Genomic DNA, 57,691 nt, shown 5'->3' with positions numbered 1-57,691 from the left:
TATCTCGGGAGCAAGTTTTCTTTTCAAAGAGTGTTCTTATGAGAAAATCTTGCCCCTCTTTCACCTTATCTCCCTCTCTATTTATATGGGACATACCTCCAGTTAACCCTAAAAGTACAAGTACAGAGAATATTCAATGGGATATTCTCCTAAAGATCCTATTACAAAACTAGCCGTTACTACTGCCCCTAATACTTGACCGCAACCGTTATTGATTGCTCGGTTTTGAGCCCTGTCGTTTACTAATCGACCTCAACCAATTTACTTTTCGTAATACCACTTCATGTCGAATCTTCTTGAGGCATATTTTGGCCAATACAGTCGTATTACTCTTGCACTAATTCTGAACAACAACAACAACAACAACCCAGTAAAATCCCATAGGTGAGGGGTCTGGAGGGAGGATAGTGTGTACGCAGACCTTACCACTATCCCAATGGAGTAGAGAGACTGTTTTTGATATATTTTCGGCTCAAGAAAACGAACAAGACAAAAAGAGACAATATATTAGTACCTTCAACAGAAACCATAGAAATAATAACAGAATCATAAGAACCAGAAAATAGATAAAACACAATAATAATAACCAGTAAATAAGGCCCGGTGCTATAAAAAATGGACGAATAGAGTGAACACATCTTGCACTAATTTTGAACGAAATGCAAAATTAAACTACATGGAATGTTGTAAATTGAACCTTGTTTTTAAATATAAAAAAAAAAAAAATTATCCGTTGGATACCTAAATAATTTTAGCGGGTATTTGGATTGGCTTTTAAAAAGTAGTTTATAAGTTAAAAGCCAAAAGCCAAAATTATAAATTGGTAATACTCAACTATTGGTTTTTGGTTTATTTTTTGTATTTTTTATGTCTAAAAGTAAGTGATTTTAAGTAATTTTTTATCATTGCCAAACACAACAAAAAAAAACTAAAAGTGCTTAAAATCCAGTAAGCACTAAAAATAAGCCGATCCAAACACCCTCTTAGTTCATGAATATATGAATTAGTCTTAAAATACATGTATTATTTTGTTCATTAAAGAAGAAGAGGGAAAAAGTTAGAAATTAAATTAACATACATACATGTACTAGATTAGGTATATGTGTCCCACCTCGGCGTTATAGTGATTGAGAAGTATTTTTATATGGACTTTGACAATCCTATCGGCTTCGGACCGAAAAAGAGTGAGATGGAATCCAGAAGAAATAAGGCATTAGACAATCTTTCTAAGAAATTTCAGTCATCCTCAATTCTTTAGCTAACTTTTGAGTTTGAGTTATGTTTATTTTCTTTATCAATATCTCAGAAGGATTCCTATCAATGACAACATATATAGTCATCTTTGTAAATTGAGTTGAGGAAAATAAAGAACCTCTACTTGTTTTTGTAGAAAAAAATACTCCTTGAGAGTGTTCCTCCTCCTTATATTTCTATATGTTAGTTTTGGTACTAAGAATTAAGAAAGCTGGTCAAAGAAAAGGTTGACTGAGGTCTCTATCGTATCTTAAACCGAAAAAAAGAGAAAAGATTTGAGTTCAATGGCTTCTTCAATACTCGTATTGACCGAGTAGTGGACGTGGACTAATCGCGTGCACAAACAGGGAAATTTTAGCTTTCACAGTTAGTAAAAAAGAGAAAGTAGTTCCAGACTGCAGTGCAGAACTGCATTTGCACATCTGTAAACTTTCACCAATTCGGATTGTTCATTATTACTCTTGATTTTCTCTCAATCTCTCTTGCCCATTTATATGACCAGACCCTGTCCCCTAGGCCTAGCCATACCAAATTATATAATGGAGTACACATCTCCTTGTCTATCCCTGTTGGGCGGTGAACGGTGTTCTAGTCCCGTTCTGCCCATACTCTCTTGTCAATATTAAGACAGATAATTTACGAGTACCTTAAAAAAATAATACTTTGGTAAATATTGAAAGTGTTTATATAAGTTAAATCAGCTAAAAGAGTGTTGAGTAATCATTTTTTAACGAAACATATCTACTGATTATTAAGTATCATTTTCAATATTTCTATTCAATTTACATCACTATTTATTTATAAAAATAATTTTCAACCGCACAAGTATTTTTGAACTTTGATGCTTAGAAATGGAGTAAATTGTTTCCCTTCATACAAGCTAACAACAAGCTAAATGGAGTAAATTACTTCCCTTCATACAAGCTAACAAGTAAAAAACAATAATGACGAAAAAAGATAAACAACTATATGTGAAATTTATTGCATTTGAGATAGCTATTGAGACTAGCATGTATTGGTTATTTATTTCAATTATAATACTCGACTTTGGGGGTGCGTTTGCTCTTGGCTAATTATATTCCATTGAGCTGGAAGTCGTCTTAAATCCAAAGAGCATAATACGACATGTGTTGCAAAATTTAGGCACTCAAACCATATCTTAAAAAGTAAGATGATCAATATGGCCTAATTTCCGGCTTCCGTCTGCGGAAACGGTTGCCATAGTAGCTGGATCAAAGCCGTCCCTATAGTTGCTCTCGATGAGATCAAAGTTCACGCAATTGCCGTCCTCTACTTATATTTTTTTGTTTGTCATTCGGTGTTTGGTATCAGTTTTGATATATGACTAATTCGAATTTGCACCGCCTGAGCCCATTAAAAAAAAATTGTTTCCTAACAAAAAAAAAAAAAATTTTCAAATTTAAACTTGAACCTCTAATTAAAAATAAAGGAATTATACCCCAATCCTTAGTGGTCGATAATGCCGTTCATCCACTTACCTCCAAAATCCTAACGTCCAATTTCTAACCCCAACAAAATCATGGCCCACACTAGATACAGCATCTATGCAGACGCAGATAGAGGGATTTACTAGTAAGTGCGGTTTACTGTTTCATCTAATCTACAGTAATTGATACTATTTCATTTTGAAAGTGTACTGCTCCCTCCATTTTAATTTACGTCATTTTTTTTTAGTTCGTGCAAAAAAGAATGATCTATTTTCTTATTTGAAAATAATTTACCTTTATGCAATGATTTATAGCCACATAAAATATATGTGCCTCATTTTACACTACAAGTTCAAAAGTCTTCTCTCTTTTTTTAAACTCCGTATCCAGTCAAATGAATTCACATAAATTGAAACGTACAGAGTATTTCAAATTCATTGAACTATTAAAACCTATAAGTATGCAATAAGTTGAACTTTTTTTTCAAAGTATTTTGACACCTGGAATCTATTCGATCCATGTCAGAGCTTCATTAAGGACATAGGTAAGTACACGGCGATTTACTACAAGCAACAATATAAACGGAACTAGAGTAGGACATATGATAAAATTGTGCAATTTTACATTGTCACTAGCAAATTTAGACTATTCCTAAAAAAATTGAACTATATCATTTAAATTTTTTTCACTAACATAACCTAAAGTGACCTCATAATATAGGAGACCTTTTTAAATAGGAAACTTTTTAACTATCATTTAAATTTTTACTAATATAACTAAATTAACATCACAATAATTAGATGGAATCAAATATCACAATATAAAATGAAAATAAAAATACATCTATGCGTAAAATAAATTACTGCTACAATAATAGGTGCAATTAGGGATGTACAAATGAAACCGACAAACCGCATCAACCCGATAATTCAAATCAAACCGAGAAAAAAAACCCGACTATGGTTTGGTTTGGTTTGATATTGGGAAAAAAAACCCGATCATATTTGGCTTGGTCTGATTTGAACTAAAAAAAATTAAACCAAAACCAAACTAACCCGACATTATATGTATAGAATGTTTTAAATATATTTAATACATAAAAATATTTATTGTAGCGTAGTTTATAAATAGTTCTTAAGTTTTTTCATAGTTTTATCTTTTAACGTATTATTTCAAACTTGGACTTATAATTTTTGGATGCTCAAATAAGTTTTATAGTCCATAAATATTAGTAACTCAAATAAATCCTAAACCAAAATCAAATCAATACTAATGCTAATAAAAAACATTCAATTCAATTGTACTATGAATGAAAATAGTGTTGGATATCTATTTTTTTAGTTTATCCATGGTTTAGATAAAATACATAACTTATTTTTCTTTTAGTGTTTAGTCATGTAAATAATCGTACTTATTAGTCATACTTATTTTAGCAACTTATTAGTAATTTTAAATTATGTTTGTTTTTATTATGGCTTATTAATAATATTTATTTTATGCAATTTATTATCTTTATTGTTGAATATTTTAGTACAATGCCTTGACTTATCTCATATTTATGTTATTTTATTAAAAAACACCTTATATAGTTCTGTTTTATTAGGATTAAAGAAATATTTGGAACACAAATTTTATGGTTTATGCTATGAAGACTTTATGGAAAAATAATTAAAAAATATAATATTAAAAAATTTGACTTTTATTGATTTAATTTGATATTTAAATTTAATAATTCGATATAATTAATTTGATTTGATAATTAGAAAATGCAAATTCGTTACGAGAGCCTAGATCCATCAACAGAGAGTAGCGGCTTGTGGGTCAACTACTAGTAAAAACCAGTGTTTTAACCATGGTAAAAGAGTGAGGTCAGGCCCAATATAACGCTGTCTCAACCCTCACTACTCTCCTTAACTCTGGCGCTCACTTCTTTCAAGTTTCCTCTTTTGAGTTTCGTATTTTCCAAAACTATTAAACAAATAAAAACTCACACTGCTCCATTCTTTTCCTGCTCCTCTGCTTCTTCTGCACCTCCTCTGTAGATGTGTCGCAGATGCACGTAAAAAGCTTGTGAGAGACACAGAGGAGAAAGCAGTAACTTCTCGTTGCGCTACAACTTTTTTCGTCGGAAATGACTGTGTTCGGACATTCAGTTGTCGGAGGTGGTTTTCTCGCCGGAAAACAGGTTTTTCCGGTGAACTACGAGGTTGAAGTTTCCCGTCGTCTTCTCGAAGCTTCGCATTCAAACGATCTGACATTGGCTCTCGAATGCATCGCCGATCCGTTCGTTGACGTAAATTTCGTCGGCGATGTGTGCTTGAAGGTGAGAAAGGCGGAAGTCGTGACACACGACGAGTTGCCGAACGAAGTTAGGATCGTATACGAGGAGTTTAAAACCGACGTTACGGCATTGTTCCTCGCCGTTCAAAATGGAAATGTTGCTCTTGTTAGAAAACTACTGGTAAAATAACCTCAGCTTTGCTCTCCATCTTTCAATTAGTAATAAATTATTGTTGTTGTTCCAGCGTTTTGCGTACTTGATTTGAATTGTTTATTATTTAAATTACTGACTATTCTTTCGTGTGATATAGCACTAAAGTCTTTTAATTATTTTTTATCCATAAACTTTATAATTATTACTTAAAAGTTATTTTGCCTCAAACCCTACCACAAATATGATATGACATTAAATTTTATGATAAAAATCCAAAAATAAATGACACATAAGCTAATATGGGTTATATCCATTTTATATCCATTTATCCTTTAATGTTATTTGATTCATAATCCAAATAACAACAAACAACAACAACAACCCAGTATAATCTCACTAGTAGGGTCTGGGGAGTGTAGTGTCTACGCAGACCTTATCCCTACCATGAGTTAGAGAGTCTGTTTCCAATAGACCCTCGGCATACTTCCCTCCAAGAACTCCCACCTTGCTCTTGGGGTGACTCGAACTCACAACCTCTTGGTTGGAAGTTGATCCATAATCCAAATGAGTTTCGATAAAAAAAATATTAATTACACGTTAGTTTAAAATGATTATTCTATATTATAAATTTTTGCATTTTCTGTAAATGTCATCGCACATTCATTTTTATTCTATATTAAAATAATCTATGGTAGAAAATTTTTATCACGTCAGTGAATTTAGCTGAAACTTCTCCACCTGCATTTCTGATTATCTTAAATGCAGAGCTTTGGTTATGACTTATGATATGACTAGCCATTATGGTGATCTTCTCTAATTAATGCTCCGTTAAAAAATTTAAAGACTTTACATTTTGCATCGCCTTTTATAAGTAATTTGAATTTTGAATTTTGCTGGATAAGAACTACATCTTTCCGTCCGGTCTTCTGTCGTTATCATAAAAGTAGTGATAAAGCTCGTAGTTAATATCGAGCTTTTTTTCCTTACAATTTTCGTTTATTATTTCTGCATTTGTTAACTTTTTTGTCCCCGTCTTTTTTCTTTTGTCCCTTTCGACCATATTATCGCCTGTTTTCTCTCGACATCTTTGGTTAGAAATTTTTTACCTATCAAGGAAACAAAGAAACTTAATTTTCAACTACTTGATTATGGAAAACGATGTCACCTATTTTCTCAGTACTTGATTTAACCATCGTCGCTGTAACTTGTCTTTTAAGATTCCCTACAAAGAAATTTGCTTTAATTAATTACTATTATGGGAGCGTTTGTTTGAGGTCTATTATTTGCCATATTTTTAATGTAATTTTCTTTTTGTGTACCTTTTTTTTTGCTCTCCGTGTTTATTACTTACTTACTACTCATTTATTTGCGTTTCCTAGTCTTACAATTTTTCGTCTCGCTGCTAGTGGTTTTCAGCTGTTGTTCAATTTTGGGTGATAACACTTGGGTGTTCATTTAACACTTGCTAGTGGTAAATGAGTCAATCAAGAGATTTCACTAAAATTCTTTTCAAAAGCAACATTCTGCTTTCAACTACTTAGCTCCTTTATTCATTTTTTAGCTGAAACAAGGTACTAAATCATGAAATCAGCAGAGAAATGTTGTAAAAGTGAATACAGTAAAGCTCAGTTTGAGTGCTCGGTTCCACCGTGACATTTGTACCTTGACTCACTGAGGTCCCGCAACTTATGACTTGCAATTTTCCTGTTGCAGCTTTTCCCATAACAGTTTTAATTTCTGTTTGTATCAGACTCTAATGGAATAATATAGCAAAACTAGGATTAAAAGGCATTTACTGGAATCATTTGAAAATTGAAATGCGTAGGTAACAACGAAAATCATTCATGCAGTCCTAACTGTGAAAAATCAAAACACTTGAAGCTGAATGTTTATCAAAAGAAAGTTGATAATCATGTGTGATTTTATTTTTGAAGCTGATTAGGACAGAATTAGGCCCTGTGCTTTTCCCGGTGGCTCATTTTCAGTTCACTGATATAAGAGTGCAAGCAATTAGTCCTGGAAACTGAATAACATAGTGTTTATCTTTCTTATCCCTCTTTCTTTGTGTATGGTTGTCTCCACGCACATATTTGCAAGCTGAATAAGATTCCTTGTCAACTGTGAGGTTCATCAATTTTATCCTTTGGAGTTTTTCGCTTCCTTCTTTTCCTCATCGAATCAAACTATGCGGTCTGAGTAACTTAGTCTGGCATTTTTCTAACATTGCAGAGTATCGGAGCCGATGTAAATCAAAAACTTTTCCGCGGATTCCCAACCACAGCAGCAGTGAGGGAGGGACACCAAGAGATCTTGGAGATGTTAATCAAAGCTGGGGCATCTCAGCAGGCTTGTGAGGAAGCTCTGTTGGAGGCCAGCTGTCATGGGCATGCAAGATTTGTCGAGATGCTCATGGAATCAGAAATGATTCGACCTCGGATTGCTGTACATGCTTTCTTCACTGGATGCTGCCGTGGATTTGGAGATGTTGTGGACACTCTCCTTAAGGTGGAACATTAGACTAGCTTTATGATACTATATTTGTGCAGGTTATCACTAATGATAATATGACACTAAGTGAACTGTTAACATTAAGTCAGATGTTTCCAACTCAAGTTCAAACTACAAAACATTTATGATAAGAGAAAATCTTGTCATCATTTTTGCATTGCTCTCCTTGCTGATACCCTTAAATGCTATTTGCTACAAATTAGCAAATTCAAGTGGGTTCACTGCTTTGAGCTGCTTGAGATATTTGAGAATGATATTCGTGTACACATTTTTTTTTTCCTCTGATGACGGTGATGTCCAATCCAACTTGTGTGCACCTTGATCTATACATCCAGCTACCTCTTTAAGTGTTTTACCATTGTACTGTGCCTTGGTTGCTTGTTCTGTACTACTCTTGTATCTTTCTTCTTGGGAGCAACTGTGGCCACCATATGCATGTCGTAAATATCTTGACACTATTGTTGCTTGCTTGATGCAGTGTGGAGTGAATGTCGATACTACAAATCGTGTGTTGCTCCAGTCATGCAAACCTTCTCTGCATACAAATGTTGACTGCTCGGCGCTTGTGGCTGCTGTTGTTAGTAGGCAAGTCTCTGTAGTCCGTCTACTCCTTGAGGTAATTGCCTCGAAATGGATCACTAGTTATTGACTAAATGCTTCTCAAATGCAACGCTTGACTTCCTTAATATACTCAGCAATTAACTAGAATCTTGTATAATCCTAGTTAAAATTTGGATATGGTACTCAAGAATTGAACCTGATGCTCCAGTTAAAAAAAGAAAAGAATTGAACCTGATGCAATGTCTTTCATCCCGTAGGAAACTGATAGGGCAAGCAGATCACTATTGTCTTTGAGAACTTCACATTGAGCCATGTTTATTTTTACTATTGACTAACTTGGCCTTCCCCTTCGTTTTTGGACTCCCAAGGCTGGCGCAAAAACTGATGGCCCAGTCCATCTTGGAGCTTGGTCCTGGGATGCAGCTTCAGGTGAAGAATTTCGAGTAGGTGCTGGATTAGCAGATCCCTATGCCATTACTTGGTGTGCTGTGGAGTACTTTGAAGCTAGTGGCTCTATTCTGCAAATGCTCCTCCAGCGGCTCGCCCCCAGTACACTCTGTGGAAGATCTCTTCTCCACCATGCTATTCTTTGTGGTAATGCAGGAGCAGTTTCAGTGCTTCTGAAATGTGGTGCTCATGTAGAATCTCCAGTTAAAACCTCTCGGAATGTTGAGTTCCGCCCTATACATATGGCAGCACGACTTGGGTTCTCAAGCGTTATTAAATGTTTGATTGACTTCGGCTGTGATATAGACTCAAGAACGGACACAGGAGATACAGCTTTAATGATCTCTGCGAGATTCAAGAGGGAAGACTGCCTCAAAGTATTGACTATAGCTGGTGCTGATTTTGGTTTGGTTAATGCAGCTGGTGAATCAGCAAGCTCCATTGCTGCATCCAGTCGATGGAAGCTTGGTTTTCAAGGTGCAGTTCTGGAAGTCATTCAGAGTGAAAAGATTCCCAAGTCAAGCAACATGTCTGTCTTTTTGCCATTACTGTTTGTGGCTCAATCCAGGGACCTTTTATCCTTAAAGGCTCTGATTGCACGAGGAGATATTGATCTGGATAGCCAAGATGACCAAGGTTTCTCCGCTGTAATGATCACCGCTGCAGAGGGTCATGTAGACGGCTTCAGATTGCTTGTGCATGCCGGGGCTAATGTCAAGCTGCAGAACAAATCTGGGGAGACTGCTGTTACCCTCTGTGCACTAAATCAAAATCGTGATCGGTTTGAAAAGGTTCTGCTCGAATTTGCTCTTGAACAGGGTAGTCGAAACGCTGCAGGTTTCTATGCACTGCATTGTGCAGCTCGATGTGGCGACTTGGATGCAGTTAAACAGTTAACAACCAGGGGTTATGATGTAAACATGTCCAATGGGGACGATTACACACCACTCATGCTTGCAGCAAGGGAAGGGCATGGCCGCACATGTGAATTCTTAATCTCTTGTGGGGCACGATGCGATATCAAGAACGCATTGGGTGAAACTGCACTTTCCCTTGCTAGGAAGACACAGAAAAATGAGGCAGAGAGGGTGATACTGGATGAACTTGCTAGGAAACTGGTCTTAACCGGTGCCCAAGTGAAGAAGCACATAAAGGGAGGTAAAGGGTCTCCACATATGAAAGTTCTTAAAATGGTTGAAGCTGCTGGAATATTGCGTTGGGGAAAATCAAGTGGGCGTAATGTTGTATGCCGGGAGGCAGAAGTGGGGCCGAGTTTGAAGTTTCAGAAGATCAGGCAAAGAAAAGGTGATGCTGAGCTACCTGGAATATTTAGGGTGATCACGACCAAGAACAAGGAAGTGCACTTTGTGTGTGAGGGTGATTACGAGACAGCAGAGCTTTGGGTGAGGGGAATAAAGCTTGTGACAAGAGAAGCTATTTTTAGCAAGTAGAGATATTCCTCAGCGATAAGCAAGAGGGTGTAGATGTATAGTTATTAGCTTACTACTTCATTGTCATATGCTTAAAAGAGTTATTACTCAGTGTAGAGTTTTTCTCTTTTAGTATCTGTAGTACTTCATCTTGTAGTACTTCGTCTGTAAATGCCATCTTAACGAGAAAAAGAACAGTTGAGAAGATGATAGCTTTTATTGCCGCCCAGTTTCATCATGTAGGGAGTGGGGTTTTAGTTTTCTTTCTATCAAGCTTCAGTTACTTGAGATACTGCAGATCGACATGTTCCCACAACATAATCATCTGCTTTCTTTTCAACTTATGATAACTTAATTTTCTATTTCATGTAAACCTACTTACCGTTGACGTTCCAATGAAAATTGAACCAATATGGTTGGGGCATCTAAGGAAAATTTCATAACATAATAAATATATTTTGGGAGGGTGATTTAATGGTCAATGAAGTGGGTTGAGAATTGTGAGGTATCAAGTTCAAATTTTAGGTGTGACTGGTCAATGAAGTGGGTTGAGAATCAAGAGGTCTCAAGTTCAAAACTTCAAATCCCACATGAAGCGAAAATACTAGTAGGTGATTTTATCTCATTTGCTTTTATTGCCCGGATGCCACGGTTATTTAAAAAAAAAAAAATACTTTGGGATGATATGGTAACTTGAAGCATATGTCGAGTATCACTTTTGACATTTTACCTGGTCACGTGCAATGCACACGCTTTTTCATCATTAATCAAATCAGCGAACATCTTATTGCTGCTTCAAAAGATTGTGTTTGGCACTAGAGAACTTGCGGTCCAAAACCCTCCTCTCTCCGAAAATCTTGTAATACACCCGAAACCCAATTCCAAGCAAATATCTCAAAGTCCGCTTTACTACACTTTCTTGTATACTCAATGCTTCACACTGGTTTTCACAGTAACAGGATTGGCTACACTAGCAAGCAGCTGAGAAATGATATCTTTAATGCAAGTCCGAACCCCAAACCCAAAGCTTGCCTTTCTTTCAAGAACGCGACTACCCCTTTATCGGTAACGTTATCTTAGACTTATATCGCAATTTTACTAGTCTTCTAATGATTTTTCTTTGTGGGATGCTACAGCTTTGTGTATGATCCTCTAACTAGGGATGCCTCTTTCTTTCCTTGTAAACTTAAACTTGTCCCATGACTTGAGGGCAGAATGCTAGCTATTATCTGTTTATTTCCCTTGTCTGCTTTCTGCACTGATGTTTTGGTGCTGTAACCTGTTAACTAGGTTACCACTTTCCATTTGCAGACCGAACATGATAGGACATTAGCTTAGTTTCTTAGAACTAGCAGGGCTAGATATTACCAGTTTTAATTAGTATATAGTAAAGGATATTCTCCAATTGCCTTAATTTTATAATACTGCTATCTTTATGCTTGAATTATGAATTATGAGCAATTTGCTTTGGTTTAGAAGCCACTCAAATCTCTGGTGTTAAGTTTCTGTGAGAACATGAAACAAGGTGTTTGTAATGAGCATCACTCATGGATTTGAACTCTGCGGGGACACTTTCTAGGATTTGATTCCTATAAAATCGTGCAGCTGTAGACTGTAGCTAATAAAGCTTTACGGCCAATGGAGAGAAAAGTTGTTTTGTTTATTATTTTCCCTTCCTATTTTGGGAACTACGTATGCCTAACTCTTAAAAAATTGTCGAGAAAGACCTACAATCGCCTGGAATCCTACAGACCTAAATAGAGTACAATGGAAGAATTTTTTTATATGTAAGCGATACCAATTAGTTGAGATTAAGTTTTAATCAAGTTAGTATATTTTACTTTAGGTCCATGTTTGCTAAGAGTATTTTCAAGTCTTGCTAAAGATTTATGTGTCCGTAGAAAATGTAAAGAACTTCTAGTGATGGATAACCTATTTTTTTAATAATATTGTATTGAGGTGGACTTAAGATTTATGTTATGTTTATAGAAATGTAGAGAACTTCTACTGCCGGAGAAACTAATTTCTAACAGTGTTGTACTGATATGGACTTAAATGGAGAGATAAGGGACAGTGAGGATTCATACAACTGGCCCCAACTTGCTTGGGGTTGGGGCATAATTGTTCTATGCCAATTTTCTCTTACAGCTACATTCTCAGTGGTTGTGTGATGTGACAATAACACTTGTCTAGGATAAGAACTCTGAATGCCTCCTGTTTTCCCCAACCATATGAAAAGAAGATGTAATATAAGCAGTATATGGTTTTACCATTACACAGGCATAAGATTTGGTTATACTTTTATATAGACATGTAACTCTTGGTTTTGTGGCATATCTTTTTCTCTTTAAGTTGGGCTTGAATAATTAGTTAAACTTTCTTCAGGATTGAACTGTCTTTTCCTCAGAAGGTTTTCTTTTGCCGAGCGAAGTATTGTAAGTTTCTAAATTTTGAATATCAATTGTGTTACCCCAAATTGACTGTTGGAACCATCATTTGGAACTCCTCCAACCAGCGCTGTTATTGGTTTGCCATAACGTTTGTACATTTCCTTTGATTGACAGCTGAATCCGAAATAGATGGTTCTTTTAACTTAAGGGTGGTGCCCTCAAACCTTGTAGCTGCAGAAAAGGAAGAAGCAAAAGCTGTCTTGACATTGTTTCTGAAGAAACACGGTTTAAGCAATGCTCTTTCAGCAAGAGTTATCAACAAATCAGAGCCTTTTATTGATCACCTCGTCTCTCGGCTGCATTCTGTTCACAAGTCTCGCTACCTCGTAGGTTCGGTTTAAATAGATTCATTCTCTTGCTCCTCCACTTTCTTCTTTGCCTGTACATCTGTGAATACGCAGAACGCGTACTGCCTACATTCACAGCTTTGTTCTCTGTTTAAGTTCATCTGTCAACTGTGAATTTCCTTTATTTTGCAGGACGAGAACTAACAACTCTTGAGATTAGGGATGCTCTCATTCCATACCTTGAGGCACTCCACGAGGAATATGGAAGTATTCTAGTGGATGTTGTGGAGAGCTTTCCGAACCCACCTGTTCTGGAAAAAATAGAAGAAACTATTGAAAAAGTACCTCTTCCTGTCACACCAGCTTCACCTCCTAGTGCTGTCCTCGATTCCAAGAAGCTGAAGGCTCTGGCACGAGTCAGTGATATTGGACCGACTGGAAAGCTTCCTCCACATATTTTATACCTTGTTGAGCTGGGCATGGATATTGAAAGGATTAGAGTAATCACACGCAAGTTTCCTGCTTTTGCCTACTATAGTCTTGAGGGAAAAATCAAACCAGTAGTTGAGTTTCTCCTTGATCTTGGAGTGCCAAGATCACAGGTTCCAACCATTCTCAGCAAAAGGCCTCAACTATGTGGAATTAGCCTCTCAGAGAATTTAATTCCAACGATGGCATTCTTGGAAGAACTGGGCGTTGATAAAGAACAGTGGGCTAAAGTAATCTACCGGTTTCCTGCACTTCTCACTTACAGCAGGCCTAAACTGAGAGCAACAGTCGACTTTCTTTATGAAATGGGTTTATCTGCTGAGAGTGTGAGCAAGGTTCTAACCAGATGTCCAAACATCATAAGTTATAGTGTGGAGGACAAACTAAGGCCTGCAACTGAGTACTTCCGTTCAATGGGGGTTGATGTTGGAGTTCTTCTCTACCGATGCCCTCAAACTTTTGGTCTTAGCATTGAGGCCAACGTTAAGCCTGTTACTGAATTCTTCAAGGATAAGGGGTTCAGTATGGCAGAAGTTGCTGCAATGATTTCAAGATACGGTGCTCTATATACTTTTAGCTTGGCTAAGTTGATCTTAAAATGGAATTTCTTTCTGACCATGGGTTATCCAAGAGCAGAATTGGTCAAGTTTCCTCAGTATTTTGGTTATAGTTTAGAAGAGAGAATCAAGCCCAGGTTCGCCATTATGACTCAGACGGGTGTAAGGTTGTTGCTGAACCAGATGTTGTCACTGTCGGAGGATGCTTTCAATAAGGCTTTGAAGAGAAAATTGAAGAAATTATTAGATAACTAGCCAATGATGGCTTGTGGAGATTTTGGCATTTAGATTTTCAAGTCCATTGAGCTAAAAGTTATGGTTTTCAGTTATTGCTAAGGTGAAGATAGCAGTGTTATGTTTATACGAAGTTGTCTTGATGGATGCTAGGGAAATTTGTTTCCTCTTCTCTTATTGAGTGTGTGGACACCTCCGGTGCTTGGTATACAAGTTGTATAGACTGATATTCGTAGACTAGCTCTTAGGCGACGTGCTTTATCTGTATTTTGTACTCTAGTATAGTTGGTATGTCCAACCAATTTGTGTTTATAGGTTAGAATATGATGCAAGTTTTGTTGACAGGATTTATTTGCAGTCATTCATGTTCTTAACTGAGTGACTGCTCTTTGGGAGATCAACACTATATGTGAGAACAATAAGGCTTTCGACAGAATCCTTTGCTAGAGCTATGTTTTCTTTTATTCCTAGACAATGTAACACCTCTTAGTCACTGTTTAGTTCAGGTAGTTATATGTACTATGTATGGAGAGATCAAGGGAAATTTGTCTTCCTGTATTATTATGTAATGAGGCCTACAACTCAATTTGACTGCTTCTTTCTATATATCATGTTTTCATGTGGAAAATAGATCGAATGTTAAATTTTAAGATTTCTTCCTTGATTTGAAATAGCCATTGTGGAGTGTGGAGCATCTGCAAAGTCTCATATATAGCATCACAAGTGTTGTGGAGAGTGGAGCATTTTCAAGTCCAAATCTTAAACTAAATAAACTTTCTAGATGTTTATTTGGCACTCACTGCTACGAAGAATGTGATGGATGGTTAAAATTATTTTACTTTTAGTTCGAACTTTTAAATTCGAATAAAAAGACTTTCAGTAGTGGGGGTGTTATCTGGTTAAAAAATTTATTCAGCATAATATGAATTAGCCAAGCAAATAGATATGGAATAACGAGTAAATCAGGAAAAAAATAATAATATATGACTCTGCTTCTATCCAAAAGAAAGTCCTAATTGCTAAAAAAATTCTTTGACTTTATTAAATCAGAAAAAGGAAAAAGAAGCATGACTATGAGCTTCTATACAAAAGAAAGTCCTAATTGCTAAAAATATTCTTTGAATTTTCACTTGATTTTTGATATCTATGTAGATTTTTTTACTTTTAGAGCTCTACCCCTATACCTCTAGTTGTGGACGATTTTCTTTTTTTATCTATCCCGTCATAATACTTCTTGGTTTATTTCTCAAAGTTTTAGTGTTCTTTTCCTTGAGAATAAAGAAATTTATTTTATATCACCCCAAAAACTTATGTCGGACATCCTTTTCTTCTTTCGGAAGCATTGCGTGTTCTAAAATAATAAAATCAATATACATATTACTGTTATAAATAAAGATTATAAAAGAAATAAACTATAGACAAGTATAGAGGGAGATTAATATTTTATTCAACTTTTAAAATTATGTTCACTGAAAACTCCTTTATTTATAAAAGAAAGGAAGCAGCTGCGATACTTTTCAGGAAGCAGCTGCAAGGCTTTTTTTTAGCTGCTACTAAGCTGTCTGCATGAGCTGCTTGCAACCTGCATGTTTAATAAGAAACTGTTGCAAATTATTTCATTGAGTTGCTTGCAACCTGCCTGCATGAGCTGCTTGTAAGCTGTCTGCATGAGTTGCTTGCAACCTGCCTGTTTAATAAGAAGCTGATGCAAATCATTTCATTGAGTTGCTTGCAACCTGCCTGTATCAGCTGCTTGTAGATAAATTTCAATAAAGTACTAAATGGATAATCTTATTCGGGAAGATTATCTATAGCGGAGTAATGAATGGACATCCACAATATAATATTTTCATAATATTCCCCCTTGGATGTTCATTAAAAGATAATGTGTCTCGTTAAAACCTTACTAGAAAAAATCCAGTGGGAAAAAATCTAGTGGAGGAAAAAGAGTACACATATTTAGTAATACGTATTTCTAGCTGCCTCATTAAAAACCTTTCAAGAAAACCCCCATGAAAAAAAACCTTAGTAAGGAAAAAAGAGTACAATGCGTATTTCACTCCCCCTGATGAAAATCTTGTTTCAAATATTTGAGTCTCCGCATTCCAATCTTATATACCATCTTCTCAAAAGTTGAAGTTGGCAAATACTTAGTGAACAAATCTGTCGGATTGTCACTTGAACGGATTTGTTGCATATCAATGTCACCATTTTTCTGAAGATCACGTGTGTAGAATAATTTTGGTGAAATGTGCTTCGTTCTATCTCCTTTTATAAATCCTCACTTTCATTGGGCTATGCATGCAGCATTATCTTCGTATAAAATTGTGGATCTTTTATCACATTCCAAACCACATTTTTCTCGAATGAAATGAATCACTGATCTCAACCATACGCATTCCCTACCGGTTTAAAATCGAGCTTTATGGGGATCAGATAAATAACGTGCATCTGCATAACCAACAAGATCTGCACTACCTTTGTTAGCATAAAACAAACCCATATGAAGAGTTCCCTTTAAATATCGCAATATATGCTTAATCCCATTCCAATATCTCCGTGTAGGAGAAGAGCTATATCTTGCTAGTAAATTAACAGAAAATGCTATGTCAGTCCTTGTAGCATTAGCAAGATATATAAGTGCACCAATTACACTGAGATAGGGTGTTTCAGGACCAAGGAGTTCCTCATCCTCTTCTGGAGGTCGGAACGAGTCCTTATTTACTTCAAGTGATCGAACAATCATTGGTGTACTCAATGGGTGCGCTTTGTCCATATAAAAGCGTTTTAAGACCCTTTATGTGTAGGCAGATTGATGGGTAAAGACCCCGTCTGCTAAATATTCAATTTGCAAACCAAGACAAAGTTTTGTCTTTCCAAGATCTTTCATCTCAAATTTTTTCTTAAGATATTCAATTGCCTTTTGGAGCCCTTCTAGAGTTCCAACAAGATTTATGTCATCAATATAAACATCGAGTATAACAAATTCTGATGCCATTTTCTTTATAAAAATACATGGATAAATAATATCATTTATGTAACCCTCTTTCAAAAAATATTCACTAAGGCGATTATACCACATACGCCCAGATTGCTTTAAACCGTACAAAGATCTTTGTAATCTGATTGAATACATTTCCTGAGATTTTAAATTTGCTTCAGGCATTTTAAATCCTTCAGGGATCTACATATATAATTAATCAAATGAGCCATATAGGTTATGACTTACATTTAAATGGCGTGACATCTTCAGGTGTCTGGACTACAGGTCCGATCCTCACAATCTTTTATAATATTGTGCACTATATTGTATCAAATATATCGTCGACGATCATTTTGTATCAATTCGCAAGCGACATAACTTGTTGAGATTTCATCACTTTCTTTATTTTTAGGTACCTGAACTTCTTCTAGAGTTTCATGAAATATTATGTCGTGGGCTCTTCCAGAGCTTATTTCCTCCTTATTATGATCATTTGCTCCTATTTTTTTCAAGAATTGTTACCTTTGGAACCGATTGGTCTACCAAGCTTCATGCGTACAGTTAACTCTATCCTTCAGGGACTTTAATTTTAATAGGAGCATTTGCAGCTAAAATATGATATTTAATCTTGGATCAGCAAATGATTCTGGAATTTGACTTGAATTATCTTCTAAGCAAGGATCATATTAATGATAATTCGATTCATATAGCATATTTTCCAGCTATTTTATTCCATCCCCCAAATGTTAGAAAAACTAACTCATATTCCCAATCTTCTTTGGGAAACATATCTTTGTGCATTGTGATAGAGAAATTAATCACATACCACACATCAAAAGTTATTAGATAGTAAAAATATTTGATTTTTAATCCTAAACCAATTGTGAGGGGAGGACTTATCATATTTTGTTGGTCTGATGCATATAAGTGTTGTTGTATGCAATTTAGAAAATCTTAGACTAACACATGAGGCTTTATTCTCATAAGCAATAGTTTAGCCATTAATAGGAGGTATTTAATGCTAAACTAGCTTGGATATAAACCAGCATCATCAAGATGAACTATCTTGATTTCATAATCTGAAAATTATGCTCTTAATTGAGAAAGGCAATTTCAAATGTCAAACTGCAGGTTGACAATAAACATACATGTAACCATTGCATATATGCATCTATAAGTGATTTACATGATAGGTGAATGTGCCCATATTCACCTTTTATATATTCCAGAATTCAGGGATTTTAGTCCCAATTTTAGCTGGTATAATCAATTTATTACGAGAACAAGCAACACAAGAGAATTCTTGAAGAATCTTCTAGTTCTTCAGTATATGCTTATCTAAATTCTCAAATGGCTCATTTAAAAATGACAAATGAAAACTTCAAGTTTATCATGACACGTGCTATCTCTAAGTAAACTTCTGGTTTACTATGGCATAACTTTTGCATCAGTAAACTTCTAATTTACTGTGGCTACTTTTGTATCAGTAAATTTCTGGTTTACAGTAGCTACTTTTGCCTCAGTAAAACTTCTGGTTTACTGTGACCACTTTTGCATTAGTAAACTTCTGGTTTACTGTGATATATGATATAGTACAAATTGAAGAAGAAGGCGGGTCACTTCTCACATACATATTATTTTACCTTCTATAACTTATCTTCATTGTAACCATAACAAACCTAAATTATCACTTCTAGTGATTATCAAAATTTAGTTACAATGAGATATATGAAACATAGCCGCTTCTGGTGGCCGTACTCTGCTGGAGTTCAAGTGAACCATGAAGTTAAGTCACAACGAGACTTAGGAAATACTGTTGGTAATTATATATTTGTCATAAACTTTGCTGGAGTTTAGATGGATCTGGCATTGTTATTCACCTTTTAATCCTTCACTAAACGATCAAGGAGGAAAATAAGTACAAAAATAGCAATTGTATATGTATACATAGTCCCCAACTGTTTGCCACATAAACTACATGTGTAGTCTCGCGACCATATAATAGCTTAAGTAAAATTAATTTTTCTTTCCAATTTTGCGAGACCGCATCCAAGTAAAATGACATCTGCATCATTAGTTGGCTAGAAAGACGTGATGAACATGCATGATAAACATATATTTAGAAAAAGAAACTTCGTACCTTGGAGTATTTGCTTGAGATGGCACAATCTCGTGCTAATAACGTGTAATAAAATAAAGACTATAAAAGAAATAAACTGAAGACAAGTATAGAGGGAGATTGATATTTTATTCAACTTTCAAAGTTATGTTCATAATGAACTGAAAACTCCTCTATTTATAGAAGAAAGGAAGCAGCTGCGAGACTTTTCAGGAAGCAGCTGCAAGGGTTTTTTTAGCTGCTTGTAAGTTGTCTGCATGAGCTGCTTGCAACCTGCATGTTTAATAAGAAACTGTTACAAATTATTTCATTGAGTTGCTTGCAACCTGCCTGCATGAGCTGCTTGTAAGCTGTCTGCATGAGCTGCTTGCAACCTGCCTGTAACCTACCTGTTTAATAAGAAGCTACTGCAAATTATTTCATTGAGTTGCTTGCAACCTGAATACATTAGCTTCTTGTAGATAAATTTTAACAGAGTATTAAATGGATAATTTTTTTCAGAAAGATTATTTATAGTGGAGTATTGAATGGACATCCACAATATAATATTTTTATAACAATTACAGGATTAACTCTTTTCTTTAACGGTAATAATATAATATAATTAGTCAATGATTCTGGAAGTGTACTAGGAATTGACAGAGGGTGGGTGATAAGGGTGTGTCAAAATGACACGTATTGCAGTCAAAAGATGAGCTGGCAAGCAGAGGATAAAAACATTTTCGAATCGGGTCAGAGCCCCGAAAAACACCGGACATCGAAGTTACCGTTTGCCCCAAAATAGATAAGCACAAACCTGTCTCTTTTATTTACTGCCGATAAATCAGACAAATGAAAGAAAAAATTTCACTTTACAAATTTAACCTTCCCTTTTCTCTTCAAAATTAAAATTCAGTGTGTTTAGTAGATGCCTAAATTAAAAAAAAATGTATACCAAGACAATAGTAGTTGTTTCATTGCATAAAAAAACAGTGAAGATTTAGACGACAAAAAACAGGAGTATCAAGTAGTATTATGGATTATTATCGAATTGAATGTCATTAGGGTTAATTATAAAAGCATTTAATACTCGATTTGTCACAAGGAAAAACAATTACTCCGTCCGTTCCAATTTATATAAATTTATTTCTTTTTTTATCCGTTCCAACAAATATGATTCCTTTCTAAATTTGAAAACAATTTAGCTTAAACTTTCAATTCACCCTTAATGAGAAACTTTAATAACCACCCAAATACTCTAAATCTCTTTTGACTTGTTTAGGACCATAAATTATAAAAATTTTATTTTTTCTTAAACTTCATACTCAGTTAAATAAGTTCACATAAATTAGAACGGATATTTATTTTAGTACAGAAAAGAGCGAAAGAAGGTCAATATCGTCATGTTGGGTCTTTTTGGTTCGAAAAATGAAATCAACAAAAAATTGGGAGACTTCTCTGACACACTACCAGGAACCATTTCCTTCTTCAAAACTCAACTCCTCCTCCTCCTCTTCCCTCTCTGTGTGAGACCCTTCGCAGCGGTTTTTCTCTTTTGAAATTTGAATATATCCACAGACTACACTTTGATTCATCTCCTACACATATTTATTTTAAGTGTAAAGGGGAGGCATTTGCTTCTCTCTTTTGCAATAGCAAATATAGGTAAAGAGACAAACAACATGTTTTACTCTCAGTTTCTACTTTCAAAGAAGGGGGCTTTACGCACCATTTGGTTTGCTGCTCATTTTCATAAACGCCTCAAGAAGGACCAAGTTCAGCAAACCAACATCCCTTCTTCTGTTGGTACGTTTCCTTTTTCTCTGCTCTTTCCTTTCTCGTTTTTTTCCTTTTCATTTATAGAAAGAAGTTTAAAAGTAGTCTTTTAACATTGCTGGTTTTTTTTAACCCTTTTAGTAAAGGATTTAAGCCATGTACACTGACAGTTTAACGATTTTTTTACACCATCAGTGTAATTTAAGCTGTTATAGCGAGTTATCTACCGTTTATGCTAGTTTACGAATCAATATTATTAAATAAAGTTACTTCCAATTACCTTTTAAATGACGTGATGGTGTAGATATTTCTTACACTCTCGGTGTTTACAACTTAAAACTCTAATTTTTATTGGTGTTCCGCTGAATTAGTTAAAAAAAAGTAGTTTGTTTATATTGGTGTTGAATGCACAGTTCATGTAATTTGTTTGTGTGTCCCAAATAGCAGCTTATTTTCTGTACCCATTGTGTTGTATGTTTGTTTACTCTCAAAATCGGATAACAATTGAATTTGTTAGTGGTTTAAAAGATAATGCGGATTAACTTGATACAAAGCGATAAATAAGATTGCAATTGAAATAAATAATGATAAATTAACCGTAAAACCACAAGAAATGCATGATTTCGGCTTAGGAAAGCAGGCCACCCTTGAATTGAATGCACTTTATTTGACACCAAAATATCAAAGAGCAAGAACTTAGAGAATGTATTGCTTATCAGTGTATATTATATTGCCCCTTATGATTTGTCAAGTCCCCTTTATATATTAGGGGAGATCTACCTTTTAAAAAGGTATTATTTTATTGTTCTATAAAAGGCAAAAGTCCTTGATTTGCTTACCGTTGGTTCCCTTTTTGAGTCGTTCCGTGATTTGTACCATAATGATTGGTTAATGGCGAGAATTACGGACCCTTGTCAGATGAGTTGGCAAAGCTTTCTTCGAGACCGCTAGAAACATGACCGGTTACGCTTTCGGTTAACTCGAGGGCAAATCTGATGGTTTCGATGGCTAATTTCGACAATGCTTTGGGTTCGATCTCAATCACCATATTTCGATCTTGGCTGATTGTGTCGGATGTTAGATCGATTTTCAAGCTCGACCTTACCCGATCACAGATATTTTGACCCCGGCCTAATCAGGGAGTCTTGGAAGCTCGATCGAATATCGAGCTCGGTTTTACCCGTATACAATGTTAATCAGTACATTGAATAAGCCTTCTAATACCGGAGTATGGTATGGGCAGTTGTTCCTAAATTGTGTGCTAGCAGTACATTTTGTCATTCATTTTTGTAATTTTGGCCAGGAAGGTGAATTGGATTCAATTCTCATACTGGTTATTCGGATATTTCACAGGATTCAATTGTGTCATACTGGTTATTCGGATATTTCACATAGTTTGTGACCTAATATGTTTTAGGGGCAACGAATGCTATAGTTATAACAGACTTCGCAAGACACTGTAAAAAAATTGTAAATACACGGAAAATAAGAATGTCCTCCAAGCCAGGGGAAAAAGTATCTGGGCATTACATTGCAGTGTGAACGTTTACTTCAAAATTGGGTGATAATCGCTGATGTTAAATGTTAAATCTCTAGAATTCCTTGGATGAGATTTCGGTATGGGGTTTTATTTATTTTTTTTTTTTTGGGGTGGGGGGGTGGGGGGTGGGGGGGGTTTAATATGTTCGTTAATAGTGTTTTCAATTCACATCTTCACGATTTGCTGTGTCTGTATGTAAGTAAATGCTCATTCCATCTTTTTGATTTCAGATTCTTGTTGCTGTTTGATTGGGGTACTAAATTGTAGCACCTAAAAGTAGTTCTTAAAAGTGTTAACAATTACTTGACTGATTTTGTTTTTGCCTCATTTACTGCTTTTGTTTCTTTTCAGATAAAATTCTGAAGGATGGAGCTCCTGTGGTTACTTACAGAATTTTAGGTCCCCTGCTCCTGGGTGTGGTGAGAATATACTCGAAGAAAGTAGAATATCTTCTACATGATTGTAATCATTTTCTTGTTAAACTTGGTGATTTTGCAACTCACAAGAGATCAACAAGCAAACTATCAGCTCTCAGGATTGAGGGTCTGCGTGCTCCTAACTGCTCTATCAAACGACCAAAGAAATTTGAACTGGATACTTTTGAATTGGAAGTCTTGGAAGATCAAAATGCAAGCAGGTGAAATATGTATACTGTGCTGTCAAGTGCCAATTTGTATATTTTGTTTTTCTTTTTTCCTTTCACGGTTTCCTGATTGTTTGTTTGGGGTTAATCATTTCAATCTTGGTTTGCAATATGCTGGTTTGAAGTGGTCATGTGGCATCTCGTGAAGAAATTATGCTTTCAGGTACTGCACATCTCTGTGTTTTTTCATCCGCGGGTACTTGGTTATAACTTTTCTGCTTTATGATCAGATGCTTGGAGAAGTGAGCAAACACGCTTTGGCTTATCTAGCAAGGTAATCGTTTAATTTATTATCACTTTTTGGTCTTTTAAAAGCATATTTCTCTGCACGTGGAACTACTAACTAGGTTTTATTTCTAAAGAAGAAGGCAGAATACCTCACTTTCTGCTTTCTATTCACTAATATCACTTTTACGCTTGGCAAGAAATACTTCTGTTCCTTGGATATTCAGTGGTTCTTGTTAAACTCTTTGCCAGGACAAAAAATTAGAGGATTACTAGATCACCTGGATTGTTGTAGTGTATATTATCGTATCAGTTTACTATTTGTAGATTGTTGTGTGCAAACTGGTCAGTGTGATTTGTACTTGTCAAGATATTTCATTTATTAACGTAATTGCTTTTCTTTGAACATGTACCGGAAAGTGTTAGTGGTGCCTGTGTTCAATTTGAGGAAATAATTTGATTGATCAAGCTGCTAGTTTCTAATGGTACTTGAATAAGAGAGTTTAGTGCTGGTCACCTTTATTAGTTTTTTCTAATGATGTCATGAGTTGCTTGGAATTTCTCCTTAACTGCTTCCTTGTCTTTTTCTTTTCAATGGATTTTCTTGCATACATGACAATTAAGCTGCTTCTTACAGAACGAAGAAGATGTCTCTCGTTCAGAGACTTTGACCACAGATCACACTCCAGTTAGAGAGTATGCTCTGATTCTATACTTCTCTTAATAAACATTGTAGTTCTAGTGCTAAGAGTGTTAACTTTTCATGGTGTAGCGTATGTTCGCCTCATCTGATGGACAAAGATGTTCACTTCCGCCCATCACTTGGCTCAGGCCACTCGGCAGCGCTGTGGCACCTTAATGGGACTAGGTTCTCCTTAGAAGAGCGCTTTGAACCTATGACATTTGGGGACCTTGATTTTCAGATGACCTCTGATAAGACAGCTGATCACCAGACTGATGAGCAGATGAAAGAGTCTAATGCTGGGAACTTGGTAAATGAGGAGCACTTTTTTGAAAAGAGGTCATCATTGGAAGAACACGCAGAACCAATGATTATCGTAGACACTGAAGCAGGAACCAATATTAGTCAACAATCTGAGAAAATTCGTCAGCCAATTGGGCTCTTAAAACACCCTGATACAGGAGGGGATTTAGATGATGAAGGACCCGCAGGCGTTGGTGAATCATTTTCCGTGGAAAAGCAACAAAAGAAAAATGCTGAAGCATCTTCCTCTAGAAAAGGGAAGGATCGGACTGAACATGATCGTTCAGTGTCCCTCTGTATTGATGTACACCCAGAGATCAAGCTCTCAGGTGATTCTGGTGGATCCTTATGTGCCCCCCCCCCCAACCTCCCCCCCTCCCCCCCCCCAAAAAAAAAAAAATATCAAAGAAAAAAAGGAACCAGAGTCCCCTTTTCAATTTATTTTTGGTAGCTTGTTGGGTACAAATCTAATTTTGTTCACTTTCGATACTTAAGCAGATAGGTTATGTTTCTTAACACAGCTTTGTTGTTTAACCAACATCACTTTCTTTCAATTCAGGATCTACATCACCAGATTTCATATCTGTTCGCACCCCAGCTACCAAAGAGCGTACTCGGATTTCAAGGAAGCGGAGGTGCATATTTGATGAATCTATCGTCATCCCAAACAAGTATGATCCTTCTTGTCTTTTTCAACCATTCAAGGTCTGCACTAAGATAATCCTGTGCAGGATAGATTCGCAGAGATGAGGCTTTTCATTCTGCGGTTCCATCAGTAGGATAACTGACAAAGATGTAGCAGTTTGGAAAGTCATTTCGGCATATAGAATAATGGACAGTCATTATAGTTTCTTCTGGAGCTCTCAATTTCTTTAGATCTGGACTGCTATTGCCAGTGGCATGTTGAGTTCTGTGTCTTAACATTTAAATGCTCTCTTTTCACACTTGTACTATTCATCTTATTGTGGTTATGTTATGCAGTCCTACACGAGAGTTTTCAAATGAATCCTGTTTAATTGATAGTATGAAAATAATGATGTTGTGGATGCCCTCCATGAAAGCCGCTTTTTTGGTTTCTGCTGATGATTCTTCTTGTTGTAACCTTCTTTACAAAGTCTTGTTAAGTTCATTGCATATTTAGAAAAGATTGGTGTGACACAATCCAACCATGCAGGGTATACAAGCGCTGGATCGGTGATGCGAATGATTTGGTATGCAAGAGAAGAAAAGCCCCTCATACCAGTTATCTTGCACGGAAAGTGCATAAAATTTCCTCACTTCCTCAGAGTTTCGAGGAGCCTTTAATTCCTTGTGAGTAAGCTTTTCGATGCTGCTGCTGCCATTTCCGTGTTTTACGAAACTTAACTAACCAACCATGGCAATGCAGGTGGTGATTCAATTGATATTATATCTGCAATTTGCAAAATTAGATCAACAAGGGATGGGCCTGCTGAAACAGTAGAAGTTCCTCCGCATGAGGAAATACCAGGTTCTCCTAATACACTCAGATATGGGGAACAAATACCTGGTTCTTCTGCAACATCTATGCAGGAGGACATACCCATTGCTCCATTGTCATCTCTGCGTGAGGACATACCTGAATCTCCTGGTAAACTCAGATGTGAAGAACAAATACCTATTGCTCCTGCACCACCTCTGCATGTGGGTATACCAGAATCTCCTAATACACTCAGATATGATGGTGAACAGACACCTATTGCTCCTGCAACACCCGTCACTGGCTCAAGCTCGTTGAGATTTCATGACATGCAAGGAATTTCTAGATCACACAACGAACCAGCAAGTTCAACTGAAAGCACAAAAGAAGGAGCACCCCAAATGGAGGATCAAGAGTTGGAGATGGATTTGATGGATGAGGTATAACATGATTGAGTAGTCCGATTCCCGACTTGAGTGCAGGAGATTGTGTTGAGTTATAGAAGTGCATTGTAAAGATTAATCTGTTGTTTGTTTCATCAGAATGTGTTGTCGTCCATATCTGTTATTTTAATGCTAATAAGCGCTAACTGTTGCAAATGCCCTCTTTCTTCAGGAGATAAATTCATCTGAAGGGGATATCTCAGAAAAATGTAAGACAGTACTGGCCTTTTTAGGTTTTTTGGAGGGTAGGGGGTAATATGATCTAGTGGATCATAATACTTTAGTTGGATGCCATTCTTATAAGTTCTTGTTTTGGTTGCAGATAAGTTTTCCTTGAGAACAAGGTATGATGAATGGGGGATCTCACTGCCAGTTTATTCCCCCTACCCCTATCTTTTTGTTACAACTCCCAGAATCTTGCCGAAGATTTCTTTCTTCTGCTTTTGCTAGAGATTCATTCTGTTGCTTTCTTGCATGCAGAAAAGTTGCCAGATTTCTGCTTGAAAATTTTCTTTCTCGAAAGGGCAAGGAGAAAGTAGAAGTTGTTAACTTGTCCTCCCTTCTGCAGGGGAAAACAAAGAAACAGAGTTCAAGGGCATTCTACGAGATACTGGTATTGTTTCTGGCATCCATTAAGCTTTTTAAATCTTTCAAGTTTTGGTACATACATTAAAGAGCTTTCGAGCAGGAGTTCGTGTCCCTTCTGTCGATCAGCTGTCTGTACTCGATTCATTCTGTTCATGTTCCTCTCCTTAACTTTTCCAAACCATTTAACTTGTTTATTGGTACCTCTGTATGTGCTTGCTTCACTTGTAGCCGTTCTAAACCTTTTCTCTTAACCTCTTTTATGGAGAAAAGGGTTTCTTGGAGTGTTCTTTCTTTTATTTTTGTTTGCATCTTTTGGTGTTTAGTGACGTGGTCATCCAGCAGCTAAGATCCTCACAATAGCATTCAGCAAATGATAATTCATAGCTAGAATTGAGGTGGTAATTGAATCTGAAGTCGTGAGAGTCCCATTTGGATCACTTCTTTTGAGCTCCATACTGGTGCTTAAACCAGATGTCCTTATTTCTATTATGGTTGGAAAATCATCTGCCTACTTATTCTTGAAAGATTTGCACCTATAGAGCACATGTAAAGCACCGTTGGGTTGCACACACACAGCAGATCTCTCTCTATCTATACTTATTCTTAACTATTCTTGACGTGAGTGTCCGTGTTCTTTGCGTACGAGCAGCTTACCAAATGCTAATGTCAGATAGGGTGGATATGTAGTTATATATTTGTCTTTGTATATATCTGGACACAATGCGATATGCACATAGACATATTGTGTATTAATTACTATGCTGAATTTTCTTACAGGTTCTGAAATCAGGAGGATGGATAGACGTGCGACAGGATGATGCCTATAGTAGCATTCTTTTGCGAGAACTTCCTAGACTAAAGCAGACATTTGAAGCTAAGGGCATCCACTCAAAGTCCTGATCTGTAACTATCTTAACATAGGTTGCAGTGTGGGTAAATAGTAGTGCAGGAAACGATCACATGCTTACGCCTTTTCTTAGAGCAGTGTATGTAAAGAGTAGTAGATGGATCAATCACTTGCATATTCCTTTTTGCAAGTACCTGATTCTCTTTAGAGTCTGTAGTTGGGTGAGTAGGAGGATATAGAGTGAAAGAGGAAGGAACAGTGACAGATTGCATCGTGCTCTGTGCTCGGCTCTTTCACTTGGGAGAAGTGAATTCAACAATCTCCTATGAGTAGAGTTGGATTATTGTAAATTATCATGTGTAGGATCTTCTAACTTATGAATGGTATAAAAAAAAAAAAAAAAAAGGAAGGGTCGGACTACAAGGGTCTATTGTACGCAGCCTTACCCTGCATTTCTGCAAAATGCTGTTTTCACGGCTTGAACCAGTGACCTCCTGGTCAAATGGCATCAACTTTACCTGTTACGCCAAGGCTCCGCTTTTAACTTATGAATGTAAATTTCGGAAAAATTACTTGAATTTGTTGTCAATAATTGTGTAGCACTTTGACAAGTACTGATAGCTACTGCACCTACTAATAGTGATGGATTACTGGAATTATTGTGTACATTTGAATGAGTAATATCGATGGATTCTAAACTTCTAATAGTAGTTGGAGTGAGATCTACATATATTGAACGGTAAAATAAGCATTTTACAGCAGGTTAAAACTACTGAAAAATACAACTTAAAAATAAGAAAATCGTGGATCCTAGTTATAAACAAACAGGGTTTTGGGGTTTGGTACTATGTGGCATGAAGTAGTGTGTTAAGTCTTGAATATTTTGATCGTCATGACTAGTGTCTATGGGGGCATTTAATAAATTTTTGGGTAGAGATTTAAAACATTTCGTCATTAAGGTTTTGGTCATATTACTTTGTCATAATCTTAATTTGAGACTTTCTGGAATTGCTATCGTACCTAAGGTTTAGTTGTGCTTTAAAAAGCTAAATAACCGACTATGAAACTAGAAGCAAATTCTTATTACTATATGTTAATTTTCTAAACGAGACATTATAAGATCTTTATGCCAAGCATGTATTGAGGTGCTTATAGAAAAGTTTAGAAGATATTTCCTAATTGCTCTATTAAAAAAAAATAAAAAATTATCAATTCATTAGCATTTCTAGTTAGTAATCTACCATTTCGAAATTATGTTAATTGATAGACTTTTAGGTTGATCTAAGCATCTCGAATCCCATAAACTCACGTTTTATCCACAAAGTGATCAATTTGTGATTAGATATTTCTTGGCAATCAAGTGTTTCACGAAGATCCATTATATTGTTTCACATGGATCAAATACATCACAACTAAGTCTTTATCATTCAATATCAGATTAATATAATGATACTCATAATTGATTAATAAAATTATTTTTCTCTTTAAAAAAAAGGTTGATCTAAGCATTATCATAACTTCAAGAATAAAAAGAAGTTTTATACATGCTTAAAAATAGTTATTCAAGTAGCTTTCTCTTTTTTTTCGTTCTTCATTTTGGGTGGGTATTGTTTAAGGCCCAATCGTAGCCTCGGTCCTTAAGAATCACAGAAGTTAAAGAAACAAGAATCCGCTGATATCGTCCTTTAATCAGTTCGTTGCATAGCTCGGTTGTGTGTAAGAAGAGATGAATCTGAACATGAATTCAGTAGAATCACTGGTGGCTCAAATCCAAGGGCTATCGAGCAATCCATCAGACGTAACTCAGCTCCACAACTTCCTCAAACAATCGGAAGAGCTTCTCCATTCCGACTTCGCTCGTCTGTTCTCTTCGCTCGCTGAACTTGACCCCAACACTCACTCCCTCGGCTTCCTCTATATCCTGTAAACTTCCCTTTTTCCTTTTTATCTTTTACTATGTGTTTATTCCCAAGTTTTAGGGTTTATGAGGATTCCCTTATTAATTTTGGATTTGAGGCACACTTGATTAATTAGTTGATTACATAATCTTTAATATCACAGAATTTAACCATCTGTGGAATAAAGCGCAGTGTGTGTTTAACAGCAATATTGCAGGCATTGTTCCCTCAACTTTCAGTTTATTGCACTATGTCGCTAAAACTAGAGTTCTAACTTGAAGTCACTATACTACTTTTTGTAACCAGAAAGTCACTTACCTATGCCCAAGTGTCACAGAAAATCATTAGGAGGTAACAAAGGAGATATTTTATGTTATACTTAGGCAAAGTTGAATGACTCTTTGGCTGCAAAAAAAATTGTCTAGTGACTTTTTGTGATACTTGGGCAAAGTTGACTGTTCTTTTTCTTTGTTACCAAAAAAAAAGTTTCGTGATATTTGTGCAATAAACAAAAAGTTGAGTCACTATAGGTGAAATTAACCCTTGTACTTTGTCTAGTGTGTTTTGCTCATATGGTTATGTTTGTTAACTATAACAGGGAGGCGTGCATGTCTTTCCCAGCTGCAAAGGAGCAAGTTAATGAATTGCTTGTTTCTGTCGTAAGATTTATCAATTCATGTGCTGCAGAGCAAATTCGTTTGGCGCCTGATAAATGTGAATTGCTTTGATCTCTGGAATAGGTTGTTTTTGTGAATATTCATGTTCATGGCATGAGTTATATTGAGGCTTGTATGTTATTTTGTGCTTGCAGTCATTTCTGTTTGTAAAAGGTTTAAGGATCAAGTTATATTGCTGGAAGCTCCAATTCGTGGTGTGGCTTCAATGCTGACTGCTGTTCGCAAACTGCAATCCTCATCTGAGCAATTGACGACATTGCATCCTGATTTTCTTCTTCTTTGCGTATTAGCAAAGTGCTATAAAACCGGAATCACTGTGCTGGAGGATGACATATATGAGATTGATCAGCCACGGGATTTTTTCCTTTATTGTTACTATGGGTCAGTAGCTTCAGCTTTGAGTTCATTTCGGTTGTGGTGGCTTTGTGTGTCCTTTCCCTTTTGCTAAAATTTCCCCTTTTCTTTTCTGGCCCTCGGTTCTGAACACGGTGGATAATGGGCCCCGTCTACTAAGGAAAAAATAATGTACTTCAGTCAATTATCTCCCAAAATATTTTTTGGTTCAACAATCTCCCAAAAGAATTTAATATTGCTCAAAATGGGTTTGTCATTCTCAGCTTTGGGCTTGGTTGCATTAACTTAAATAATGTGTTGGATGTGCTATGATATTGGAATTACTTATTTACCTCTGTCTCTCTTGACATTGTGTAGCTTCACAAGTTTCAACAACAAAGCTTTTAACACCCCCATCCTCAATCATGTGTTTTGCTGATGTCACCATTACTAGAGGACCTTCATTAAGTGCATCATGGCAAGGGGTGCTCCCTAATACATGATCTTTTAGTTACTCATGCAATATTTATGGATTTATGTCTTACAATTGTCGATATGTCTTATAATTTTGACATAACAACAGGGGGATGGTTTGCATTGGACAAAAGCAGTTCCGCAAAGCATTGGAACTCTTACACAATGTATGTGATTGTTTTCTCATTCCAATTTCTTTTGTTGGTATTTGCTTTTGTTTTTTCATAATCTCAAGTTACCTTACATAGAATATGACTGTTAGTTTATGCTGATTCTTGCTGATATTTGCTTTTAGGTTGTGACAGCACCTATGTCTACTTTGAATGCAATAGCAGTTGAAGCTTACAAAAAGTACATTTTGGTTTCACTGATTCATGTTGGGCAGGTTCGTTTTTTCCCACTGTTTTTACTTGCTTTAAATTATATAATAATTTCTGTGAGCAATATACTATCTTGTTGAGACATCTCTGTTGGAGGGCAGTTTATAAGATTTATGTGGGTTCTTTTCTGAGGACGGAGCAGTCATCAAATGACAAATATAACCTTCTTTTTTCAGGACATGGTACTATTACTCATGTATCTTATTTAGGTGTAACAGAAAGAGTCATAATTTTGGTGCCTAGGGTAGTCTAGGGCTCTAGGCCATGTAGTGAGAACTGACTGGTGATTGGATTGGATATGAAAACATGTTTTAGAAAATCTCATGTAAACACCACCTATCCACCTCACATCCTCATCGCCATTCTGCACACACGCATACACACCAATAAAAGAAAAAGAATCTGGGGGACCATGTTTGTGCTGTTCATCCTGCCTGGTTTTCATTGTCCTGATTAAATTGATGTTTACTTCTACTGGCAGTTCTCTATCAGTTTTCCGAAGTACACTTCGTCCGTGGCTCAAAGGAATTTGAAGACGTACGCTCAGGTAATTATGTCATTGTGCAAACATTGGATCCAAGTAGCAATGATCTGCTCGCAGCAAAATGAATGGAATTTGTGTTTTTTTCCTCGTTTGATTTTGGACAATGCAAGATCTGTTGAGCACACACAGTTGGTATTAGAAATGATGTATTGATCTGGGTGATGTTTCAAAATATAAGCATTGCATTTAAATCGGTATTAGTGGGGATAATTGAAACGAGAACATACAGCAAGTGCTTTCAAATTAACAACATTAAGTTAAACTGATGAAAATAAATTAAGGAGTTTGAAGAAGTGGCATCTTTTGTTGGCTCATGGCATTTAGGAAAACTGTGCTCGCTTGTATGTATAGCCAGTTCAAGTTATGAGACTTTCCTTTCAAATCATTATTGAGTTGGTATTGCAACAGCTTTAGGCAGTAGTCTTTTCTCTATTTGACGGTCAGTGGCCCTCCTAAAGGTAGTCTTGCTATAGCAAGCTGGAGGATGAGGGATAATGGGAGCAGGAATAAAGCAGCATGGGGAGCTAGTCTGCCATCCTTTTTTTGGACGAAATGAGAGATAGGAGGATATCTCAAGGAGTGAAAGCAGCTTAAGACCTTTAACACCTTGTGTTTTATTAATTATTTTTTTTGCTTTAAAGGAATAACTCATTTTTGGATAGGCTTGACAGGAGACCGAGAAAGTCTTTCGTACACGAGTACATATGCTTTGGCGCTATCTCGGTGATTAATACAATAAAAATTTGATTTATCAAAAAACAAACAAACAGGTGAGTGGTAGAAATCTGATTAGGGTATAAATGGAAAGAGATTAAACAGACAACAAGATCTAGGCCAATTCTCTAGCATGTATGCTCTTCTTGTGTAGAATATAACATGGACAAGATTATGCACTTCCTTTTTATGTACATTTAAGTTAATGATTCGGTTTGTTGGCATAGTCATTGCATGTAATGTTAGTTGCTGTAGTGTGATTCAAATTTTACCAAGATGTTAATTAGGCAGTTAATGCAAGAAAAATAGATTGCTGGCTTTTGTTTTGTTTTGGAACACATAAAAACCTAAGTGAGTGGATTTTCAAAATACCAGCTAAATTAATTTTTATTTTTGTTGTAATCTGGCCTATTAACTGCTAATGACATCGGGAGAATCCTACGTTTCTTTTATGAAGTCTTATAAGGAGGACTAGTAAGCATACAGTTTCTTAAGTTTTTTGTCTGCCAAAATTGCTTAGTTGGTTTTCACTTTCCGCTTTGCAATTCTGACTTGTTAACCTTTATGGATATCGGAATTCTATTTTTGTTTCTTATATTAAGATTTGTCACCTCTTATGCTAAGAGCAGGCTTTTACTTATAATTATTGTCTGTCTAAATAGTCTTCCGCTTTTCTGGGGAAAATTACACCTGTTATGATCTACTAATTTGTTTATTTTTCCCTTTTGAGCAGCCCTACCTGGAGTTGGCAAGTAGTTATGGCAGTGGTAAAATTGCTGAGCTTGAAACATTTGTTCAGACAAACAAGGAAAAGTTTGAAACTGTAAGTTCTCTGAGGTCACACTGGTGCATTTCTTTGTCTTAGAGGTGTTAAGATGAAAGCATGGGTGCATAGTAAAGCTCTCTTATCTGGTATCTCAGCTCATACTCCCCATGAGAGTCTATCTTTGGTGAAAGGTGTAAATTTCGATAATCCTTTCCTTATTTTTCAGGACAATAATCTTGGATTAGTGATGCAAGTAGTGTCTTCTATGTATAAGCGTAATATTCAGCGGTTAACTCAAACATACCTAACACTCTCCCTTCAAGATATTGCTAACACTGTCCAGCTAAGAGGCCCTAAAGAGGCAGAAATGCATGTGCTTCAGATGGTAGGTGGAGATCTACTGGGTTGTGTTAGTCTTCAAGGCTGAATCTTGAAATGTTGATGTTTCACATTTGGTTACAGATTGAAGATGGTGAGATATATGCAACGATCAACCAGAAGGATGGTATGGTTAGATTTCTGGAGGATCCTGAGCAGTATAAAACATGTGGAATGATTGAACACATCGATTCATCAATTAAGAGGTGAGACTTATGTTATTTTGGTCATTGGAAATCGAGTTTCCAAGAATTTAATTTCCCTTAAGCAGCTCATTAGGTGATGTATCCTAATAATTGCACCTATGACTCTTAAGAACTTGATATGTTCTCATATTCCTTTTTAGATTACTTTCAGGATCAAGTCAATGTTTTTTCTTGTAATTAGGCTGTCATTTTTTCTGTTCAATGTGGTGGCGACTGCTACTGAATACTGATTGGCATTTAAAATACAGTTTAATCAGAACTTCCCAATAGATTTGGAATGAGGTTAATCTTCTGCATGTGGTACTAATGTTGGATGATATGATGTGTATAGAGGGATAACGATTTCCATCCATCACGTGTATATCTGCACCATTTGCCCACATAAGGAGGCATTTCTAAAGTTAGTGGGTAAGGGGAGGGCGATATTGAATTGAAATTTGCATCATTTACTGATAGTAGGTTGAGGGTAAAGAATTTTCATCCGGCGCATAGGATGAGGTTTTTCTATCGACTTATGATACTCTTCGTCATAGACATCTCTCACCCTGCGTACGTATGTTTTGAAGAACCAACAATATGCGAATCCTGCTTATTATTAGTGTTCTTATCAATTGCTATACAAAGATATCTGAAACAGCAGTGATGTATGCCTTTTGTTTTCTATTGCAGAATTATGGTGCTGTCGAAAAAGTTGACTTCCATGGATGAACTTATGTCATGTGATCCTATGTACCTAGCAAAGGTAGATCTGTCACTAGCTCTGTAATTTTCTCTAAATTTAATTTGTGTATACTTGCTATGCAGGTTGGTAGGGAGAGACAGAGATTTGATTTTGATGATTTTGATAGTGTTCCTCAGAAATTCACCATCTGAGACGAGCAAAGTTCAGCTTCTGAGTAAATATGGCAAATGATGCTAGATCTGTTCATTTGAAGTATAAGCAAACTTTGTTTCCTGTGCCCCTCGCCAAAAGTAAGAAAATAGTTGTAGTTAACTCCTGGTTCAGTTAGTAAGTATCAAGCTTGTTTCCTCTGTCGCTTTGTCTCATTTTGTTTGGGCAGATTGCACTGCTTGCTCTAGTTTCTTTTGATCTGACAAGAAGGATACTTTCTCCTTGCAATGGGAGCCTAGGACTAGGAGGATCAGATTCATTTGATGTTCTAGTAAATTTATCTCAAGTAGTAGTTTGCGGAATGGTTAAAGATCTGCCAGCTTTGGGTTACGACAGACATGGATAGCTCTTTCTTTTTATTTTATTTTTTGGGTAATGATTTGGAAGTTGAGATGAGTTGTCCCGACTAATTCTGAGTCGCGCTGCGTAGGGCCTTAAAGAGGAAGTGCTCTTTACCAACAACAAAAAAAAATCATGGCTTGAACTCGGAGGTTCAGATTTGTTTCGTGTCTTTCTTTCAATGATTTAAGTTAACTTTGACAAGGTTAACTTTACAAAAAATCTAGTGTAATCCCATAAATTTGTTTCGTACAAAAAATTTTGTTTGCAAAATATTCAAACAACAAAGAGAAATACACATTGCATTCCCGTTCAAAATCAAGAAAATTCTATTTTCAAGGATTGACCCACTAATTTAAAAGAAACTTCCATTTGTAATAATAGCTTGAAGTCGATGGTGACTACTGCTCAAGCCACGAATTAGCAAATAATGCCTAAATGAAATGTATGAACCTACCTCTTCGTTTTCTCTTTTTTTACAACCATCGGGTATCTTGTACCCACAAATCCGATTAATTTGGATTTGCACTACATAGGGCCCGAAAAAATGCCCACCTCCAATAATTTCTCTAAACTCGAGATTTAATTAAGAGCGGAAGGATCTCATTCATTCCGCCACATTCATCGGTAGTAAAAACCTAACCTTGACATTACAAAAAATCCAAAAGGCAAAATGATACTAACCAACAAACCTAACATTTCCTTTTAACACTGAATGAAGGTAACCTTGACATTCAATAAAATTGTAAAGCAACATGGCCGCTAGGAATTGGTAGCACATCAGTCATCAGTGTGACAATCTCAATTTGGTTCTCCACATATCTCCTACTACTTTCCTGGGCTGTGGATTATCTGGTCCTCTATCCCGCTGTCCAGAGGTGAAGTACAACCATCCATCCCAGAACCCGGCCAATGTCGTCTTCGCACGGTATGGCATCTTTCCGATGACGGACCATGTCTGCAGAAATAGTAAAGAACTCAATGTTACAAATCTTGATTTTACTCTAAAAGTATGTGTGCCAAGTGATTAATGAACATACTAAAGATGTTTCTCATAATTATGTAAGACTAAGTATACGTGAGGACGAGCATTTGCATGAGAATTAGTTAAATGATTCTCTTTTTTTTTTGGCAGAGCCCGGTGCACGAGGCATCCCGCGTTCCCGCAAGGTCCGGGGAAGGGTCGCGCACCCAAGGGTATGTGATGTAGGCATCTAACCCTGATTAGTCAAATGATGTATTCTGAAATAATGCACATACGCTATGCGCGGTACAAAACAGGTGAATATTACCAGTGTGTTCAGGTCGAATCGGAACACCTCTCCGACCAAGATCATCCTTTTGGTCACAGGATGCTTTTCTGTTGTGCCTCCAACAATAACAATAGAATTATTTACAATAACCCAAGAACATTCTATATGCGAATTCGGCTTTGGCATAGAAGGCAACCCTTTCCATTTCATATCTTCATCCAGCATATAAACATCGCCATAAACCACCTGAAGCCACAGACATAGAAATTAAAGCGATATCCTGAAAAGAACTTTAAAAATAAGACTATAAATCAAAACCAGCAGATCAAACTGAAATAATAATACGAAAGATTTAATACCTCGAACCTTCGTGAGCATTTAAAGATAGGGGAGCCAGGTTTGGCCATGAAATCGCCCTCTTGACCACCAATTACATAAAGATGATCATCAACAGCAATACAAGCCCTGTAGGGAATAGTTTCATAATCAGATTTTGAAGTAAATTGCATTTCAGAAACCAGGTTTATACTTTTGAAGAAAACATGATGACCTTGATTCTCACAATGTGAATTATGTCTTTCATGTAAAATAAGAACAAAGGGATATCTGCTTCCGAGTTACAAAATCTTACAAAAAGAAGATATAGCACATTTAATCTTCTAATTGAAGATAGCATGAACAAAGACAAATCATTCCATATTAATAACTTAGATTACTTCCATCCCTAAGATATTCCAAGCAAATGGCGAGGGTTCTTACTCAAAATGCAGCCTAAAGCACTAGATTTTATGCAAGCAAATGAAAAAACATAGATACCTTATCAAAAAAACAAAAATGAACCAACATATACTCAAAAATCAAAATGCAGCCTAAAGCACTAGATTTTATGCAAGCAAATGAAAAAACATAGATACCTTATCAAAAAAACAAAAATGAACCAACATAGCTTGAAGACACACTAGCTCATCAATAGTTACAGTCCCAAATATGAAAATAATCATCCCTATGGACACAAAACAGATACATTGTCTTCCAACTAATTGGAAAAGAAATTTTCCAATATGACCTGTTACACAATATGAATTGACCTTTACCAAAATTATGTTACTGAACAGTTTCAAACTCAATCTTGAAACATTTGACCTCAACATAGTATCAACTTTAAATCTCCTCGTAAAATCCGTGATTAAATGGAAACAAGGGGCATTAGCTTTAGCTTTTTAAATGATACTTTCTGGCATAAGAAGGTGTAGAAAAAAGCAACAGAACAGACCTATGTGGTCCTCCACGAGGAATGGGTACTTCAGTGCGCCATTGCTTCTCTAAGGCTTTGCCATTTGCTACTGCAAGACTCCAATGATCTATTCCAGGAGTGTGACGATTCTCTTTACTGCCACCGATCACATGGAGTCTGCCTTTCCAAAGCTGAGTTGCTGGTGCATACCTGAAAACATGGAGTCAGTACTTTATTTTTGAGTATTAAACTCATCCTTAAAGTATTTATTACTTCAATATTGTATCACTATGATATGATGCTAATTAGGATCCTGAGGAGATGAAGAGTTTGAAATATGGTTTGGTGGTTGCTACCAAGACAATTTCACAAAGGACCCCGCTCGAGATGCTAATCAACAAATTTGTAATAAACAGGACACAATCGAAGAAAAAGATCTATATAGGTGATACTTACTAGTTAGGAATAAGCTTTAAATTTGTTAGAGGACCTTTAATGTTATGACTATTTTTTTTAATTATTATTCTTACTATCATTTTTATATATGTTCTTATTTTCACTACTATTATTTTATTTTGGCAATAATGATTTTTTTTTTTTTTTTGATAAGGATTTTGGCAATAATGATATATGAGTTGAGCTTAAAAAAAAAAGTGATGATTCATATCGCCGACCCTGACTTTGTTTGGGATGAGGCGTAGTTGTTATTTTTGTACACCGAACGAGTGAAATCCGTGTAAATACATCAGCTTCTTACTCGTGCAAGTGATAATAAGATTGATATTATATCAACAACCCCTATTTCCTGTCATATTGTGATCACTAAATATAGGACTATATCTAGGTTTAATGTTACAAAAGAAACACATAGGTAACAAACTTATGATACATAGGGTGTCTCCATCAAAATATAGGTGTTCTGCGCATAGTCAGTGAGGACACATACCTCGGTGCTGGCAATGGTGGCAAGCTTTCCCATTTTCTGGTTTCTGTGTCCAAAACAAATGTATTTGCAGTAGGGCCCCTGCATTGCGGACCATATTGTCCTGTCACAATATATATGTATCTTCCATCAGTAGCCACCCCTAAATGTGAGTTCGCCATATCTTTTGGAATTTCAAAACTCTCTGTCCATGAATCGGTTGAAAAGTTGTACACATCAACATGAGAATGCACCTATAATAAGCACACATACATAGTATATATTAACTTCCCAATTCTCAGATTTCAAGCTACTAACTCTACCAATTCACCCCAAAAAAAAAGGAAAAGGAAAAAAAAAGGGAAATCTTTACATGGTCTAAATCTGCATATCCTGCAAAAACATAAAGCAAATTCTTGATTTGAATTGAGTACCCATCCAAACGAGGCACAGGTGCAGATGGCATTAGTTCCCATTTTAATTCAGGAGCAGGCAAATCAGCATAGGTCATTGCTAATGCTCTCTCCGGGTAGCGATCCCTATTACTTTTTCCTACTTCATGAATCTACAAACAGCAAAATATGACAAATTTAAAACAACCGAAATACTAGAAATGACAACTTTTTGTAATATTGGCAGTCCACAGAGAAAAATGACAAATTAAAAACAACCCAAATCATAAAAATGACAGCTTTATATGATACTGGCATTCACAAAGAAAAATGAATTATATAAAACAACCCAAATCATAAGCATGACAGCTTTTTACAAATTTGACATTTATAGAGAAAAATGACGAATTATAAACAACCCAAATCCTAAAAAGACAGTTTATTATTATATTGACATTTGCAGAGAAAACCGTCAAATTAAAAATTACCCAAATCCTAAAAATGAAAGTTTTTTTAAGACTAACCTTTGGAGAGTCATTATTATTGGAGACGTTAGCAGTAACAATACGGTATTTGTCACGAGACCAAGAGCTAGCAAGGGAAATATAAGGAGAGGAAGAAGCGGAACGAAAATCCCTTGTTAAGGAAATTCCAAGAAGAGCAACGAATGCTAAGAGAAGAATGATGGGTTTTGAGAAACTGTGTTTTCCTCCTGCTGATCTTACCATTTCTGTTGTAATAAGTAATACAGAGAAGCTGAGGGTAGGGAATAGTCATTATTTGTTATGATTATAGCACTGATATATTGATAGGATTATCAGTGTAAAGGATTGTTTAAGAGGAAGAAGCGCGGGCGCTAATGGTTTTTCTCTTTGCTAGTTTGCTTCACCGTTGGTTTTCTGCCTCCTCTCTCCCTCTCCCTCTTTTTCTTTGGTTAATTTCTCGGTCACTACCTATCTTCCTCCCTCCTCTTTTATCTGAATATTCCTTGCCATAGAATTTATCTTATTCTTTAAACTTTACGGCTAACGTTTTTATTTGAACACTCAAACTAATTTTTTCCGTAACTAATAAACATATTTGTCATTTGATCGTACCCATGCCGCGTCAATTGGTCCTAATCAGCATGACGCGTGAGGAACACAACGCACATGAGTGTGAAAGCCCCGTTCCCAATGCCCAACATTACAAAATTGGCTGTATTTAAGTATCTTCTTATTCATTCCTTCTAAAATACCCTCTTCCTTCATTTTTTAAAATCTAAAGCTCCATTCCTCCTTCTTGTAAAATCTAAAGCTCCATTTTTATTTTTTATTTTCTTTTTTTCGGACCGTGAAAATGATGAAAAGTTGTATATCTTCTCATTGTGGAGTTTAAGCTAAGTTTTGCATCTTGGACCAAATGAAGCTCGATCAGAACAAGATTAACATATAATAAACGAAAATAAAATAATGGGGTGAGTGATTATGATCGATTTTAAAAGGGGGTGAGTGATTATGATCGATTTTGGAAGTTCATCCAGCACGGCTGACCTCACGCCATATCCACCACCGTAAACAAGTCATTTTTGAATGTTGGAGAAGGTGAAAAGAATCTAGAATATTCTGAAATTCAGTGATCGAAAAAGGTGAAAAGATTTTTTTATGCAAATGGCGATGGGGGTCTTAACCACGAGGAAATGACAGCTTTGGTGGTTGTTGTAAACCCTAGAGTCAAATTCAACAATAAGTAGATAAGTGCCATTCTCGACGAGGTTTTTCGAACTTATGGAGAATTCATCGATGGAGAGAATGGCCTTACATATGATGGCCTATTGAGTGCCTACTATGATGGCCTATGGGCCTTACATATGATCTTTCGCTTTCCAAAATCTTCTCACCTTCTCCGATCATCAAAATTCTGGAATGAACATGGAAGGGTTTGGTCAGAGAGAGGTTGAAATGAGGGGGGGGGGGGGTCTATGGAGTGAAATAGGGTACCAGGGTTAGGGTTTTCGCGCCCTTGACGCATAAGTCATCCATTGGTCATTTGCTCACTATATAGACACGTATGTGTATGTGTAATACACACACACATGGTCTCTTGTCGGATGCGTTTATTAGTTACGGAAAAAATGAGTTTGACTGTTCGAGTGTTCAAATGGCAAAATAGAAAGTTTATGTGTCGACTTTTAAAAATCCGACAAGTTTAAGTGACCAGGAAGCCAACAACAAACAACAACAACGAGACTGTTTTCGATAGACTCTCGGCTCCCTCCCTCCAAGAACTCCCCACTTTGCTCTTGGGGTGACTCGAACTCACAACCTCTTGATTGGAAGCGAAGAGTGCTTACCACTAGAGCAACCCCTCTTGTCAGACTATATCAAATGTGTGAGTGATAAAAATAGTGTTTCTGATTCTTGTGTCTAGTGTCGGCGACTCCGGCGTTAAGTGGCCAGGAAGCCATTCCGCCTATTTAGAACTGCATAGTAAAAGTACCATAAATCACGTGCATGGTCGTTTTAAAAATGTGGGTGGTACATCGGTTTTTAAGATCATCTTCTTCAATTCAAAAAATAACTGATCCATCATTTCCTTAATATAAAATAATCTTGTCAAGGTAGTTATATGGTCCATTATTAATGTTCTTTTAGTAGTATGATCTGAAAATTCTATGTTAAGACATAAGAAGATGACAATTAAATACACATGAGATTTTTGCATGATTTTTTTCTTCCCAAGTAGTTTTCTAAAAAGAAAGACTTTTGATTATGGTTTTAAACATGCCATAATATTCATATGACAATAAAATCATATTATTAAGATAATACGAAAAAATTTGAAATTAAATTATGTTCAAATATATAAAGATGTGTTTCCTTTTTAAACAAAGTAAAAAAAATAGAGACACATAAAATGAAGTAGAGAGTACCATTTATAAACACACACACACATATACACACACGAAAAAAAAATCATGTATAATGGTCTATGATCAATATATAATAGATGTATAATTGTATACTGGCCAGTAAAAGTATACAGTGAATTCATTTGCTTAAAGAGGTAGTCTTCATTTGGGCCAACTTCCATTGATCCTCCAAAGGCCCAAACTGGATCAAATTAACTGGGCTGTTTTCTTCTTTGGGCCGAATACCATTAATTCTCGGAAAGCCCAACGAGAAAAGATAGAACAGCTCGTACTGGAGCAAGCAAAACCTCGTCTTTGTATTCTGAGTTTTCTCGAAGAATAGTCTGGTTTTCCGGATCTCGCAGGCCCTTTTGTCCTATCGCCGTCGATCAATTATCTCTACAATCCCTGCCCGGTAAGCTTGGTCCTTCGTTTCTCCTCAAATACTTCGAAGCTCTTAGAATCTGCTTGTTTCATTTTGAAAAGCATCTTAGGATTCGTCTTTCTTGTTGACGCTGTTTTGAAAAGAAAAAAATTCAGATCATAGTAAGCGTATTGAGTTTGGAGTATAATAATCAGATCCATTGACTTATATTTATCTCATATTTCCTAAATTATTACCTTTTTGGTGCACTGACAGAGGGCTTGACTAAAAATGTTGGGAGGTAGAGCAGTCCATCGGTTATTAGGCAGGAAATTTCAATCTGAATCCTCGGTATGGCTGTACTTTGCTTTTTGTTTTTACTTTTTAGCAGATGTATATATTCCTGTTTGTTGGTTTATGTAAATAAAGAGACGTTATTGCCTTCAAATGCATACCTTAATTAATCTCTTCAAATATTGCTTCTAATCTCCCGGTTTTTGTGTGCAATGATGTCCGTATTTGAACTGCATTTCATTGGCCATTCTGGAAACAATTGTTTAGTTTTTATTCGATAATATGTTAGGTCATATTCTTGCACCCAAGGGTGTGGTTTAGTAGTCAATGAAGTGGATGAAGAACTATGACGTCTCAGGTTCAAATCTAAGCTGAGACAAAAAAAAAACAATAGATGATTTCTTCGCACCTGCCTAAGTCTTGGTGGGCAGAGTAACCCGGTGTTCGGTCTAGTGGGAAGTAGCAGGTAGCTGGTGGAATGGTTGAGATGTGCACAATCTGGCCCCGACACGACCGTCATAAAAAAGAAAGATGATGGTTCATGTTTTGACTTGTGTATGTACAAGAATAAAATATAATAGTGGATTGAAGTTTTTAAGACTAGTAGAAGTGGGTTATGTATAAATTTAAGTGTAGCTAGATTGTATTAAAATATTCAATCGCAAACTGGTGAGCATTCTGGGACAATGCAAATTGGAAAGAGGATAAGCATTTTGTGAATTCGAGTCACCCCAAGAGCAAGGTGGAGAGTTCTTGGAGGGAGGGAGCTGAGGGTCTATCGGAAACAGCCTCTCTACCCCAGGGTAGGGGTAAGGTCTGCGTACACACTACACTCCCCAGACCCCACTAGTGGGATTATACTGGGTTGTTGTTGTTGTTGCATTTGATTGTTTTTTCCATATTGGGGTCTGCATTTTCCTGCTTGTGTACACAGTTATATAGGTAAAAGTGTTGTACTGCTTGGTCTCATATAAGCCAAAAGGTAGCATGAGAAATCATGGCTGTTTGTCTTAAAGCTCATAGCTGATGTGGAAGATTTTGTGATTGCTACTGATATAGTTGAAAGACTTGGGTCCTATCAATATTTCATGTTGTTCAGATTCTTTCATTAAAACCACATGAATTTCAGGCCTCTCCAATTTTATCATCCATTGCTTCCAAACAAGCTCAAGAAGAATTTGGATCTTTTGGCATGAAGTCCCTCAGATCATTGGCACTCATTGGAGCAGGTGTATCTGGACTCTTAGGTTTTGCGACAGTAGCATCTGCTGATGAGGCTGAACACGGATTGGAATGTCCAAGCTATCCGTGGCCTCACGCAGGCATTCTTAGTTCATATGATCACGCGTCGTGAGTTACTCCTGAATCTCCTATTCCCTCTTGGCTCTCTGTTATCTTTTTTTTGTTCCCCCTCTTTCCTTGTCCCTTCGGAAGAAAGGATAAGGACTTCAGACTTTTATGTGTTTTTCTGATAATGAATGTTTTGTGAAGTGTATGTTTCCATCCCTCTAAATGATAAGGATTTCGGTGACTCTGTGGAATTTGTTTAGAGGGATTTTGACAGGTGCATCCCAACAATTATATGGCTCAATCACTTAAAGAGCACTACGTTCTGTTTGCGTTTACCTGTGGTTTTGTTTAGAGAGAGGCATTGCATGGAATGACCTTTCTAAATGAAGTGCTGTTCCACCCAGACAGAGAGTGGAAATGTTGTTCCATTCTCATGTTTGGCCCAAAAACATGGAATTTCCACATATGAAATGAAAAAAAATGCCAAAGGATTAGGATGAGCATTCCTGGAGAGGGCTAGAGGATAGTAGGACTTGGCTGGAAAGGGCTTTTCCTAGCATAACCTTTCCTACTCTTTCTTACAACCCACACAAAGGGGTGGAAAAGAGGAGATAGAGTGACGATATTGTTTTAAGAATTTCATGATCCAAACATCACATTGCTGTTGTGTTCTAAATGTTGCATCATTTCATTCCCAGCATCAAGTATGAAAGTTACTTCTTATCATTTGGTGACAACTGTAATTCTTGTCTCTCTAATTTCAAGACGCCAATTATAGAACATCATAGTAGTCACCTTTTGCATCTTTGCGTTTATGAGATATTCGGCATTGCTTAAGTTTATACTACTGGGATAAAAAGAAAGTGGTTGAGCCTTGCTTACAGAATTCAACTAGCTGTAGTCTCTTTTTTTTTGTTGATAATGAGCTGTATAATATTTTTTTAGTTGAATTGTTTTGGGTGCTCTTTTGGCAAACAGGATTCGTCGTGGTCACCAGGTTTATCAACAAGTATGTGCATCTTGTCATTCAATGTCACTTGTTTCATATCGTGACTTGGTTGGGGTAGCATATACAGAGGAGGAAGTAAAGGCAATGGCAGCTGAGATTGAGGTGGTTGATGGGCCTAATGATGAGGGTGAAATGTTCACTCGTCCTGGTAAACTGAGTGATCGTTTTCCTCAGCCATATTCAAATGAAGCAGCTGCTAGATTTGCTAATGGGGGAGCCTACCCTCCGGATCTAAGTCTTATTACGAAAGTATTGCCTCCCTTCTGTTTCTATTTTCAGTGTTAACTGTTACCAGCCACAGTTTTCTTATATTCTGTTTCTCAGGCACGTCATAATGGTCAAAACTATGTGTTTGCCCTTCTAACTGGCTATCGTGATCCTCCTGCTGGTGTTTCGGTATGTATCAGTGTCCTTTGTGTATCTTCTTCTAGGCACTAATTTCTTTTCTTAATATTTTTATAGCTTTTGCGCTGCTGGTTTACATACACAATGTTTTTTCCTCTATCTTCCTTTTGTTTTGTTTCTGCTTTATGTTTTTTCCGCAATGTTTAGCTGATTGTGTGGCCTGAGAAATTATGTAAATTGGGATTACTTCTCTAGTCTCACGTTTCTCTCAAAACATTTGAACCCACTAGTTTGTCTCTAGAGAAGTTACTCCTAACATATGACAACTGTAAATGGTGACAAAGTGTTTTCTTCTTTCCGTCTGTAACCAAAGTAGGATAACTTTCCAGCGCTTGTTGTGTGATATGTTCGATACTGCGGTAGAGGGGGCTGGGCTTTTGAACTGCTTTGACACTGATTAGGCTTCTCATTCTGTGTAGTGTGTATAATTTAACCAATTGCTAGTGGAATCGAGAAGTGGGAAGATTAGAGTAGGATTTATGTTTGATCACAATTACTTGCATAGGATCATATAGAATCTCGTATGAGAATTTAGGGTCTTGATTGTAGTATTGTATTAAATGCAGTTCAGACTGTAGATCTTAAAACTTCTTTGCAATCACAGTGATGCTACTAATTTGTCAATTTATGATCTTTTGTTGTATGTTGTTCAATTGTGCGGGCTGTGCGACAAAATCCAGGACCATGGGTGCAAATAAACCATGTCAAAAGAATTGACCTATGTATATTACAACTTTGTTTTTTAACCTCATTTCTAGCTTATGATCAAATATAGGTGGCAGAATTACCCGGTACATGTGCTGGTGGGATAGCAGGTATCTGGTGATATAGTCGAGGTGCACCCTAGTTGTCTCAGGCACCGCCGTATCAAAAGAATAAAAAATCAAATATAACATGTATACTATTTTGTTCTTTGTATATTTGCTTGGATCTTACAATCCTACTATGATCCAATCATTGGATCCTAAAATGATCCTATCTAGGATCTCCATTCTAGAAACATGCTTGATGCATTTGTTGATTTGTTTACTTAACCCTCCTATTTGTGGTTGTTTACTACGAGCATTATCTTATCAAAGTTAACCATTTAATTAGAAGATAATTAGAATTACCAGAGACTACTGGTCACACTTGCCCTCCTTTCCCTTTCCCCTTTCATTTTTTTCTCTGCTTTCTTTCTATCTTTTGTTAGAGTAGGAAATTGGTGTATCTTGTCTCTTTGACTGATCTGTCAAGATTCAACTATACTGTAGATTCGTGAAGGACTTCACTACAATCCTTACTTCCCTGGTGGAGCTATTGCGATGCCTAAAATGCTTAATGACGGCGCTGTTGAATATGAAGATGGTACCCCTGCAACTGAAGCTCAGGTTGGATCTCCTTGTCACTTTACTGGAGCTGGCTGTGTCTAGTTTCACAGCTGTGGCTATACTAATCTATTATGCTAATTTGTCCTTATATTATGCTGTAGATGGGGAAAGATGTGGTGTCATTTTTAACTTGGGCTGCTGAACCAGAGATGGAAGAGAGAAAACTGGTTTGTTGTTTTTGGTGTTTATACAGATGATATTTGTGCTAATTTTGGTAGTAATTTCTGATATATTTGTATTCCATTGCAGATGGGCTTCAAGTGGATATTTGTGTTGTCCCTTGCTCTACTTCAAGCTGCTTACTACAGGCGTTTGAGGTGGTCTGTTCTCAAATCACGGAAGCTGGTCCTTGATGTTGTCAATTAGAACATCCCCTATTCGAATGCTTGTTGAGAGACTTGAGCAGGCAAATAATATTTTCTTTCTCAAAATACTTTTGTTTTACCTCTTACTCTGGAATGGCCTGTTTCTTGGGCAAAGCGAACAGGCTATAAAATTTTCTTCTATTTGAAGTTAGAATAAGAAGCTCCTGTAACTTTAGTTATTTAAGTTTGGCTTTTATGGGGGAGACATTCTCACCTTGTTCAAACTTCTCCTGTGGTTTGCTATATTCCCAGGTTTCTGAGTGACCTCGTTTTCCCAAAAGGCATCTTTCTTTTTCGGCATTGTTTTGGAGGTTGTAACACATGTTGTGCAGCTTGTTTGGCTGTTCTCTGTTTGTGAAATTTTACACAACTTTTCCTTGCTGCATCTGTAGTTCTACGACTAAACTTGTTAAAGCTGCAATATTGCATTTGAAATCCTATTCCAAGGGGTAACAACGACATTGATTGAATAAAAATTGTAGTGGTAAGTTTATTGCTATTGGATTGGCGGATTTGCACTTTACGTGTGTTACATGTATTATCGAACAACTGAATATTAACGGGTTCTGGCAAATAAAAGTGCTTCGCTTGTTCTCATTGAAATTTTCTATTTAATGAGAAATGAATTTATTAGCATGGCGTACTTCTTGCTTAATATATAAAAATTTCTTGAAATCAGCAAAGATTTTGCCATTACTATAATGGTATGTCATAGGCCTTGTTTTATTCTTCTTTTTCCCCTTCTCTTAAAGTACGATGGTACTACTTAGTGGCAAAACCAAAATTTTCGATAAGGGGTGTCAAAATATATAAAAGTAAACATATCAGAAAATTAAGGGAAATCAATACATAATATATATATATATACATATAATTTTTTTTTTACCTACCTATATATCATATATTTCTCGCAAAGGGGTATTTTGACACCCTTTGTTATAAAGTGGCCCCGTCACTGGTACTACTAATATTTTATCCAAGTCGGACCACACTTGATAAAGTTGCTAGACAAGAGAAGGAAATCGATTTTCCTCCTTTTACCCCTTCCCAAGTCCTTTGCATGTTTGAAAATCTGATCATATACGTTAAAACGGAGGACAAGATAACTGTTTTTACATAATCTTCTTCCGTTGAAGAAATGATATATGAAATGTAAGTCACTATTAATTCGACACATTTGAGAGAGCCAAATAATGGGATTTTCTTGAAGATTGCAAGTTGTTAAGGGACCACATTCAAAGTATATATTGTAGATATAATATCATGAGTAATGTTCTTTTCTTCTCTATCACTTTTGTGAAGAAAAGGTTACCAATGGGAACGGAACTTGTCCGGTTGTCCCAATCAACACCAATTAGAAACTAGCCAATAGCCAAGTTCCACAAACTAAAATTATACTCCCATTTGTCCATTAACTTAGCGTATCACATCCGACGTCCAAGTACGTGTCCCTTCACCAATATCATATGGAAATGAGAATAGAGAAGAATTGAATTTCCTTAGATATTTTGATTGGCTGTCGATCGGTGAATGATTGAAGGAAACGAGTTGTTTATTGCGGACTGGAGGGACCATACATGCCATCGAAAGATTGGCTTGTTAAAGGTTTGGGGTACGAGATTTGATCTAATATAAAATTAGATTTCCTATCTTAGATAATTCGTAAACGACAACCGGACAAGTACTGGGCGTCTACTGTTTAGCCACAACACAATTTCAAGAAAAAACATGAAATTCTTCTATTGCTAAAACAAGTAACTTAAAAATCTTGAATGGAGATGCTAACTCATGATTGGCGGATGTTAACACGTAGTAGCAAGACAAATACACTTACGCATTCATACCAGAAAAAAACGCTTACTTACTCGTATCTGAAAAGTTGCTAGATACCTGTATACGCCATTGCACTTATTACTTTTAATTCAATTTAATTGATTGATCACTAGTTCTTTGCACCAACTTACTTGGAAACTTATATTTGTCTGAGCTCCAATACTGAATGATTCGACCTGTGAAATGTCTAGGCCTTACATAATCGATATTTTGAGCTTAATACACGAAATTACTTCCACAAAACATGTGATTTCAAGGAGTCATGTAACCAAACTTCCAAAGTTAGGTAAAAGTATATACAAATAACAAGGTGCGATATATATATATATATATATATATATATATATATATATACCACAAAGTTGAAGACTGTTCTAGTCTTTGGTAATGGCGCAAGGACAAATTTAAATTATGGCCTCACACTTAGGACCACAGAATTGTGGGGGGGGGGGGGGGTGGCAGCGACAGAGCAAAGGGATGACACCTGTTGTTGCATATGAAGAGATATCCTATAGGCTTTTACCAGCAATTCCTCTGGATTTTATTGTCTCGCTTTTCAAAAAAATATCATATCAGAATTTATGATTAAAAAAATTTAACGAGAATCTTTTAAAGTTTGTGATTGTGTAGAATAGTAGAAGCAGAACGATATTAAATACTATGTACAATGTTTCAAATTAAAGTGAAGAAAACGTCATATATATATAATATATATATATATGAAGTAAAACTGTTAAGCAATTCCTCATTTCTCTAGAGACTACAATTATGGCATGTGTAATGTGGATACCTCAAAGGAAGCATCATGTTATTATATCTATATACCCAAAGAGTGCTGGGCGCAACATATATACTTGCCTCAAACTCATAAAAATGAGCTTAGAAAATGATCACTGGACAGTGATAGCCTAGGGTTCATCTGTGTAATTACTGTCAATTTCCAAAATCTAAAGCTCATATATATATATATATATATATATATATATATATATATATATATATATATATATATATGCAGGAGGAGATCACAGCAGCAGCAACAACTCAGGAAGTGAATACACAACAGCATAACAGCCATCAACTTCAGGTAAAATCATGTTTCTGAAATGTGATAATATCCTGTATACAGTCATTACCTCATTAATCTATCTATTTATCTATATCTATCTATATATATATATATATATATATATATATATATATATATATTATTTTGCCCTTCATTCTTTTGCCGAAAAAAGGTTAGGAAGACTTATATATACGCTACTGGAAAACACTTTCCGATTAATTTTAGATGCTGAAACTTATCGGAACAGTCTTTAGCAGTGGCGGAGCCACCCTATAAGATGACACCCCTTTGCAAAAAAAATACACTGTTTAACTAGATAAAAAAATAAATTATATATATATTTATATTATGTATTAACTCCTCTTGATTTTCTAATATATCTTGATTTTCTAATATATTTAATTTTATATATGAAACCTTTTACCGAAAATTCTGACTCCGCCGCTGATCTTTAGTCAATCTTGTTGCCTTAAATACAATCCATTAATATTGTCCAAGGGTACAGCTGTAGTAGCTAGTAGACTAGTAGTAGTAAAACTGAATACTTTTTTAATGTAGATATTTGTATGCTATAATTAATCCAAAGAAAACCAAGAAAAAGTTTTACTGGACAATTATTATAATATCTGAAACAAACCCAAGCCAATTAGTTGTTGTAGAAAATAGCCACATATATACTTTTCCTTCCCAACCACATGGTTTACTGTCACTACTTCTACTCCTACGTTTTCAACGACAGATCACGAGATATCATAAAGCTATATGGAAGCAAAACAAGAATATAATTGTGGGAATTTTTTTTAAAAAAGAAGGAACATATAATTGTCTGATGCGTATATTTAATGGTGCTCAGCAGAAACATAAGAAAAAATTAAAGTAAACCTTCTCTAAGACAGCTAGAATTACATTTGATGAAATCGGGGGTGAGGCCTAAGCAATATACATTCTTTTAAAACATGTTCTTATGTTATTTATTTGATACCTTTTAGCTAAATATACTAATTCAGAACATGCATATGAGAAACAAATAAACAAGTACTCATACATCCATTTAATTATCTATGTACGTAGAATATTAGGGTTATAGATTCTTTTGCTCGAGTACTCTACCCGGCTTTTGAGCTTTCTTTTTCACTTCCAATGGTTTTACAGCTTTCATCATCATGATACTTTGTACGAATTAAATTTCCATATAGAAAAAGCCTATTCTCTTATTCTCCAGCTTCGGTAAGACACTTTTTTCATTGTTTAGTCAGTACTTTGCTGGTAGTACTTCGTTCATATTCTCGTTTGCTGATTTGGATTTAGTTTTTTAAATATATTATCTTGCTATTATTTGTTATCGGTACCTCTTTCATATTTTCTGTTGCTATTTTCGATTTAGTAATTTAATTATTTGTCTTGCTATTACTTGCTATCAGGGTTTCTTTTAACTTCTTTAGCCGATGGTCTACCGAAAACAGTTTCTCTCCCCTGTCAGGGATAGGAGTAAGGCTGTGTATATTATACCCTCCCCAACCCTCATTTGTGTGATTATAATAATATGTTGTTGCTATTGCTGGCTAGTACGGTGGGAGGCGTATGATTTTAATTTGGGTCTTTTTTCAATCTCATACCAGAGTTACACATGGAAGTTAAAATAGTAGTACCAATATTCCTTTGTTTTCGAACTTTATGAACGAATCAAATCTATGACTGAATTTCAAGTTTATGTATTTGAATTTTAAAACAATGATTTCAAACTCAGCAGCTAATCAAATCCCTACTCAGTGGAAAACCAAGAGTGAGAGAAAAAAAGAGAGGTATTTCCTAGAGTCTAGAGATAAGTTATTAAATAGTAGTAGTACTAGTTTTTAGAAAGAAAAAAAAAAGGCAAGAATATTTTTATATCTAAGAAGAACCTCATTATCATCGTAAGATAAATCTGAATACCCATTGAGCTATTCAAAGGCAGGTGGTGGCATCAGATTCTATTGGGAGCTAGTCTGTATTTTTTAGGTCTTTGCTCCAATATAATTAATTGTCGTTGTACCATGACCTCACCACTATTATTAAAATTGGATCCCAAAATTTCATCTTAACCATCCACGCGGCCGATTGTCATACCCTCTTAACCACAACCAAATATTTGCAGCTCCTTCACCACCCCCAACAGCTGAGAGCGTCCTCCTCACTTGCTTTTTGGGATTATTTGGGCTTTGGCCACCTTATTCTTGCCCATCCAATTCGACCTGGTCAAATCTTTGTGTCATGTGCTAAAGCCTGAAAGCACAATATTTTTGGACGGTGGTGTACAAATTAATTTTCTGTTTCTCAATTATATATCAAACATATTACATATTTCACAAACACACGTATCCAATAATTCTTTTCATTAATAAATAACAAAAGTTATTTTAAACCTCTCATTTCCTTTAGGTCAATAATCCTAGGAAGTACGAAGATCGACGATAATGACACACATCGTATTAGAGCAGGTTGAATAAAATGAAATTGGGTATCCTATGTGATAAGAATATGCCACCAAGAGTTAAAAGATAAGTTCTATAAAGTGATTGTGAGACCAACTATATTTTATGCGGCATATTATTGGCTAGTCAAGAACTCATAAATTCAGAAGATGAAAGTAGCGAAAATGAGAATGCTTTGTAGGCATAGTAGGAGAGATAAGATTAGGAACGAAATATGAGACAGGGTGAGAGTTGCATACGTGGTAGATAAGATGTAGAAAGTGAGGCTGAGAAGATTCGGACATGTGAAGAAGAGGAACACGGATGCCCAAGTGAGGAGGTGCGAGAGGTTGGTAGCGATAGGCCTAAGAAGAGGTAGAGAGGTAGACAGTGTAAAAATAGGAGAGAAGTGATTAGAGAAGACATAAAACATCTCCAGCTCACGAGGACATGATACTATATAGGATAGCATGAAGGTCAAAGATTAATTATAGTCAAACGATTTTTCTCTGGTAGAGTATGATTCTAATTTAGAGCACTTTATGTGCTTTATATCAGTATTTTAATATTGCTACTATTCTATTAATATTTTATTCTTCATATTTATTATTGCTATTATTTATTTTTCTTTGATTATCTTTATTATTTTTGCTGTAAATACATTTTACCCTTTATAGGTTTCAAACCTCTTTTGAAAATGTTTTTCTAGAGCCGAAGGTCTATCGAAAGCAGACTCTTTACCCTCCTTAGACCTCCCATAAGAACACACTAGATATATTGTTATTGTTGCCATCCTTGTGTCATATCATAGCATTTTTAAGATACAAGTTATAAAGATGCTATTTAAATACCAAAGGTCTTTTTTTTTCCTTTGCGGGATCAAAAAATACTTTGTCTACTCAACCATAGCCACATGAAAAGAGATAGAAGAAGCCTTCATTTTTAATCACAGTTTTCTTTTTTATTTGAATTTAAATCGGTTATATATAATCTCACGCCTAATAAAACTATCATATTATGAAATTCAAAGGTGCTAAAAAGAAAGCGAAAACGAAAAAATAAAAAAAAGGGGGGAAGAAATATCTGTGTCAGTCAACTGGGGGGGGGGGGGGGGAGGTGATTCACACGATCAAGCTAGGGCAGTGGGAATATTGGATACTCAAACAATTCAAACAACGGACACGCGTCCAGTTAACGGAACCTCCTAGAAAAAGCATTCCCACTTTGCTTCTACCCAGGTACATACGTGTCTCCTTCTTTTCCTCAGTGCTCTATACGTGACTTCTTCCCATTGGTTTTCACTTGGCACACCAATCACAGCAAAACTATTTCCATTTTCGCTGGATATGCTGCTTTACTATTGGGACCCACCTGATCTCATCCCACCAATCACAGCTCTTCTCGGCTTAAGGGTTTGCCCTAGACACGTGGTGTAATTTCCTAGCCCTACGACTATTGCCTGTAACTATGATAATCATCTCGGCATCCGGCTAAAGCCTATTTTTTTTTAGTCTAAAGTCCGCTCTTCGCATGTAAATAGAGCTAGATATTCATTTCATGGACATCGAAAACAATTGGGCCGGCCCAGAATACTCAGGCGCACCAAAAGATATGACAATAATCAACAAGATGATGCTAAGATTCCGGCCGATTGCGCCGAAACCCGTCGCTAATTCTTCAGGCTCTGGCTCTACGATCGAGACTCACGAGATTGAAGTGGTTAGCAAAAGAAGAACAAAGAGAAAGTACGTTAGAGTTAAGAAAAATAGCAACTACAAGAATAAAAAAGAAGACAAAGAAACAAAAGATGGATCCTTAGTTTTGGATGATCATGGAACAGTTGTAACACTACAACTACTGCCAGAAAGTAGTGGAGGAGTTAAACGCTCACCAGATAACAGATCTTTCCCAAAAACCATCAATTTTTGGATGAATTTTGATAAATCTGAGAATATCGATATTTTATCAATCGGTGCACCGAATCTGTTAGATCGGACGGCGGAGATGCGATCTGCGAAGGTAGTGGAGTCATGGGTGATGGTTGATGGTATAACAAACACTTTGGTAGATTTATCAGCCTTAGGAAGTACGGATACGGAGAAGATGAAGAATCTGGAAGCTGACACGTGTCCAGGTATGATATCGGACGGCTTAGATAGGGTACAGTGGGTGAATCTAGCGTATCGGAGAATGATAGATCCGTTAGAAGACGGAGGAGCGCCGCCGGAGATGGTGGTGAGGTTAGTTTTGAAGGAGAAAAAAACTGTACGATTATCAGCTTTTGCATGCACTGTGAGAGTTGTTTATACAATGAATAAGGTGAAACAGACAAGGACAATGCCTTGTGACGTGTGGAAGATGGATTTTGGAGGATTTGCATGGAGATTTGATGCTAAGGCTGCACTTACTTTGGGGATTTGAAGGAAAATAAACACTTCAATTCCTTCTTTCTACCAACAAAGGATAATCCCAAGCTTGCTATTAAGGTAAGGTAATATTATTATAATATATTATGGGAACCCTAGTGAGAAAAATAATGATCTCTAAAATTTGTGCTTTTGAAGATAAAATCTAGGGCAAAAATATGCTCTTGATCTTATTCAAACTCCTCTACTTCTAAGTGTAAAAAATGTTTGTTGGAAATGAAAAGTGTGAAATTGATAACAAACTATATATGCGGTTGTTATAATTCAGTTAATTTCAATATTTATTTGTTGAGCAAGAAAATGAACAACACATCACTTGTTAAAGTTCTTTCAAACGGAATGGTACCAAAAACTCTTCAAATGATGCACTAGCTTCTTGTTCCCACCTCTACTTCTAATTAAATATAAAGAAGTTTGCCGAAATTAAGAATTTATTGTCCACAGATGAAATCATATCCAACACTAATTAACCTCTAATATTACTTAATAAATTTCATTTTCTATCCCGTTACATATCATGTCATTTCCAACGTTTCTATCCACATTTACTACACATTGTATTTGTTTTGATATAGAATAAATGAATAATTGTATTGACAACCAAATACTACAAGAAACCGAGAAAGTACAGTAAACACAAAATTAACTACAGTTGTTATATTATAATGGAAACAAACTACGGAGAAAATTATATGCTACTACAAAAAACTAGCTATAGCAGAGTGAGTTTGTAACAAGTATGTGAATTCATTACTAGAAATTCGCTAAAAACCGATAAAAAAAATCGACTAACGTTGGTCGATTATGGATAATTACCGACCAAAACGCGACCATTACGGTGTGGACGGTGTTTTGATGGTCGGAATGGCTTACCGACCATCTGACAAGTTTAATTACTTACCGACCAACTTTGGTCGGAAACATATTTTATTAATTTAATTTTACCGACCAAAGTTGGTTGGTTTAACTAAATTATAATTTTTTTATTAATTATTAAAATTAAAAAAAATCAATCAACTTTGGTCGGTAATTAAAAAAATATATATATTTAAAATAATTAAAATTAAATATTACCGACCAACTATGGTCGGTAATCTCAACAGTGCAGGTAAAATATCGACCAAAGTTGGTCGGTAATATTGAATTCTGAGAATTCAATGTTCATTAAACGATCAACTTTGGTCGGTATTTTAGAATAATTTATTTTTTTATTAAAAACCGACCAACTTTGGTCCGTTTTTTCTGGGTTTAATTTTGGCATAAAATGCCTGTTTTGGCACCTATACCACCTGCCAGCATACAAATACACCTAATAACAACAACACAACAACAACAACAATAACAACAACAACAACACAACAACAACAACAACAACAATAACAACAACAACACAACAACAACAACCAAAACATTCAATAAATACTTTAAAACTAACAAATTAAAGTTTAATTGAACATAAAAATTCAAAACCAAGTTAAAACTAATTATAACTAGTTCAAAACTGGTTCTATTTGTCTAGTTCAAAGTATATAAAAGTCAAGGGGTGTTTTCTACAATATCATCATAACCGTCTGATGAACTTTCATTTACAAGACGATATAGAGAACGGTCTTGTGGAGGACGGGAAGCACGATCACGGGGAGGACGGGAGGAACGATCACGAGCAGGACGGGATGAACGATCACGTGGAGGTCGACCCTCTGGAGATGACTCACGAGATTGGGGCAACGAAAAAGCTCCACTAGATAGGAGAGTTCTGATCTGAGCTTGCATGCCAAGGAATTGAGAATCTCTAAGCCTTTCTCTTTCCTTTGCCGCTTCTAGCTCTGATGTGAGCTTTGTCACTGTCTCCCGCATAGCGGAGAGGCTCTCCCTATTAAGTTGTTCGCCTTGCGAAAAAGTCCCTATTTCTCGCATTCTACACTTATAGCGATGGAAGTTTTTAGTAGGAAGCCCGTATACCTTCCCCCATTTTGGACCGCCAACAGACTCCAACCATATTCTTTCAGCATCCTCGTCCGAAGGTTGGGTTGGCTAACCCGATTCACCAGCTGGATGACTACGGATGAATTCCTCCACGTTACTTTGGTAGCGACCCTATATTATTTTAAATTAAATCAGTATTTCAAAATTTTTATAAAAGTAAATTATAATACTTAAAGAAAATTGAAAGCTTACATATGCAGTCGAGGCCCGGTCCTCGACCCACCTATCTTGATCCCCCTCTTTCTTCTTCTTCACAATATGTGTCTCCTTGAATAGCTCATCATGACTCATTGGACGCCCATACTTCTTTTTCTGAAAACAAATTAATTTAGTTAATAAATAGAATAGATATACTTAGAAAAGTAAAGTAATTTAAACAATTACGTACCAATCTTCTTTTTATTGTCCCTAGGCTGATCGCACCTCCAGTGTGCAAGGAGCCTCCCTTCTCGGATGCGCGAGCTTTCTTTCCTTTTTCGCTCCTCTCTAAGAACTCTGCGGTAAGCCATTGCCTTTGCAAATCATTCCACAAATTCTCAAGTAACCAGCCAGGCCTCTTGTTCTTCTTTCTAGCATCCGAGAAAGCATCCGCCAATCTCTTGCGAGCTTTATGATGAAAATTTGTAGCCACTTCCGCGCTATAGCGGTCTTCCCATACACACTTGCTCTGTATTTCAAAAGTTAAATATTAGATGGAAACATCATAAATATAAATTATTAAACTGTTTAAAAGAACATTTATACCTTAAATTGATTGAAAATTTGCTCCTTCAGTGAGAATGGGCAATCAGTCCAAGTCACATAAGGGCCATCATAATACTTTCTGATGGCATTGGTGATTATCCTCGTAGTCTTATTACCCGTCCTGAACCT

At 36.2% G+C, this 57,691-nt stretch overlaps 6 protein-coding genes across 11 annotated transcripts; 5 read left to right on the top strand and 1 right to left on the bottom strand.

Annotated features, from left to right (window-relative positions):
• The first annotated feature begins 4,616 nt into the window (after positions 1–4,616).
• LOC104093523 (uncharacterized) lies at positions 4,617–10,289 on the top strand. 3 transcript variants are annotated; one of them, XM_009599276.4, is made up of 4 exons: positions 4,617–5,163; positions 7,366–7,641; positions 8,123–8,260; positions 8,574–10,289. In XM_009599276.4, the coding sequence occupies exons 1-4, from the start codon at positions 4,834–4,836 to the stop codon at positions 10,101–10,103; spliced, it is 2,274 nt and encodes a 757-aa protein (XP_009597571.1). In that variant the 5' UTR covers positions 4,617–4,833; the 3' UTR covers positions 10,104–10,289. The 3 variants fall into 3 exon arrangements, with proteins under 3 accessions (XP_009597571.1, XP_070052001.1, XP_018625416.1); XM_070195900.1 differs by lacking the exon at positions 4,617–5,163 and adding an exon at positions 6,174–7,256; XM_018769900.3 differs by lacking the exon at positions 4,617–5,163 and adding an exon at positions 6,174–7,261.
• Positions 10,290–10,881: 592 nt separating this feature from the next.
• Positions 10,882–14,749, top strand: LOC104093524 (transcription termination factor MTERF5, chloroplastic). Its single transcript, XM_009599277.4, has 4 exons — positions 10,882–11,147; positions 12,468–12,517; positions 12,647–12,862; positions 13,012–14,749. Exons 1-4 carry the CDS (start codon positions 11,071–11,073, stop codon positions 14,118–14,120), a joined length of 1,452 nt encoding a protein of 483 aa, XP_009597572.1. The 5' UTR covers positions 10,882–11,070; the 3' UTR covers positions 14,121–14,749.
• Positions 14,750–20,607: 5,858 nt separating this feature from the next.
• Positions 20,608–28,363, top strand: LOC104085401 (sister chromatid cohesion 1 protein 2). Its single transcript, XM_070195899.1, has 13 exons — positions 20,608–20,986; positions 22,848–23,133; positions 23,265–23,302; positions 23,370–23,413; positions 24,002–24,060; positions 24,137–24,678; positions 24,909–25,020; positions 25,524–25,660; positions 25,737–26,227; positions 26,403–26,439; positions 26,553–26,574; positions 26,711–26,843; positions 27,596–28,363. The coding sequence occupies exons 1-13, from the start codon at positions 20,863–20,865 to the stop codon at positions 27,716–27,718; spliced, it is 2,148 nt and encodes a 715-aa protein (XP_070052000.1). The 5' UTR covers positions 20,608–20,862; the 3' UTR covers positions 27,719–28,363.
• An 858-nt stretch (positions 28,364–29,221) lies between these two features.
• On the top strand, positions 29,222–35,318 carry LOC104085397 (COP9 signalosome complex subunit 3-like). 2 transcript variants are annotated; one of them, XM_009589410.4, is made up of 11 exons: positions 29,222–29,588; positions 30,162–30,277; positions 30,375–30,621; positions 31,157–31,214; positions 31,343–31,432; positions 31,909–31,974; positions 33,419–33,508; positions 33,678–33,836; positions 33,914–34,035; positions 34,705–34,777; positions 34,840–35,318. In XM_009589410.4, exons 1-11 carry the CDS (start codon positions 29,392–29,394, stop codon positions 34,906–34,908), a joined length of 1,287 nt encoding a protein of 428 aa, XP_009587705.1. In that variant the 5' UTR covers positions 29,222–29,391; the 3' UTR covers positions 34,909–35,318. The 2 variants fall into 2 exon arrangements, with proteins under 2 accessions (XP_009587705.1, XP_070051998.1); XM_070195897.1 differs by lacking the exon at positions 34,705–34,777 and having other exon boundaries at positions 29,250–29,588.
• A 628-nt stretch (positions 35,319–35,946) lies between these two features.
• On the bottom strand, positions 35,947–39,918 carry LOC104085399 (kelch repeat-containing protein At3g27220-like). Of its 2 annotated transcripts, none has more exons than XM_070195898.1 (7): positions 39,588–39,918; positions 39,049–39,227; positions 38,700–38,929; positions 37,793–37,963; positions 36,879–36,984; positions 36,559–36,765; positions 35,947–36,224 (listed from the first exon to the last, which is right to left on the bottom strand). In XM_070195898.1, the coding sequence occupies exons 1-7, from the start codon at positions 39,793–39,795 to the stop codon at positions 36,054–36,056; spliced, it is 1,272 nt and encodes a 423-aa protein (XP_070051999.1). In that variant the 5' UTR covers positions 39,796–39,918; the 3' UTR covers positions 35,947–36,053. The 2 variants fall into 2 exon arrangements, with proteins under 2 accessions (XP_070051999.1, XP_009587707.1); XM_009589412.4 differs by having other exon boundaries at positions 39,049–39,240; positions 39,592–39,917.
• A 2,314-nt stretch (positions 39,919–42,232) lies between these two features.
• Positions 42,233–47,439, top strand: LOC104085400 (cytochrome c1-2, heme protein, mitochondrial). 2 transcript variants are annotated; one of them, XM_009589413.4, is made up of 8 exons: positions 42,233–42,372; positions 42,598–42,672; positions 43,745–43,965; positions 44,884–45,163; positions 45,239–45,310; positions 46,573–46,689; positions 46,791–46,856; positions 46,939–47,439. In XM_009589413.4, the coding sequence occupies exons 2-8, from the start codon at positions 42,613–42,615 to the stop codon at positions 47,053–47,055; spliced, it is 933 nt and encodes a 310-aa protein (XP_009587708.1). In that variant the 5' UTR covers positions 42,233–42,372; positions 42,598–42,612; the 3' UTR covers positions 47,056–47,439. The 2 variants fall into 2 exon arrangements, with proteins under 2 accessions (XP_009587708.1, XP_009587709.1); XM_009589414.4 differs by lacking the exon at positions 42,233–42,372 and adding an exon at positions 42,395–42,503.
• Positions 47,440–57,691: the final 10,252 nt, after the last annotated feature.

This window comes from Nicotiana tomentosiformis, chromosome 2 (assembly GCF_000390325.3).
Source record: "Nicotiana tomentosiformis chromosome 2, ASM39032v3, whole genome shotgun sequence".
Lineage (NCBI taxonomy): Eukaryota > Viridiplantae > Streptophyta > Magnoliopsida > Solanales > Solanaceae > Nicotiana > Nicotiana tomentosiformis.
Note: the sequence above shows the minus strand (reverse complement) of the source record. Positions and strands in the feature narration are given on the sequence as shown.

Bases quoted from the DNA above. Each gene is read 5' to 3' on its own strand.
- LOC104093523 (XM_009599276.4), top strand. From the start codon at position 4,834: ATGACTGTGTTCGGACATTCAGTTGTCGGAGGTGGTTTTCTCGCCGGA. The intron at 7,642-8,122 runs GTGGAACATTAG...TGCTTGATGCAG, and splicing joins TTGTGGACACTCTCCTTAAG to TGTGGAGTGAATGTCGATAC. The intron at 8,261-8,573 runs GTAATTGCCTCG...TGGACTCCCAAG, and splicing joins TAGTCCGTCTACTCCTTGAG to GCTGGCGCAAAAACTGATGG.
- LOC104093524 (XM_009599277.4), top strand. From the start codon at position 11,071: ATGATATCTTTAATGCAAGTCCGAACCCCAAACCCAAAGCTTGCCTTT. The intron at 12,518-12,646 runs GTAAGTTTCTAA...TTTGATTGACAG, and splicing joins CTTTTGCCGAGCGAAGTATT to CTGAATCCGAAATAGATGGT. The intron at 12,863-13,011 runs GTTCGGTTTAAA...TTTATTTTGCAG, and splicing joins CAAGTCTCGCTACCTCGTAG to GACGAGAACTAACAACTCTT.
- LOC104085401 (XM_070195899.1), top strand. From the start codon at position 20,863: ATGTTTTACTCTCAGTTTCTACTTTCAAAGAAGGGGGCTTTACGCACC. The intron at 23,303-23,369 runs GTACTGCACATC...CTTTATGATCAG, and splicing joins TGAAGAAATTATGCTTTCAG to ATGCTTGGAGAAGTGAGCAA. The intron at 26,575-26,710 runs GTATGATGAATG...TCTTGCATGCAG, and splicing joins AAGTTTTCCTTGAGAACAAG to AAAAGTTGCCAGATTTCTGC.
- LOC104085397 (XM_009589410.4), top strand. From the start codon at position 29,392: ATGAATCTGAACATGAATTCAGTAGAATCACTGGTGGCTCAAATCCAA. The intron at 30,278-30,374 runs GTGAATTGCTTT...TTGTGCTTGCAG, and splicing joins TCGTTTGGCGCCTGATAAAT to TCATTTCTGTTTGTAAAAGG. The intron at 33,509-33,677 runs GTAAGTTCTCTG...CTTATTTTTCAG, and splicing joins ACAAGGAAAAGTTTGAAACT to GACAATAATCTTGGATTAGT.
- LOC104085399 (XM_009589412.4), bottom strand. From the start codon at position 39,795: ATGGTAAGATCAGCAGGAGGAAAACACAGTTTCTCAAAACCCATCATT. The intron at 38,930-39,048 runs GTAAAGATTTCC...TGCTTATTATAG, and splicing joins GATATGCAGATTTAGACCAT to GTGCATTCTCATGTTGATGT. The intron at 37,964-38,699 runs GTATGTGTCCTC...CCATGTTTTCAG, and splicing joins CCACCATTGCCAGCACCGAG to GTATGCACCAGCAACTCAGC.
- LOC104085400 (XM_009589413.4), top strand. From the start codon at position 42,613: ATGTTGGGAGGTAGAGCAGTCCATCGGTTATTAGGCAGGAAATTTCAA. The intron at 42,673-43,744 runs GTATGGCTGTAC...CATGAATTTCAG, and splicing joins AATTTCAATCTGAATCCTCG to GCCTCTCCAATTTTATCATC. The intron at 46,690-46,790 runs GTTGGATCTCCT...ATTATGCTGTAG, and splicing joins CCCCTGCAACTGAAGCTCAG to ATGGGGAAAGATGTGGTGTC.